We start from the raw sequence: 72,089 nt of genomic DNA, 5'->3' as shown, positions 1-72,089 counted from the left end.
ATCCGTATACATGGCAGAACATTATGTATAGTACTTAGCCCCTGGAGTACTTTAATCGATAAACTACATGACCAGTCATGGAGATAGTCTCATGAGGCCCTGCATAATTAGGAGCTATTTTCGGTTTTGCCAAACCTCATATCACCTCTCTAAGGTGATGCCTTAAAAATACCTTGTCACCTCTTTCCAGCGGCAATGGTTTCCTTTGAATGGTGACATAAATCCTTTGCCAATCTCGCGCTGCTTTCAACTTATCTTAAATATTATAAATCCGATTGGTTGATTCTCGAATCAATCCAAATATTATGGCTTGAGTGACGCCCATTTTCGATTTAACAAATTGGTGATAATTACTTCACCCATAAAAAGCTTCAAGCTCTCGATGCTTCCTTCCCCGCCTTCCAATAATGGAAGTAGGATGACTATTTTGATCTGAGATAATTGAAAATGGCACTCCACGACGAGATACCATTTCACCATCAGGAATTTAGGCAAGAATTCATTGTAATTTATTCCCACTATCATTGGCGAATTTTCTGTCGTTGTGGCGTTCCCTAGGGTTTTCGGTGTGCAGCCTTATCTCTTGCATAACTCAATATTCACCAACACACGTAACCATATCTTTCTCCACACTCGACCATTAATAAAAATCCTTTCAGATATCCGTATCATCAATAGTCAAATCCGATCCCGGATGTATGGATTATTTCGATCTATGCGCCTCGTCAATGATTAATTCACGAAGGTCATGGAGAGTCGAAATCCAAACCCGATTTTTTTTTTTATTTGAAGTAGAGAATTTTGTCCACGCGCTGTTCGAAATTCTCCTCATTGCCGTAAGATTCCTTCTTTTCCAATTGTTCCTCTTTCAACGCCTCACGTTAAGCGACTCGAATCAGGATCGAAGGTTCGACTGGACTATCATCCCCAGTGCTCACACTCGCAATGGCTTAACCCGACCTTTCCTACTCAAAGCATCGGCTACCACTTTAGCCTTGCCGGGGTGATAACGGATGTCACAGTCATAATCGCTTAACCACTTGACCCATCTTCGTTGCCTCATATTCAGTTCTTTCAGATCGAATATGTGCTGCAAACTTTTATGATCGGTGAAGATGGTGCACTTCGTATCGTAGAGATAATGCCTCCACATTTTAAGTGCGAAGATAACCGCTCCCAGTTTTAAGTCGTGAGTAGTGTAATTTTTCTCGTGTACTTTTCTCTGTCGGGAAGCATAGGCTATAACCTTATTATACTGCATCAACACGCATTCTAACCCTCTATGCGATGCGTCACAATACGCGACAAAACCATCGTCTCCATCGGGGAGACTTAAAATCGGCGATTGGCACAATTTTAATGGTTTCTATCTTATTTGGATCTTTGCGTAATCCTTGTTGCTTTACAACATGACCAAGGGATTATGCCTTCTTTATTCCAAATCACATTTCGAAAACTTCGCGTATAGCTCATTTTGCTTTAACACTTCCACAATTTTCCTTAACCGTCGTTCGTGCTCTTCCTTACGTTGCAAATATATCAAAATATCATCAATGAATGCTATGACCAATTTGTCAAAATAAAGTTTACCGACTCGGTTCATGAGTTTCATGAACGCTGCCGGCGCATTTGTTATCCCGAAAGGCATAACTAAAACTTCATAATGGCCGTAGCGAGTCCGAAACGCTGTTGTTGCAACGTCCTCTTCTTGGATTTTTCATTTGGCGATAACTATATCTAAGGTAAATTTTCTAAAAATAAATCACCCTTTGCAGTTGGTTAAACGGATCATTTACTTCGAAGAAGTGAATACTTATTCTTAATCGTCACTTTATTCAATTTTTCCGTAATCAATACATATCCTAACACTTTCGTCCTTCATTTCTCAATAACACTGGTGCACCCCATGGTGACTAACTAGGTCGTATAAAACCTTATCCAAAAATTCTTGCATTTCAGATGGTGCAAGTCGGTAGGGTGCTTTAGCAACAGGGCCAGCTTGAGGCATTAAATCGATTCTGAATTCGACCTGTCGGGTTGGCGGTAATCCAGGAAGTTCTTCTGGGAAAACTTGTGGAAATTTGCGTACCACCGGGATATCTTCTATATGTTTTCTTTTAAATACTTTGACAATCACGTTTGTTAAATACACCACGTCTTCTTGTCGTAAATATTATAACATCTCAAGATGAGATTTGAGTGGCAACATAATACCGTACACTTTTCTCTGTATTTAATTGCTTCATCGTCCGAAAGAGAGCTTCTAATCATCTTCTTTTCATATTTGATTTCAGCTTCATGTTGAGTTAGCCAATCCATGCTAACTATTACGTCAACACTTCTTTACTTTACTGGTCGTAGGTCAATAAGGAAAGGTTAATCGTTCAGAATAATAGGACAATTCCGAACAATTTAGTTAACCATTAGGGATTTACCGTTAGCGATTCTATAGTATAGGGTTCTATAGTTTCACTTAATCGGTATCTTTCCCAATAATAGGAAGTTAACGGGAACTAACTTCTATCGACGACCGTAAAAATTATCACTGAAGTCTATTGATTTAAAACTACCACATACTTAACACCACCTTTGGATCATGACGTGCTTTATTCAAATTACCCACAAAAGCACGGCTCCTTGCTTGATCAGAGGTTGATGGTTGTCATGAGGTTCGTCTTCCAACGACACCTTGGTTCAACTTTGGGCAATTTCTTTTGAAACGTTCGGTACTGCCACATTCATAGCAAGTACAACTGTTTGGCATAATTTGATTTCTTCGGATGGATTGTTATTGAAGTTGTTGGGTTCGGTGTGGTTGTACATGAATGGGTTGGGGTTGTCGGTTCACATGGCTTCAATTGGTTCTACAATTAGGGCATTACGTCCATCTTTACCACGCCTGTGGCCTACTATCACTCGACATTCATCTTCCTGCCGATAACCATATTTTCCACATTTAGGGAAGGACCCTTCATGCGGTTCATGTTTCACACCAGAACTAGTCTCAGTATAATTCCGGGTTGTAGGACATTCCTACTTATTCAAAGGCCTATCTCGCACTATGCCTTTATCACTTCCCTTCTGTAACACACAACGTCTCACCTAACGTCCTTCCAGTCCATTTCTCATAGAGTCAAATATATCAATGCTGGCTTGTGACACAATCCTTCCAAAGGTTGTATATTTTACAGGATTGACTATACTCCTTATCGATGGAGTTAGTCCCCAATATTGCGCTTACTTCGCTTAGCTCCAGGAGTAATTAGCCATGTTACCAGACATGACAATTCCTTTAAATGTTTAGCGCGTTCTAAGTGATCAGCACACAACATTTCTATCTTTCATAGTTCAGTTTCAAATCTCTGAACTCAATTACTCGAATAAAAGTGCTCTAGCACAAGAATTTTAAATTTTGACCATATTATCTGAACAAAAATTTTCTAACTATGATTTTGTACCATCGTGTTCCAACACGATACAACATAGTCTCCCAACATATCTGTAGCATATTTCACTACACAATGTTCTAGACTTTTACCAATATCCTTAACCATTTCGATCTTTCCTATCTACTTGCTAATCTATTCCTCCCTTTACCAACAGTAACCCATTAATAATTCCTTCAACACAACCGATAAACATATTCTTCACACCGGGTCTAATTCATTACGACTACTATTCATGTTTAGTATATAACTAATACTTGTAGTCATAATAGCATTCGGTGGGACATTATCACTCTTAGTAATACCACTAAGAATTGAAATATTCATAATCATGTGATTGCTCGATCTATAATTCTGCGTTCACATTTGCATCAACACTAGCAGTGATCTGTGATACTACATTCGGTATCATCATCTGCTATCCTTGAGCAATCAACTGAATCATATCAATCTCCATCATTGGAGTTACTCTTTTTATGTCATTCTGCCGTACTCGTCCCGTACGCAGTAATCAATACTAATCTCACCGTATAACTCGTTACCAGTTCAATCATATCAGCAGGTACACATACACACCAAATATTATCATATATATTACACATACCGGCATCCAGTATAAATATATGTCCCACAAATATAATAACATACGGACTTAACCTGACGTCGGTTAACTTTTAAATACGCTTCATAACCCTTGTCACTAACTGACATAGAGATCTTCTCAACAAAGATCAATGTTTAATATGCCTGATTTCAATATCCGTCTGCATGTCAGCATAACCGATACATGCTCACCGTGAGCACCAAACGATTACATACCACGGAGTTATAATATCCGTGTTTATTCGTATATCTGGCATACACAGTATACCTCCTACGAACGAACAACCAACTATGCTATAGATAATCATTCTATTTGAGCATACATGGGTGTAAACATCTAACGGATGTAAGGATAACATAGGGAGTTGCAAGGTTCAAGGTAATTGCGCAACATGGGTTGCCTTCAAATATTATTAATTACTATTATGGGAAACTCTACACTCGCTCAGTCAATGTCCTCAGGCGTTCTAGTTTGCTAAAATCGGTAATTCTCGATCTGAAGTTGGTCCGACTCATATGTTTGTGAGTGAGCAATACATATATATATATTTCAATATATTATTTTATTTTATTTATTTACTCCTTTACTTTAATGGAATAAGAATGGGTTCAGGTACGGATCCGTTCGTACGTGAGGGTCGACGGTTCGGGTGAACATCTGGGGTTATTAGAATATACGGTGCCGGTGTTGGTAGGGTAAGGGATTCATCAATTTTTTTTTTTTTTTTTTTTTTTGGAGTGACGGTTACTAGGTATTTCTGGTTAATGTCAAATGGGAGATCTAACTTGGTACTATCATAACTATGGCCCAATAAGTCAGACTCATTATCAACCGATGCTCTAGAAATCTCAGCATCTCCGGTACTTTTATTATTTTATCCCCCCGGTTCCTCATCCGGGTCCTATTTCTCAATACTTGTACCCACAAGATATGTACATATATATATATACACATTAGCACGTATAAATAATACTATATACTTTACACATATGTTGCCATTTTTACCTATTAATGTACCCCGTGACTTCCCCTGAATTCCCTCGTGCGGACAAGTCTGTTATTATGTTCCGGACCATAATAACCCACTTGTCCATCCAAGTTCATCCAGCTCTCATCACTATAAATTATTAGTTGATATTCAGATCCTATAATACTTGAGCTACTGTTATATTTTAGGTATCTTTTAAAGACATCCTAATTCTTTTATAACCAATGGCTCTGATACCAAGTTCTGTAACACCCCGCAACCGCAGCGGAAACGTAAACGGGATGCGACAGACACCTCTGATATCAACCACATTGTTTATAAAGAAAACTGAATGCATTAAAATACTTCAAATTACATTATCTTGTATTTCATTACCGTCTAGGTGATACACACATCTTACAATACGATACATAATTCTATCTGTTATAATGTATCCTAACATCCCGCACACAAATCTTACACACATCAAGCACTTAGCACGTAAGCAATCACTTCATCTAAATTGTACCTGAAAAGCATGTGAGAAAATGGGTCAACTACGAATAGTTGGTGAGTTTCAAAATTTTAGTAAACCATTATAAATCCATATCATAATATAATATTATCTGGGGACACTGTTAACCCAGTACTGTACTCACTCCGGGGACACTGTTAACCCAGAAACACATCCAATAACCTCTGGGGACACAGTTAACCCAGAAACACATTTAATACCCTCTGGGGACACTGTTAACCCAGAAACACATTTAATACCCTCTGGGGACACTATTAACCCAGAAATACATTTAATAACCTCTGGGGACACTGTTAACCCAGAACACTGTTTCGGGCCTTACAATATTAGCAACTCAGACAATTACCATCTTAATACATTACCGTACGATTCCCGTACAATAAACATTATATAAATACATTCATTTCCATGCGATCGGCATGTACTTAAACACTTTGATAAAAACATGTTTTCCGCCCCGGAAAATATTTAAATCAGTTCAGTAAAAAGGGGCTCGTGAAAACTCACCTTAGCACATGCAAGCAGGTAACAACAATCAATATCAGTTAACACGTCCAATCTGTAATATGATCCCTACGATCGTTATTATGCAATTATTATTTATATAATCTTTAACCTTATCAATCGGTACATCTGGGGACACTGTTAACCCAGTACTGTACCTGTTCCGGGGGCAATGTTAACCCAGAAACACTTCTCCGGACTCAGATTGTGATGTCGTTTAGAGTTCCATGGTCACCATTTCTATTAGTCGTTTTCTCGTTTTGCGTGCCTAGCACGAATATCCGTTTTATGTTTCAAAATGAGTTTGGTCACACACGACCCGAAAATCGTTGTTGACTGATAATTTAGTTAAAGTGGTGAAATTAGTACTCGGTTTAGACGCCCCGATTGACCTCGGGACCCGTTTCCGTCTTTGGCGTACCGGAAACTGTTAAATCGGTTAAAAATACCCAAATCATCCGAATTATTTTCGGATGATTCATTTTTACTTGTTTAACTCAATTATATGAAAATAGTCCATTTTTAAGGTTTTTATACACCAGTCAGCTCGCTTATGTGAACTTTACCGGTTTACGCGTTTTAACTTTAAAAGTTTGATAATTAGCACGATTAATTATCCGTCTACTCTCGGATCTTGAAATTTTGCACAAATCACTTTTTAACAGTGGGGAATTTTATAAAAATATTTCCAGAATTAATTCTTATATTTAAAATTTACTTATCTATTTTTAAACACCATTTAAACACTAAATATGTCGTAAATACCAAACGATCTTAGAAAAATCCCAAATTTCTCCTGGATGTCCCCTGCCATCCACATAGTCCCCTGTAATTTTTCCAAAACCAAAATCTTCTTTTAAATGCCATTTTTACTAAAACCGAGCTAGAAATCCCTAGAACTCGTTTAACCGAAAAGCCTACTTAGACTTCCCCAACGGACCTCAAATTTTGTGTGTGACTTATACATGATATGAAAAGCTTATCCACAATTTGTCAGAATTTTTCATGATATTTAACTATATTTCACCATTTTTGCCCAAAACCGAGCATTAAATTCACCAAATATTCATCCTTCATCTAAAAATTACCAAAAATTCACAGAACTCATATTTCCATGTGTTTAACATCTCTGTAAAATTTCGTGACCTAACTCTAAACGACCAACAATCTGTCCAAAAACACATACACCGACAAAAACCGAATATACCTTTCGTTTTCCGCCACTACAAGCTACAAACTCATCTTTCCGCCTTATCTACCACTAAATACAGAGCCTACAAACAACATACCACAATACCAAGCAAGTTACACTCACGATCAAGCCATTTCTTTCATGGTTACGGTTATGATACTAAAACAAAGATTTAACCGTAATAATTCGTTTTTGACTCTTTTAACTCCTTTCTTGGACCAAGATCCCTTGTATAACTTGTATACATCACTTTATCATGCAAGAATCGGTTCCATCTCGGGTTTTCACCCTTTTTCACTTGGAAACCTCATTTTCTTGAAAGAAAACTCAAGAAACAAAGATAAACACGTACATAACACGATCATTACCTCGTTATTCTTGCTAGAATTGTCGGTTTTTGGATTATGAACTAGAGAGAAATGAAGGATGTTGAGTTGGGATTGTGTAAAAAAGAAAAATGAATGTTTTGGTGGTGTTGGAGTCCGATCGGACTAGGTTAAGGGGTGGGGTGGGACCCACAAGTCCATTCTTGGCCACTCATTTGGATTGTGTAATCCGGATAATGTTGTGGATAATCTGGTTCAGTTCGTGTCTCGGTTAAATGTTTAATTCGACTTAAAACGGGGCCAAAACGGTCGTTTTTTGGCTTAAAAATAAAATTTATATAAAACCGATTTAAAAACTTTAAAAACTTAAACCATGACATTTATTGACTTAACACATCATATTGTCGATAATTGTGCATCTTTTTCGGCTTGATCGATCGTCTCTTGCTTGGTTTGATGTTAAAGGTTTCGTTTAACGTACCGACGTACTATTAAATCGAAATCCTTTTTTTCTGTGCTTTAATCCACTTATCCCGAAGCTTTAATACTTCGTAACATCACTAAATATCATATATCTCGTCTATAATTGAACCCTCGATTCATTCGGGTTTCAATAACTATCGATCGTTTGATCGCATATTTAATACGGTGAATTATATATTCACGTACAATCAATACAATGAACCATGTATTCTCGTATAATTACCATGGTAACTCATGTACCCGACATTACATATGACGTAACTAACGTCTACCGGTTAGGGTATACCTGGTTTCGTCGGAATCGTTACACTGTGTCAGTAAACCCAGTTAGTTCTGGTAACTAAGTTAATGAACTCCCATGCATATAGTGTCATGTATGAATACATTGAGTCAGTGGTGTCGTTAGTGACTTAAGTGAGAGTAACTAGTTATTGATATATAGAATAATAAACTTGTCACACATGTTATAATATATGATAGGTTATAATAAATTTGTCACACATGAAATATTACATGACAAGTAACAAAAGACTAGTACACAACATATGGTTACTAGAAAATGTTTATAATAGAATGTAACATGTCACATGTAATAAAAACTAACATAACCTAAAGTTTAATAAATTAATTATGTCTTAATGATTGTGTTAATGATGAGTAAATAACAATTAAGGTTATAACTTTTCTTTTTCTTCCTTTTGGCCGTCCATATCACATCACACCCACACACATTTTATTTTTCTAAAATACTCTCAAAATATCATAATCAAGTTGAGTGATTCTTGGAACAAATAGTGATATAGCATTGATCAAGCAAGTAAGTAAGCATGGTTAATATATATTTTGTTTATGTTTCTTTGATTTGGGATTGTGGGATTGAGTATCCAAACACATGTAATAATAAGAAATAAAAAGATGATCAAGTTGATGGTTTTAAAAGAAATTGTGTGTCTTGTCATAAAAGAAAATATGGAAACCTTTTGTATATAAATATTATTTTATAAATCAGTAAAATAATTAAATACATGAGATTTGGTTATAGAAAATAGTTCCTTGATGATTAAAGATCATAAGGATATAAGAATCATGATTTTTGTGACTTTTGGTTTGAATCTTCTTGTTGACAGATTCTGTGTTTTTGATTGTAGATTGTATAACTTGATGATACGTTGGTGATTCTGATTGATTTGTGATACTATTATTAAGTACTTTGAATCTAGTTTTCAAAAAGTCAAGAATCATAATTGTTGGAATTTGTTTGACTAGATTTTATTAATTTTCAAAATCGGGTTGCAATCCTAATTGAAAAGGAAATTTTCTGAGCTGTGTTATAAATTGTATAACTTGAGATTAAAAATATATATGGGTGTTATTCCACTTCTGGAATGTTATAAATTGAATTAGGAATCGAATCCAATTGGTCTTGCATCAATCGGACATATATGGAATTTTTAGAAAATATTTACATTCTGTTGTGCTGATAAGGTAGCTGAAAATAGGTTTTCTGTAGTGTATGAATTTTTATGATGTTTGTGAGTGTTGAAATATTACAAGAAAATTTTATATAGTTCCTAATATTTGAAAGTGTTGTGGGAATTAATTGGTAAATTATTTGCATGTGTTGACTGGTTAGAAAAATAGGTTTTGATGACTTAAAACCTGCCCAAATTTATCGAGCACGTTGTTTGGTAAAAATAGTTGTAGTTTGTACAAAGATTGTTGTGCTATATTGGAATTTGACTTTATTGGTCAACATGAAATTATTTGACTAAATGCTTGGTCTTACTTATGAGAAATGAAATTGGTAAAAGTGTGACTTAGTCATAGGGTTGCATGAAAAATGATTAACTGCAAATTACATGATCGATTGTTAAGTTGCGACTATGAATATCTCATGATTATTTTAAGTCTAGATAATTGGTCAAAAGCCACCAATGGGTCGTCGGTCAATATTTAGGGTCAACGGTCAATATTTTGGTTAACGGTCAATATTTTGTTCAACGATCAATATTTAGTTAACGGCCAACAACTAGGACCTTTTGGTCAAAGTCAACGGAAAGTCAAACTTTTAATAATCCGTGGGATTTTTTGGATACTAAGAATTCTAGGAATCACTTAGAAAATAATTATAGTGCTTGTATGAATATCTACTTTTTATAAATCGTCAGTTAATATTAATTTTTATGCTTTTAATTTTAGTTCGTGACGTTCAATTGCTTCGATTTCATTTACGTACTTTCGGTTTTATTTCAAGTTTGTCTTCAACATCAAGGTGAGTTTCTCACACCCCCTTTTTTACCCTTTTTAGCTATTTTGGGGGTAGCATATATATCCTATCAATAATTCAATTTCGTTTATTTATTATTTACAAACTACAATTCGCTACATGGACTTGTGTGGTTACTTGTTACTTGCTACAAATTACTTGCTCATGGATTAGTTCAAGATAGTATGATCATACGCCCCCCTTTGCGCTCAATACATTTGTTGTTATGAAGGGCTTCATTATTCGAGTACGTTGGTGCACAATCCCAACTGGAAAGGACCTTACTTGCGCTTATCTGAGTACGCTGGTGCACAATCCTAGTTGGAAAGGATATTACTTGCTCATTTACACTTGCTCATGGAATTGTATGATTTTTATGTACGTATATAAAAACTTGTGTGAACTCACCAACTGTTCATTTGTAACATCCTACTTTGATTATAATAAATAAATGAAATTTTGTTTATTCGATAAAGTGTCGTGTGTCAGTTTAGATAAAGAAACTATACGATGACGGGTTTGGACTTTAAAATATGGAATAATAAATGGAATGGGCCTTAGGTCCATGGGCTTAAGGGAGTATAAATACCCCTTAAACCCTAATCCTTTCCATTTTATCCATCTCTACACCATAGCCTACACCATCAAAAACACACACAAACACTATTCCTTAACCCGAGCCTAGATCCGAGGTTAAAAACCCGAGCTTGTTGGTGCAAGATCGTCGTGAAAAACCAATACAGCATCAAAGACCAGCTCGTGTTGGTATACCGACTCGTTTAAGGTACATTTATAACGGGATCTTGTTTATATAGGTTCGAATTCATTTAATAACCCTAGATCTGAGTTTATTAGGTAAAACCGAATCCAACGAAACAAAACCCACTGAAATTGGTTAATATTCGATGGGTTAATCGATTGATAACGAGCCATAGGTATGTATGAGCAAATCGCACCCACTAAACGCGAATGTATGGATGTTTGGATGGTTAGGGTTTGTAGGCGAGGTGAATCCGAGTTGATTGATACCAAACTCGTGTGTCTTCCTTGAGATTTGAGGCTGAAATGCTAATCTGGTTTGTGTTGACTGTTATTATTCTTGACAATTTTGACTTTGACCCAAGAGTCAAAGTCTGGATAAGATTGGTGTAAGGTAACGAATCAAATAACCAATTCGTTAAGGCGAGATAACGAATCAGTTCGCCAATTCGTTATGCCTAAACAACGAATCAGTTCACCCCTTTCGTTATGCCCAAATAACGAACTAGACAGCGAACCAGAATAACGAATCAGCTAGCGAATCTGATTAGGAAAGGTAACGAACTAACCTTACGAATTAGATGTTGATAAGATGACGAATCAGGTTAACGAATGGGGATTTATCAAAGATGAACAAGGGTAACGAATCGGAATGAAAAGTAACGAATTAGTTAACGAATCAGGCCTAATTCGTTATAGAGAATGAGTTAGCGAATTAGAAAATAATTTAAAATCCAAATGAAAAAAGTGTTAAGACAGTTAATGAAGATAGAGTTAAAATCCTAATGGAAAATGGCTTAACCCCAGCCAGGGGCTCTGCCCCTTGGACCCCGCTAGGGGCTGCCGACCCTAGAACCCCGCTGCCCCGGACCCCCGTTCGTTATGGGTTATATAAATATAGAAATATGATACGAGTAGTAATCGTTAACTGATACGTGTAATTGTTATACAGTTAGTCATGCACAGCTCAAGAAAGGAATAACTATACACGGTGAACGTAATCGCATTCAGGTGAGTTTCTAGCCCCATTTCCTTGTTATGTTTTCGGGCCTGTGTGCATACTCGATGTGATAGTTAATACACTTACCTTAACTGGTAAGTGTATGCCTTGTATGGTTTATATGTTATGTATGTATATCTTAAATGTGAATGAAAGCTTGTCAGTACGTGAACGATCTTCGGATATTGCACGTGCTATCAAGGGAGGTATTTATATGATAGATGTATGTGTATGATAGATATATGTACAATATATGAATATGTATGGATGATTAAAGAAAGTATGTATGTTATGGGTATGTAAAGACAATATACATGAAGATGAAGAAAGAGGGATCGGACCCTAATAATATCTGAGATAGAGAAGAAAGGGATCAGACCCTAATAATATCTGAGATTGAGAAGTAAAAAGGGATCAGACCCTAATAATATCTGAGATTGAGACGTAAAAAAGGATCAGACCCTAATAATATCTGAGATACACAAGAAAGGGATCAGACCCTAATAATATCTGAGATTGACAAAGGAAAAAGGGATCAGACCCTAATAATATCTGAAATAGAAAAGGAAGGGATCGGACCCTAATAATATCCGAGATAGAAAAGGACAATAATTTATATAGTATGAAAGTAATAAAGTACGAACGTATGTATGAACTTATGTAATGAAAGTAAATTAGTAAAGTAATTATGATGTATCTTCGGATGCATAATTGAAGGCAAGTGTATGTATTGTATTATGTGTGATTAACTAGAACTCACTCAGCGTAGCTGACTTTTATTATGCACGCAGGTGAGTAGAATGAAGCAGTTCGCTTGACGAGGACATGTGGCATCGAATTGAAGATACTGGCGTCTCAAGGAAATGTTATGATGTTTTAAGGACTATGTTTTGAATTTAAATGACTATGAATGTTTGATGAGACAAGATTTGAAAGTTATGTAATGTTTTATGTGTCAGGTCCTAGATTTTGATGGTCGATTCGGATCGGATCTTAATCAATCATGTCATAACTCACACAAAATTAATCGTGTTGACAAGCGAGTTAATGACGGGTTACTATGTTTAGAAAGATGACCGTTTGTTAAAGGCGGAATCAATAACAAACATACGGTTGCAATGAATATTCAATGACAGAAGACACACACAGGATTCACTCAAAAGATTTCATTTATATAATGTTAATCATATGAAAGGAGTAATCGATTTAGGGTTTATGAGGAATCCTAGGACAGCCGTCACACACACACTATTCTCTCAGATAATGTGTCGGTCTTATCCATATTTTCCGTCTCTGTCTCGTGTGTCTTTCGTGTCCTCCTCGGCGGTGTGCCCTAATTATTCTATTTATATTTCTGCCAACCTAGGACAGCTGTCATTCCTTCTAGAAACCCTATCCGATAGTACATATTCAATTTACATATTCAAAAATATACTAAGTGTAAAACAAGTCTTCCGGGTAGGCTTTTCATTAAACTTCAGTCTCCGAGTACACAGTGTACTCGACCTTCCTTCAGACTTGGTAAACATAGAAGTGTACTCGGAATCAGTTTCCGGGTAGACTTTACTTAAAGAATATTTTACCAAGTAAAATATACACCGAATAGACTTCAATCTTCTTGGACTTATCAAACTTTGCTCGACAAATTCTTACGAGCAACCTTGTTCTTCTATGATCCTGTTCGGCTCATTGTCAGTTGAACAACTTATTGATAAGGCGTACTCGGGAGTACATACCTTACTTGAGCAGAACCTTACTCGAGATAACTTAAAGATATTCTATTAACTCATCAAGTATACTCGGACCATAATTATTAAAGAATACCTTGCCCGGTCTTCCAATTACTTGGCTTCTTGGACTTGGTGACCATACCTTACTCGGAAGAGTAAAATACTTGGTCTTGAAGAACAACCCTGCTTGACAAAGTGAACCTTGCTCGGATATGCCAAATTAATGAACCTTACTCGGGAAATCACCAAAAAGCATACATTGCCCGGATATCCACTTAAGAAGACTATTTGAGGTAAACCTTGCCCGGAAGGCAAAATCTCGTACTCGGCTAAGTAAAAGCTTACTCGAAGGTCCAAGGTGTGCTCGGATTCAATACTTAGCAGTTCCTGAGGAGGTTGAGAAGATTCCAATCTTCCAAATTCTTCGTTTAGGTCAAATCTCCTCATTTGGGTCAAACTCTTGACCCAACAATCTCCCCCTAGATTGGAACACCTCAGCTGACCCAAAACACTCTATGGTTACTTACACTTAGCAAAATACACACCAAATTTCATAATCAAATTACATAAACAAAATTACATAATCAAAAGTTTGTCCGAAGACATTACAAAGCAAAGCCTATTCTATCTATTTTGTCTTTTCCTTTCATTGTAGGTTGCTTGTCTTCTCAGCTGGATTACAGATGCTGCTCTTTCTCTGAAGATATTGAGCACTTGGTAGTGAGTGTGTCCTTCTGGTATCACCAAGTCTCTAATATCAGCTAGATCTTCATTGTGCAAGCAAGCAAGATCTGCATCTCTCTTTATCACAACCAGCACCTTTCCATCAGAATTCATCAATGCATATTCTCCATTTTCCATGTATTCAACTTGAGCAATGATGCCATTCTTCTGTACAGTGTAGTTTGGCCTTTTCATTCTTCTTCTCAAACTTATACACTTACTCATGTTGGACAGTGGGTCTTCATCTCTGACATACATCTTAAAGTCTCTTTCAGCAATATCCATCTTCTTTACCTTTGCAGATCTTCTTGCTTTGTTCATTGAAGCTACACCTCTGCTTATGTTGTCTTTTAAGAATCTGAACCCATTTCCAGCTTGCTCATACAGGTATTTAGATAAGTCATTCATTTGTCTCCCTGCAGATCTGCTTCTGTCCCTAAAATCATAAAGATGAAGTGACTCCATTCTGCTCAGTTGTTCTTCATTGTATTCTCTGAAGTCACTTCTCACAATAATTTCCCTCAACTGCCTACTTTCCATAATCACCTTCAAAGTATCAGTTACTGAATCATAGTAGAGCTCTCTTGGTAGATCCACACCAGATTTTGGTCTTGTTCTTTGTTGTACTGAGCTGCTTAATTCTCCTCTTCCTCCTTGGCCTCTTCCTCTTGGGAATCTTTGATGGAGTGGAGGTCTGAGCGGAATTGATTTCTTGGGCTTTTGAGGTCCCAAGTTAAATGTCTTCACATACATAGCTTCCACCATCTCAGTAGGAAGGTTGGCTATCTCCACCATGTCATGTCCTGCAGCCTCCAGTTCAATTAACATTTTTATCATTCCTGGAGTTCTTGCTAGTCCAGCAGGTACAAATCTGCCATCAGCATAATATCTGGGATTTTCTCCTTCCCTCAATGCCTTTTCCCACTCATCTTTTTGCAGGTAGAAAAGAGTCTTCAAATCCTCTTTCTCCAAAACATTAAAGTCTGCTTCAGTCATCCCTCTCTTGTTTATCATTATGTTTCTTAGGATGCTGATCATTTCCTCATTCTCCCAAGGCATAAATGGTTCATCATCAGGTTTAACTTCAGGCTGTTCTGGCTGAGGGATCAGAGGTTGTTCAGTTTTCTTTTCTTGTTCCATCTCCTTTTCCCTCACAGTCCCGAGTCTTCTTGTTCTTTTGGCAGGTGGCTCATCAGATGTTTCTTTTAAGATTGAGCTCTCAGTATAGACCCTTTTTAATTCTTTCTCTTTCTTCTTGGAATACTGGTCAAATACTGCCTCTCTACTCAGATTTCTTACAACCTCAGGCTTCATGCCTTTCACAATCAGGTATCCACACATACCATCATATTTCTTCTTTAACTCTTCCAACTCAATCTTATCATCCTGTTTTACAAATTTTTCTGATACTATCTCTTTCTCACTGTTGTAAAGATCTTGAATTTGGTCAACAGTGTATTTTTCTAAGGCAGCTTCAGGATAGCCTCTAACTTTCAAATAAGTTTTATAATGCTCAGCATTTTTCTTTCTCCTCTCAATCTTCTTTAAAACTTCTTCTGCATTGATTTCAATGTTCCCTCTTTGAATATAAGTCTTTTCAGCTTGAGGGGTCTCAGCAGTGGAGCTTGTACCAACTTTCTCTCCTCCTTGATCAGGATTATCATTATTGTCATCATCAGACTCCTCAGATCCATCCTCCTCCTCAGATAGATCATTCATGGCATCTATTTTTGGTTCATCAGAGGCAGGATGCTCTGGTTCAGAAACATTAACATCAGGGACCCCTGGTAATTTTTCTCCTGGTTTCAGTGTTTGTAGGGGGATTGCGCTGATTGGTTCATCATCTTCTGGGGTTTCCACATAACATTTATTCTTTTCATCCCATATACCCCTCCTATCAGCTCTTTCAGCTTCAGCCTGCTCAGCAGATCTCTTCCTTCTTTGATAAAACTGTGCAAATCTTTCTGCTTTTGCAACAAACTCTCCATGCATCTTGGATAGTCTTTCTTGCTTGTCATGGATAGTTTCTGTCTCTTCAGCTTGAGCAGCTTCTTCTTGTTCTGCCGCCTTTTCTGGTTCTTGTGTTTCAGCAGTTTGAACCTTTTGAGACCAACTTTCTTGTGGGTTTGTTTTCTGATCAGCTTTGACTTGCTCAGTCCACTTTCTTGAAGCCAGTACATCCATGGCTTCACCAATCTCCTCAGGTATAATCATGTCAGTACTTAGATTGGTTGATGGTTCAGCAGTCTCAGATTGTTGCTTCTGAAACTTGCTGACCACCCTTCCCAAAGAGTCATCAAACTCTTGATTTTTGTTCATATTTACTAAAATTTCAATCACCTCTTGATCTGCCACATCTTGAAATATCTCTTTTGCTACATTGGCTTCTTTGATCAATAGGTCCTGCTGTGCTAACTCTTCTTCTGTCAAGGAATGGGCAATTTCTTCCCTTTCAATTGATTCTTTAATAAGTCTTTCTTTCTCAGCAAGAGTAGCAGCAGCAGCAGTATCTACAAAGGATACATCCTTCTCAACATATACAATAGGTTCATCATCAGTTGCTAAACCTTTTCCCTTTTCTTTCCTTTTCCTCACATCTTCTTCATCCTCTTGTTTATCACTTCCAAATTCATCAATCTCTCTAAATAAGTTTTCCAATTCAGAGTCATGCTCTACCCTCTTGGAACTAGCTTCTTGATCATCATTTGGCTCAGTGCGTTCTAGTTCCTCAGTAGCAGCATTCACATTTACATTCTCCACACTCATTTCCTCATCCATAATCTCTGTCAATTCTTCTGTTAACACATTCTCATCATCATTGGTTACTTCTTCTCTCACATCCATTACAGATTCATCACTATCATCATACTCATTCATGATCATCTTCAAACCATCAACATTTTCAACACTTACAGCATCAGGCATAATCACATCATTATCATCCATATCCTCCCCCTGTTTTGGGGCAGCTGAGGTCTTCTCAACCTCCTGCACCAGGGTTTGAACTTTCAATTCAGCCTCTACTAGCCTCTGCAGCAACATCACATTCTCTCCAGTCACCTCCTCATTCCTCATTTTCAAAACCTGATTCTCTTTCAACACTTCCTCAATTCTCCTTCTTAACTCAGCATTCTCCAATATTAGATCAATATTTCTTTGAAGTGTGTTATCCTGTTGGCTTGAGGGTGGGGTTGTAAGGAATGGTTCATAAGTGGGTTGTTCAATGATGGATGGGGTTTGTGTGTTTTGTGTGCTAGGTATAAATGGTTCTGATTGGATTTGGCTTATAAGTGGTGAAGTATGTGGTTGTGGTGAGTGTTGTGTGGAGGTTTCAGGTTGGTCTAAGGTAAGGGTTTGAGGTGGTGATTGATGTGGTGAGATTGGTGGTGGTGAGTGTGGTAGTGTAGGAATAGGTTGTTCAAGGTCTTCTCTTTGCTCCCCCTGTTCAGGTGACATAATTCCCATCTCCAAACCATCTCCACCTTCATTTCCATCAACATCATCATCAGAATCTCCTTCATCACTGTCATCATCACCCCCTTCTTCCTCCTCTGAGCTCAGCTCAGGCACAGGCATCACATCCAGATCATGGTTTAACAACCAAGGTAAAATTTCAAATGGAACACTTGCATCAAAGTTATTAGAGACACCTGGATTTTTTATTCTCTTGTACGCATCAGGATCTTGCAGTTTATGTGTGTCTCCAATTGTTGGTAAGTCTTGTAATACACTATTAAATATGATCTGCAGGAATCTTGGGTATTGTAAAAATCTCCTTCTTTCTGGTTTCTTTAGATTCCCCACCAACCCATCAAAAATCATCTTAGAAAAGTTAAAGGGCAGATCAAAAATTGTTCCAACAGTGGCATTTGCTAGATCAAGACTCATCAGAGTCCATGATCCCTTCCTCGGAGCAAATCCATGAATAATGTGGTGAATCAGAAATATGTACAGCATTGGAAATAAACCCTTCTGAAACTGTCCTTCATGGACATTTCCCTGATAACCCATCGTTTCTTTAAAGATTTTCAACAAGTGTTTTGTGTTGAAGTTTATGTGGTTGTGATCATCATCATTCAGTCTTAAACACCTTCTGATCATTCTTTCTGTGATCTGAATCTCTTGTCTGGCCACGGTAGCTTCTATTCTTTTTCCATCAACATCTTCAACCAACTCTGCTGATTTCCAGAAATCCAAGGAGTGATTTCTGTAAATAATCGGGCTTTCAGTGAGTGCAAAATTGATGTTCGACCGCGCCATCCACGAAATCATTCAAGCCATTGGTGTATTTTCTGGTGTCACTTGTAATAATGCACACATATTGTGCTTCGGCTCAAAAACATACTTCGGCTCGTTGTCTGCCATAGCTGAAATTCACAAACAAACATATTCAAAGTGAAATTGGACATAAAGTTTAATACTTTAGACAATTTCAAGTTATAAAAATGAAGAAGAAAGAAAGAAATCTTCAAGAACCTGTTCTTCGACAAATTAATAACCTAAACACATAAACAGAGTGTTAGTACTCGAATACATAATCAAGTCACATTACAATCTAATCGTGATCGGAAAACATAATATTTAATGCATACCGAGTCAGAATTAGAAGGCTGACAAAAATTAGGGTTTGGATTAATGTTGAATTCGATAAGTCGGTTATGTTTCTTAGTGAGGAAGGATTTGCAGTGGAAGGAGAGAGAGAGAGGGAAATAATGTTGAAAAAATTTGCCTAAGTCCCTCTTTTATACTTATTTTGAAAGTGGGTTTTAAATGCTTTTTGTCTTTTTGTGAATTATTAGCTGTCACCCAGTAACATTATCCACTTGATATAATAAAAACATTTAATTTCATTTAAGATCATAATACCTTACTCGAAAGGTTAAAATATCCAAAGTCTACTCGGTCTACTTCCACTAACAAACCATACTCGGTCAAACTTTGCTCGGAAAATTTCCAATTTGAAATATACAAAGTTTGCTCGAATACTTTCATTTTCAAATCATGCTCGATCAAGTAAATTAATTTAAAGTTAAGTCATTGCTGAAGAAAGCTTACCCGAAATACTTAATTTCTTGAGAAATAAATCACAAGACTAATAATCAAGCACAATTATCAAATAAACATTCTTACTAAGAATCAATTAAGATCCTCACAAAGATTTCTCAATTTCAAATTAAAACTTATCTATCACAAACTCTAAAAAGAATCATAATCAATTTTATCATACTAACTAACATATTCAGGTAACACATTCATTCAAGTATGACTCTAAACAATTTCATCATACTAACTCACATATTCAATCAATGCATTCATTCAAGTATGCTTGTATACATAGTGTGCTCGAGCACTATTTCAAATGTAAAGTGTGTTCGGACAACAATCTTATGTAAAGTATACCCGAATAACTTTCATATGGTACAAAGTGTGCTTGAAAAGAAATTCTAGCAGACAGTGTACTGGAAAGTTAAAGTTTGAAATTACCAAGTATATTGAAGGAACACAAGTGTACCCGAAATATAAAGTGTGCTCGGAAAACAAAGTTTGCCCGAAAACACTAGTAATTTCAAAGAGATCATAAACACACGTATCACAGAGCATGCTCGGAATGAAATTAAACACATAAACATTTAAGTGTGCTATAGTCTAAAATTTCATAGAGCTTGCTCGAAAATCCTAAGTTAGCACTAAGCTTGCTAGGATAAACACATTCAATCATCAGGTATGCCCTTGCTCAAGGAAACTCAACATATCAAAACATACCCGAAAAATGACAAACTTAAATAGTAACATCTAAGCGTGCCCGGAAAGATTAACAAGCCTTTCCTAACAACATATTCACACAAAGCTTACTCGGTGTACTTACTCAAGTTCACAAAGTTTGCTTGAAAACACAATCAGCATATAACATGTATAGCTTACTCGAAACTAGCATATAACATGCATAGCTTGCTCGAAACAAGAATTTCTTGTTAAAAGATAGCTATTTCATCACATAATCATTTCAAGACTTCAAGCTTACTCGGGAAAGTAAGTGCAACAGTGTACTCTACCCGAAAAGTGTAAACACTTCAAAGTATGCTCGAAAATCATAAAGTTAGTCAGAAATGACTAAGCTTACTCGGAAAGTTTGAAAATTATCAAACTTACTCGAAACAACATATTCACACATAGACAACTGTTTTGTACTCGGAAAGGTTAAACCTTACCCGAAAATACATATTCAAACAGTTTGTGCTCGAGAAGGTTATAAATCATTAAACATTACTCGAACTTACATATTCACACATAATCAACTGTTTTGTACTCGGAAAGGTTAAACCTTACCCGAAAATACATATTCAAACAGTTTGTGCTCGAGAAGGTTATAAATCATCAAACCTTACTCGAACTTACCTATTCACACATAATCAATTGTTTTGTACTCGGAAAGGTTAAACCTTACCCGAAAATACATATTCAAACAGTATGTGCTCGAGAAGGTTATAAATCATCAAACCTTACTCGAACTTACATATTCAACCTATTTTAGGCAAAATGCAACACTTTTTGACTTAAACCACTTGTCAAAGACATTTCTAAGTTATGTATCATTTCAGAACATAGTGTAAGTGCAAATGGTGCATTTAGAGATCAAATTTCAGTTATAATTCACTTCAAAACAATTTCTTTTATAAACTGAAAAGATCTCAGGAATGAGATCATATTGACTAAGTAGCTTTCTCAATACTTCACTCTCAGCATTATTATGACAACTTAGATAGGTTAACAGCAGGTATAAACTTAGCATGATTTTCATCTCTTTGGTGATATGATTAAGGTTCAATTTGAGCATAATGCAATAATGGTCAACACTGTGCTCTGATGCCTCATATCTCTTCTCAAAGCTTATTTGGCTTTCCCCAGATCACCCCAATTTGACTCCAACCTCCTGTATTTGGTCAAAAATAGTTTCTTATGACAGAACTTATTGTATTTTTGGACTTTTGATATTCAAACATGTATAGAGGTTGAACGTTGGACTTACAGTTAGCAACATGCCTTTCATTCAAGATGAGACAGATTTTGTCAACATCTTTGTAGTTCTTGTTGTAACCCTCTTGTTTGATAAAATATTTAAAACATTTATCAACTTTTGGTTGATTTGTTCATTCTTCCCCTTGTTTTTGATATTTTCTCAAATTTTCTTAAAGCATGTTCTTTGTCATATTTATAAAATGTTTCATTTTGGTTGACCAAATAACAACAGGCTCGTGTATGACTGGGTAATCACTTTTCTGCCATATCATTCGGAGAGATCTATCTTGAGACATGCAAAACAACTATGCATCTCCACATAAAGATTAGCATATTCATTATGTTTATATCACCTTAGATTTTACATCATCATGGGAAAGTAACCATACATGTTAATGACTATACTAAGGTCTTTTTAGCCTATTAATTCCATATGATCAGCTAAGTAGTCAATGTACTATCATTTCCCATAAATACAGTTTAATATTCAATCACCCCAATACCTCTTCATTGTCAGGTTAATGGCTATCCTGTTTGACCAAAGGTGGTCAACAGGACCAAACATACATGTGAATATATGTCCTATCAAAGTCAGAGTTATTGACATAGTTTTAAGTGAAGAAATAAGAAACAAGTCATAATTGCCCCAAATGCATTCAGTTTTCAGGTCAATGGCTATCCTTTGAATCTATAGAGATTTAAGGACCAAACATACATAGGTGCATGTCCTTCCAACTGGGCAAATGACATAATTTTTCAGCAAAAATAACTACTTGAGACCTTTCCCTATAAAAATCCTTCTTTTAAGCTTCTTAAAAGCTTGAACTGAATAATCTTATCATATCTCTACACCATTAATCAACTTGCTCATGTTTGGACCAAAATATAGTATTTATGCAAAATTCATTATAAATTTCATTGACTCACTTAATTTTGACATAAAACACATTTTGACACAAACAGTTGCTTCACATACTCAAATCTTAATCATTCTTTCATCATCAAGAAAAACAGACTGTACTCACATTCAATGTCTATTCTATCTTAACAACTTCAGAAGATCAGATTAAGAACATATTCAAGTAACCATAAACAAGTGATTACTCATGACATTATATAAGCAATTAATCTCACCTAAACAGATCAAACTACTTATCATAACATCAGATCAGTTAACATGATAGTCAAGAATTATCATCAATTTCAAACAAATTGCACAGATAGTTACTTAACCACCTATCAGTTAACTTCAAAACAGTTACATAATCAAAACATATTCAATCAACATTCAGTTGAAACATATTCAATATGTGTAATCTCTAAGAAAATAATCAGTTATCACAGAGAGACACACATAGAAACAGTTAAGTCACATAGCATAGAACATACTCAGTAACATATTTAGCAACATATTCAGCAACATATTCAGCAACATATTCAACATGTGTGACCTCTTCTAAAATATTCAAGTAGCATATAGAGGTACACAACCAAGCACACATCCTTAATCAGATTTCATCAGAGTTGATCATCCCCAGGGCTTTCAAAAGAAAGTTGAACATGGTTCTATCAAGTGGTTTGGTGAATAGGTCAGCCAGATTATCACTTGTATCAACTCTTTGCATTTCAATCAAACCTTTTTCACTGCAATCTCTGATGAAGTGATGTCTGATTTCAATGTGCCTAGTCTTAGAATGTTGCACAGGATTCTTAACAGTAAAATATGCAGCAGTATTATCAATCAGAATAGGGGTGTTTAGAAAATTCAAACCATAGTCCAGCATCTGATTCTGAATCCAGAGAACTTGTGCACAGCAGGCAGATGCAGCAACATATTCAGCTTCTGCAGTAGAGATTGACACTGTGGTCTGTTTCTTGCATTGCCATGACACTAGCCTTTCACCCAAAAACTGGCATCCCCCTGATGTTGACTTTCTACTCATATTGCATCCATCATAATCACTGTCTGTATATGCAATGAGATCAAAGGATTGGTTCTTTGGATACCAAATCCCTAAGTCTGGTCTTCCCTTTAAATATCTGAATATTCTTTTCACAGCATTCATGTGGGAGACTTTTGGATTTGATTGGAACCTAGCACATACACAAACAGCAAACATGATATCTGGTCTTGTTGCAGTCAGATACATCAGAGATCCAATCTTGGCTCTGTATTCATGTTCATCAACTGACTCCCCCTTTTCATCAGCTATCATCTTTTCTTTGGTGTCCATTGGAGTTGAGGCAGCCTTGTAATCATGACAATTGAACTTATTCAAAATGTCCTGCACATACTTAGCTTGGTGAATGAAGATTCCTTCATCCTTTTGTTGAACTTGCAGTCCCAGAAAGAAATTCATTTCACCCATGGAACTCATGTTGTACTTGGACTTCATCACCTCTTCAAACTCCAAACACATATTTTCATTTGTAGATCCAAAGATGATATCATCAACATAAACTTGTAAAAGCAGCAAATCTGACCCTTTTCTTCTGTAGAAGAGTGTCTTGTCAATGGCTCCCCTTGTGAAGCCATTTTCAAGTAAATGAGTTGATAACTCATCATACCATGCTCTAGGAGCCTGATGCAATCCATAAAGGGCTTTGTTTAACTTATACACCTTGTTTGGATATATAGGATCCTCAAAACCTAGTGGTTGAGCCACATACACTTCTTCATCAATCTTTCCATTAAGGAATGCAGATTTGACATCAAGCTGGAATACTTTTATATTCTTTGAGGCAGCATATGCAAGAAAAATTCTTATGGCTTCCAGTCTTGCAACTGGTGCAAACACTTCCTCAAAGTCTATCCCTTCCTTTTGAAGACATCCCAGTGATACAAGTCTAGCTTTGTTCTTAATCACCAAACCCCTTTCATCCCTTTTGTTTCTGAACACCCATTTGGTTCCAATTGCATATCTGACATGTGGCTTGTCTACAAGATCCCATACATGTAAATCTCTAAACTGGGCTAATTCCTCTTGCATTGCCTCTACCCAACTATTGTCTTTTAAAGCTTGAGCAATATTCTTTGGTTCTAACTGGGATAGAAAGCAAGAGTACAGACAGATGTTTGCTATCTCAGAATGACTTCTTGTTACTCTTTCATGCAAGTCACCAATGATATTTTCAGTAGGATGATTCTTTTCAACAGTAGGAGTTTGTATTATCATATTTGTAGACAAATTTGTGTCAAGATTTGTTTCATTGATTTCAGGTTCTTCAATGATCAAATCAGCTTCTGCATCATGAAACTCTGGTGCTTCATCATTGGTTTGTCCTGAAGTAGATGCACCATTGTTTCCCAGATTCAAACTTTGAAACAAGTCTTGAAATCTTGTTGTGGAAGCATTCTCAACTTCATTTGATTGGTTTCTTATGTCACTCCCATTCTGAACATGATCATTTTGTACAAAAGGACTATCTTGACTTGTCATTTCCTGATCTTGTTCAGTATCATTGTTTGAGGAGCTTTTCACAAAAGTGTATTCCTTTTCTTTCCTAGCAACATTTTTCCACAATTCTTCCAAGTCCAGTTCTTTCTTCTTATTCTCTTCAAGTACACTGGTCTTGTAGAATGTATCATCAAAGTCTTCAGAATAAATCTTGAATGACTTAATTAACCTCTCATGATCAAACAACCATGTTGCACCACTGACTGTGTTGAATTGATTCTCATTAAAAATGATGTCAGATGACTCTATCACACTCAAGTGATCTCTCACATATACTCTGTATGCCTTTGAGTGAGTAGAATATCCAACAAAGAAACAATCTAGTGACTTAGTTTGAAACTTGTTCAAATAATCTCTAGTGTTCAATAGAAAACATTTGCAACCAAAGGGCTTGAAAAATTTGATGTAAGGCTTTCTGTTAATGAAAATTTCATATGGAGTCTTGTTATACCTTTTGTTTACAAGTACCCTGTTCTGAACATAACATGCTGTATTGATTGCTTAAGCCCAAAAAGTGACAGGCAGATTTGCATCAGCCAACATGGTTCTGCCAGCTTCTATCAAAGTTCTGTTTCTTCTTTCTGCCACACCATTTTGTTCAGGAGTTCTAGGAGCTGAGAATTGTTGAAGTATTCCTTTCTGTGTGCAGAATTCTTTCATAACTCCATTCTTGAACTCTGTACCATTGTCACTTCTCATCATATTGACTTTCTTATTCAGCTTATTCTCAATCATTGTGACACAACCTTTGATCAACTCAGCAGTCTCATCCTTGGTACTTAGGAAATAAACCCAAGTATATCTTGAATAGTCATCAATGATCACCAGACAGTATCTCTTCTTTCCAATACTTGGCACACTCACAGGACCAAAAAGATCCATGTGAAGTAACTCAAGTGGTTGATCAATTGAGTTGATGAGCTTTGTCTTATGAGTAGACTTGTGTTGTTTTCCCTTCTGACATGAGTCACAATGATCATCTAACTTAAATTCTCTTGTAGGTAAACCAATCACATGTTCACCCTTGACCAGTCTATTCATGTTCTTTAAGTTTACATGACATAGTTTCCTTGCCACAATTTTGACTCATTTTCAGTGGCTTTGGAAACAAAACATGCACCACCTCTTGAAATAGCTTCTTTCATATTCAACTCATACAAGTTGCCATTTCTGGGTGCCATCATCATAATCATCTCAGGTGGAATTACAAACTCAGGTTTTAAGATGAAACAATGAGAATCATCAAAACTAACTTTGTAACCTTTATCACACATCTGTGATATGCTCAGAAGATTGTATTGAAGTCCCTCAACATGAAACACATTATCAAATGACACTTTTCCATTTGTCAAGATTCCTTTTCCCACAATCTTTCCACCATTTTCATCACTGCCAAAAGCAACGGGACCTTCATATTTCTCTTCATAGTTCACAAGTGACCTCTTGTCACAAGTCATGTGCCTAGAACAACCACTATCCATATACCATATATCATTCAATGGGGTGGCCTGTTCCTTAGATGAAGATGCAGAGTCTATGGCCATGAATGCCACATTAGCTCTTCTGATATCATCTGCTATATCTTCCTCATGGTTACTCCAGTCAAAGCTTCCCTCATGCTGAGTTGTTACAGCCACATTGCCTTGATTTCTTGGTTGATTTTGGTTTGCTGGAATGTTGTTAGTTGCAGAGTTTTGAACAGCTTGATTCTGAGTGTTGTTCATTGGATACACTTGATTCTGATGCATACCCTGCTGATTGTTCATCTGAGGCTGATATTGGTTGTTAAAATTGGGATTGAAGTTGTTGTTTGGATGGAAGTTGTTATTTGGATGGAAGTTGTTGTTGTTGGGATTGAAGCTTTGGTTATTGTTGAAGTTCTGCTGGTTGTTGTTTCTTTGCACATTCTGCTGGTATTGTTGTTGGTTTCTTGGCTGTTGGAATTGATTGACTTGAAAGTTTCTTGGCATATTGCACTCTCTTGCAAAGTGTCCAGGCTGTTGACAGTTGTAACAGATAGCCTTGGACTTGTCAAATCCTATTCTCTCATTTGGACCAGAAACTAGTGATCTACCAGTTCTATTGTACAGTCTCTTGCTTCTTAAAGCCAACATTGCAGCTTGCCATTTGAGATCCATGTCTTCAAGGTCATCAGCATCTATTTGTTCTAAATCATCCTGCACTACACTTGTGTGAATCAAGTTTTTGGCCACAAATGCATTGTAAGACTCAGTGAACATAGACATCAATGCTTGTGTTTCATTTTTTTGAACATGTCCTGTTCCAGGGTTAGGAACATTTCCATTAGACACAGAGACTGAGTCAGAATCATCAATTAATTGCACATTGAACCTCTGCTGATTTCCTTGAGTACTTGTACTACCCCCAATGAGTCATAACATTATGTTCAGCAGGTTCTTCTATGATGGGAATTTGTTGTTGGTTCTTTGTTGACAGGTTTCCCATAGGTGCAATTAATGCATTTGAAATACTGAAGCTTGGTCTATCTTCCTTTATCATTTCATTTTCAATCATTTCAAGTTCAGCAGCTTGAAGAAAACATACCACATCATCCAATTTCAATTCATTGAAATTCTGCATCTGAAGGATGAATTTGCAAGCAGTATACCATTCTTTCGGCATTGAGTTGAGCAACTTTGTATTCAAATCAAAGTCAGTCATTACATAATCAGTTGTTCTCAACTCATTCACAATACTCAGAAAACGTTCTAGTATTGATTTCAACCTTTCTCCATCTTTATACTTGAACCTTTCCAACTGTTGCTTCAATCTTTGCTTCTTAATGTTCTTCAATTCAGTGTTCCCTTCATACATCTCAAGGATGGCATCATACATTTGTTTAGTAGTTGTGTGATGAGCCACCTTGGTCAGAATCTCCCAAGACAAACCTAGCTTAATCATAGCCAAGGCTTTGTCATCCACCTTTCTCATCTTTTCTCTTATAGCAGCAGTTGCAGTAGCATTTGCACCTTCTTCAACAGTAGTTTGTGGACCATTCTTGATGGAGTTCCACATGTCAATGTCATTGTAGCATACAGCTGCTTCAAAGAGTACCTTCCATTTGATAAAGTTTTCCTGTCCATACAATCTTGGTATCTTATTAGTAGACACCTCTTATTCCTCATATCTAGACATTTTGAGAAATCAAAAATCAGTTTCTTATAAAAAATTTTCAAAATAATCAGATCTCAAACCAGAATGCTCAGATCTGATATGTCTGATGTGATGAAAACGAGATTTAGATATAAAGACTAAAACTTTAAATGAAACAATGAAGACAAAACTTATCAAAATTGTAGATCTGGAAGAAAAATGAAGAACAGGGCAGCTGACGTCACAAATCAATCGAATAGTGCTCTGCTTACGTCATTCTTCTTCAAATCTTCAATCAGTAACAATCTTTCTAAAAATAGCAGTAACAAGCTCTAATACCACTTGACAGGTCCCAGATTTTGATGGTCGATTCGGATCGGATCTTAATCAATCATGTCATAACTCACACAAAATTAATCGTGTTGACAAGCGAGTTAATGACGGGTTACTATGTTTAGAAAGATGACTGTTTGTTAAAGGCGGAATCAATAACAAACATACGGTTGCAATGAATATTCAATGACAGAAGACACACACAGGATTCACTCAAAAGATTTCCATTTATATAATGTTAATCATACAAAAGGAGTAATCGATTTAGGGTTTATGAGGAATCCTAGGACAGCCGTCACACACACACTATTCTCTCAGATAATGTGTCGGTCTTATCCATATTTTCCGTCTCTGTCTCGTGTGTCTTTCGTGTCCTCCTCGGCGGCGTGCCCTAATTATTCTATTTATAGGCCTGCCAACCTAGGACAGCTGCCATTCCTTCAAGAAACCCTATCTGATAGTACATATTCAATTTACATATTCAAAAATATACTAAGTGTAAAACAAGTCTTCCGGGTAGGCTTTTCATTAAACTTCAGTCACCGAGTACACAGTGTACTCGGCCTTCCTTCAGACTTGGTAAACATAGAAGTGTACTCGAAATCAGTTTCCGGGTAGACTTTACTTAAAGAATATTTTACCAAGTAAAATATTCACCGAGTAGACTTCAATCTTCTTGGACTTATCAAACTTTGCTCGACAAATCCTTACGAGCAACCTTGTTCTTCTATGATCTTGTTCGGCTCATTGTCAGTTGAACAACTTATTGATAAGGCGTACTCGGGAGTACATACCTTACTTGAGCAGAACCTTACTCGAGATAACTTAAAGATATTCTATTAACTCATCAAGTATACTCGGACCATAATTATTAAAGAATACCTTGCCCGGTCTTCCAATTACTTGGCTTCTTGGACTTGGTGACCATACCTTACTCGAAAGAGTAAAATACTTGGTCTTGAAGAACAACCCTGCTTGACAAAGTGAACCTTGCTCGGATATGCCAAATTAATGAACCTTACTCGGGAAATCACCAAAAAGCATACCTTGCCCGGATCTCCACTTAAGAAGACTATTTGAGGTAAACCTTGCCCGGAAGGAAAAATCTCGTACTCGGCTAAGTAAAAGCTTACTCGAAGGTCCAAGGTGTGCTCGGATTCAATACTTAGCAGTTTCTGAGGAGGTTGAGAAGATTCCAATCTTCCAAATTCTTCATTTAGGTCAAATCTCCTCATTTGGGTCAAACTCTTGACCCAACATTATGGTTGAAGTTTTATATTCCGCGTAAAATTTTAATTAACTCTGATATTTAGAACCGTGTTTATGAGTAAATCCAACACCAAATGTAGGGCACCGGTAACGGGGCCTTACATCATTTAGTTGACTTTATTTTATATATATGTTACAGGTACAATTATTAGAGGATGAAACGGAGAAGACACTAGAACTTAGGTTATATTAATAAATGGACAAGTTGTTAATTGTTTTTGTATTTTCCTTGTATTTTCTTGTTACAAACTTGTGTACTTGATGTTTAATAAATTAATGATAATATTGTCACTTAATAGTGTCACATGTGTTTTGGGCAATCTGTACGTCACACTCAGGCGCATTCCGCTTTAGCCAGGGTGTTACATAAGGGCGCCCATAAACAATCTGCAACAACGAAAGGGTGCTTTGAGTGTGGCCAGGAGGGTCATTTCAGGAAGGACTGTCCTAAACTTAAACAAAACGAGGGAAACATAGGCAATAACAATAACGGAGGCGGTACTAAGGGTAGAGCCTTTGTCATTGGATCGGGCCAGGCCCGCAGCGATCCGAACGTGGTTACCGGTAAGTTTCCTGTAAACGACTGTTTTGCTTCTATTTATTTGAAACTGGACCTGATAAGAGTTTTGTGTCAAAAGCCTTTAGTAAACTGCTAGACCTAACCCCGACACTGTTAGATGCTAAGTTTCCAGTTGAATTAGCTAACGGTAAGTCTACAGAAACCACACATGTACTAATCGGATGTAAGTTGAAACTGTCGGGTCATACCTTCGATATCGACCTCATACCCTTTACACTTGGTAGTTTCGATGTTGTCGTTGGCATGGACTGGCTATCCGAGAATAGAGCTGAGATCATATGCCATGACAATGTAGTTCATATCACTACCCCTTCCGGCGAAATCATCTCAATACAGGGCGAGAAGAGCGGCATAACCACTAGCATCATCACCCTCATGAAGGCGCAAAAATATTTACGAAAGGGTCATCCGGCGATTTTAGCCCATATTATCGAAAAATCCGCGGAGGAGAAGCGAATCGAAGACATACCGATTGTGCGAGATTTTCCGGAAGTCTTCCCGGAATATTTTCCAGGACTCCCACCCATTTGACAAGTCGAGTTCCAAATCGACGTAGCCCCCGGTGCGGCACCCATAGCACGAGCCCCGTATCGACTCGCACCGGTGGAGCTTCATGAGTTGTCTACTCAGTTACAGGACTTGTTGGATAAAGGTTTCATCCGACCCAGCTCATCACCATGGGGAGGCCCCTTTTCTATTTGTTCGGAAGAAAGACGGGGCTTTCCGCATGTGCATCGACTACCGGGAGATGAACAAAGTGACGGTCAAGAACCGTTACCCCCCACCTAGAATCGATGATCTTTTCGACCAACTTCAAGGATCGAGTTACTACTCCAAGATCGATCTGAGATCTGGTTACCATCAATTAAGAGTGTGCGAAGAAGACATTTCAAAGACATCATTCAGAACTCGGTACGGTCACTATGAGTTTTTGGTTATGCCCTTTGGCTTAACTAACGCACCAACCGTATTCATGGACCTCATGAATAGAGTATGCAAGGCGTATCTCGACAAGTTTGTTATTGTCTTTATCGACGATATCCTCATCTACTCCAAGAACAAAACCGACCATGAAGAACACCTAAGGTTAATCCTGGAATTACTAAAGAATGAACAATTGTACGCTAAGCCTTCGAAATGCGAATTTTTGCTTCGCGAAGTTCACTTCTTAGGACATGTGATCAATGAGAATGGTATCCATTTCGATCTAGGCAAGGTAGATGCCATCAAAAACCGGGAAGCACCTAAGACTCCGACTGAGGTGCGACAATTCCTAGGACTGGCTGGCTACTACCGACGTTTCATCGAGGGATTTTCAAAGATTGCTCAACCCCTCACCGCAAGGGTACTAAGTATAATTGGGGTGACGCGCAGAAGTCTGCCTTCCAACTTTTGAAAACAAAACTCTGTAGCGCGCCTATCCTAGCCCTCCCCGAGGGAACATAAAATTTTGAAGTACATTGTGATGCATCGATACGGGGTTTCGGCTACGTGTTAATGCCACTTGAGAAGGTTATAGCCTATGCCTCTCGACAAATACGGATACACGAGAAGAACTATACGACCCATGACTTGGAACTTGGAGCTGTGGTGTTTGCCCTTAAGATATGGAGACATTACTTGTACGGTACCAAATTCACCATTTACACCTACCACAAGAGTCTCCAACATATCTACGATCAAAAGGAGTTGAACATGCGACAACGTCGTTGGGTCGAGCTGCTTAAGGATTATCATTGTGCCATAAAATACCACCCTGGCAAGGCCAATGTAGTGGCCGATGCTCTCAGCAGAAAGGAAACCCTTAAACCTAGACGGGTGCGAGCATTACAACTCACGATTCATGCCAACTTACCTGATCAGATTCGTGATGCTCAACTCGAAGCTTTGAAAGACGATAACCTCCCATCAGAACTCATGCGAGGCATGGATAAGCAACTTGAAACCAAATCGGACGAGGTCCGATATTTCAAAAATCGGATTTGGGTCCCTCGATACGGAGACTTGAGAAATCTGGTGATGGACGAGGCACACAAGTCCTGATATTCCATTCACCCTGGTTCAGACAAAATGTACCATGATCTAAAGGTACTTTACTGGTGGTCGAACATGAAAGAAGACATTGCCACCTATGTGAGCAAATGTTTAACCTGTGCAAGAGTCAAGGTGGAATATTAGGAACCATATGTTCTGTTAAAGCAACCGGAACTCCCAACGTGGAAATGGGAACACATTTCATTGGACTTCATCACAGGCTTGCCCAAAACACCGACTGGATGCGACGTTGACCGGTTGACTAAGTCTGTGCATTTCCTAGCGATTAAGGAATCAGACAAAATGGAAAGACTAACTCGCATCTACATGAAAGAAGTAGTGTCCAGACACGGAGTGCCTGTCTCAATCATATCCGATCGAGATCCCCGCTTCACTTCGCACTTTTGGAAGTCACTACAGAGCACACTAGGCACCCGCCTTGATATGAGCATAGCATATCATCGGCAAACGGATAGGCAAAGTGAACGCACCATTCAGACTTTGGAAGACATTTTGCGTGCATGCGTGTTGGATTTCGGAAAGAGTTGGGAACCCCACTTACCCCTGGTAGAGTTTTCGTATAATAACAGCTACCACGCCAGTATTAAAGCAGCGACGTTTGAAGCATTGTACGGACGAAAGTCTCGATCGCCTCTTTGCTGGGCAGAAGAGGGTGATAGCCAAATCACTGGTCCCGAATTAGTACTTGAAACCTCAGAAAAGTTTGTCCAAATCCGAAATCGCATGGCAGCAGCACGGGATCGCCAAAAGAGTTATGCCGACAAGCGCCGAAAACCTCTTGAATTCCAAGTGGATGACAAGGTTTTACTGAAAGTCTCACCTTGGAAAGGTGTAGTTCTCTTTGGAAAGAGAAACAAACTCAATCCACGATATGTTGGCCCATAACGGATAACCAAACGCATCGGCCCGGTAGCGTACCGATTGGATTTACCAGCAGAACTCAGTGGCGTACACAATGTTTTTCATATATCCAACTTGAAGGAAATTTCATTCTGATGAAACACTAGCAGTTCCTGTGGGCGAGTTACAAGTTGATGAATAGTTACGCTTCATCGAAGAACTAGTCGAAGTTTTGGATTGGGAAACCAAAAACTCAAACACAGCAAGATTTCCATCGTTAAAGTTCATTGGAACTCGAGATGTGGACCAGAGTTCACGTGGGAACGCGAGGATCAAATGATGAAAAAGTATCCTCACCTTTTCGAATGGCTGACCAAGCACCAAAAACCGCGAAAACCGACAAACCGTCAGAAAACACCGGAGGTATGAATTAAATTTCGGGATGAAATTTCTTTCTACAATGGGATGATGTGACAAACTGAAAGTTTTTGCCTTTTTCAGGCAGCCATCGCGACGTGAAACAAATTTTCGGGACGAAAATTCTTTCAACATGGGAATGATGTGACACTTGTCAATTTCAGGTTAACTCCGTTAATCCAAACTCCGTTAATTCAAACTCAAGATCAAACGAACCATGTCATTCCAGTTAACGCATATCTCATTACATTTAAATTAGGGTTTAAATGACGCATGACAATCATTACACAAGTAGTCTTTCGGAGTTTCATCGAAACACACACGAGTCGACTCAAACCGTTGGTGAACAAACAATAAATATTATAAACAAGTAATTGAAATAATTATGTGTTACGTTTATGTGTAATTTGGTGCTTACATGTATAACCTCATATCATGAAGAAAATAAACTATTTATGCTAGAATTATACAAAATAGAAGTTGAGGGTGCTAGTTGTAACTTGTAATTTATTTAATTAATATATAATCAACCTTAACCATAAACCCTAACTCTCCCTCTCCCTTGTGCGATAGGCAGCCCCCCCCCCCCTCCTCTCCTTGTTCGACCAAAAACCCACAAGCACACACACATACATACAAGTTATTTTCAAGCTTATTGAAGAATCCAATGTGCTAACTAGGTAACTAACACCATATCTAGACTTTCTATTGATTTAATTACATCATTAAGCATACTAATCATAAACACTAAATGCTAAATATGTTTATTGTTGATGAGTTAGGGTTGCATGCATGATTCTTAGTTCATAGGATAATAGTTTGTTGAATTTTTGGTGAAGACTGATGCTGGATAGAATCATAATTGCATGTTAAAACGACTGTAACATGATGTTAATGATGTGTTTGGTAGTAATTATTAATTCTATGATGTAGTAGGTCGAGTTTAGTTTCTAAAAAGTCTGAGTTTGTAATATTTGGACGTGTGGAAGTTAGTTTTTATTAATTTACAAATCTGTTGTCAAGTTTGATTCGGGAAGCCTGCTTGTAGGCTGTTTTGTAATTAGTGTATCTCACAAACGACAAGACCAATTGAGTTGATTCCACTTCTGGAAGTTAATAATTTGAGTAAGTAATTTAACCCAATTGATCTTGAATTAATTGGATTAACCATGTAACAGTAACAATAAATAACGTTTTGTTGCGCATGATAATAACTGCTGTGTGCTTACTGTGTTGTTTTGATCATTGTGAGATTTTTGGAATGTAGTAAAAATGTAATAAAAATATTTTTAGAAACCTAACTCACGTGTGCATCTGTGATGATTTTTAATGATTTTATTTACATGTTATTATTTATGAAATAGATAAATCTTGACGTTTTAAAATATGTCTCGGTAACTTAGCTGCTGAATTCTTTGAGTTAACATGAAAAGTGATTATTTGATCGATGTTTGCTTTGTGTTTGACATGTTTTCCCTTGTGAGAGATAGTTTACCGATGATGTACCATAGTAACACTTAACACTATACTTGTTCACACATGCAACTTATCACCAACGTGTTTATCGAGTCGCACTTATTTCACAAACGAAACACGAACACATATCATGCATAACTTTTATGTGTCGAGTCTAGAGACTCACTCATAGTTTAAACACTTAGAAATCTCATTTTTGTTTTTAGAGAACTAGTGAGGATTTCTGTTACGCACGCTTTTCTCAGATCTTTTTGTTAACTTCGCAAACAGTGAGTTTCACGGCCCCTTTTACTCTTTAACGTTTTTATTAGGGGAAGATAACATACTCCAACGCTTTAGATTTTGTTACTCTTTATATATCACTTGTAAGGCTAAGTGGAAACAAACCAACTAAGTCCTTCTGAACATCGAACCGGTTAATATTGGATAATAGCGAGTCACCTTTGAGTAGTACTACTGGGTTTGACTAACCCCACCCAACTCTAAACTCGACTGTAGGTCGAGTGGGTGTAATTTTGGCTAACACATTACCATGGTCGTGGTTGACATAGTGGCAAGGCAATCGTATAAATAGTCAGCTTCGGTGTCGAACACTTAGTAATACATGCTTGATAGGTTAGCAACCTATTGATATATAATTGACTTAACACTATCTGGTAACGCTAAAACGCAACGCTTAAATTTACTTAAACCTGTGAACTCACTAACCCTGTGTTGACACTTTTAGTATGTTTATCTAAGGTAGCCGAGGCGGGCGAGCGGTATAGGACATGCATTCTCTGAACTCTATTGTTTTAAACTTCTTTTAAATTTTATCATGATAACTGTGTTTTAAGTCGTCCTGTGTGGTGCAACTATTTGCTTTACAATTTACGCTTCCGCATTTTTACTTAAGACTTGATGTCTTGGTTGTTTTTAAAACTTTAACTGTGGTGTTTGATATAACTAATAATTCCGATCCTGTTAGTTCACACCTTCTGACGGTATAACTCTGTTAGTAGATTTTGAGGGTGTGACAATTATCTAACTAGGAATCTTTGACGGCATATCCAGAATGATTTATCTTTCTCACACCATCATTTTTATTTCGTTCATCCGATCAGGTGAGTATCTCACTCCCCCTTTTAACTCATTTGTAACCGTTTTGGGAACATATGTGTTATATTTATTTTATTACTATATATTACTCAGCTTTCAACTGTTGTCACTTGTGTTTAACAATTTATACTTTACTTGTTTTGTGCTTATATGTTTTATGTGAATCGCATTCGGAGAGGTCAAACATAATCTCATAATAGTATGATCATACGACGGTCGTAATAGCCACCGTCCAATTTATCTGGCATCGTGCTTATCGACAGCTCATTTTTTGGTAACCAATGCCTATTCGCATGGCAACGGTTTAGCCCTTTCTTTATGGTTTTATTGATTTTTTATATGCTATGGTTAAATTGTTTATCTCACTTGACACATTTTGCTCTTTTATTTATTATTATATAATCATGAAAATCTGGTGTGTTGCTCTCTCAACCTTGTGTTGACAAATCTACTTTATATTTAACACATATGCAGGTCATCGTGTGGTGTGAAGTAGTTGCTGTTGGAAGATCCCTTAAGAAATTATATTAGAGAAAATTTAAATGAGACAATTATTTTATGGTTATATTTGTTTGATGCTTTGTTTGTTTTTGGATATTTTAATGAGTATTTGTTTTATTTGAAATTGTTAAATAGATATTGAAACTTATAATGTTGCATGATAGTAACCTTGAGAGCTGTGGTAATCAGATCACGCCCTGACATTTCCGCCGTAGGTTGGGGTATGACAAATTGGTATCAGAGCCATGTTTAAGATAGGTCGTTAGTGGGGCCTTAGTAACATGCTTAGGAGCCCCATACGTGCTTATTTGTTTACCTGGTGTGTATTTGATTGTTTACAGCTTACGTATTTGCCTTGCTAAATTAGGTACTTATATCACTATTTAATTAATTGTTTATTTTATTTGTCATGCACATACACACAACTTCGAAGCTATGCTTCACTCTCAAAATATTTTATTACTCCGAGACTATGTCTCATTCTCAAAATATTTTTATAACTTCGAGGCTATACCTCAATCTTAAAATATTTATATTAAATTTTATTCGATTGCCTTTTATTGTCGAAAATTTCCTTGCGAATTTCCTAGCTTTGTTTTTCCTCGTTTTCACTTAAAACTAGGGAGTGTGACGAGATTCCCCGCCATAGTGGAAATTGTCATGCGACCGACACTTTAAGCGTTTAATGTAACCGGCTAAAAGGTTACACCCTTTATTGTGTTTTATTATTTTTAAAATGTCTAGTCGGGTATAAAACCCATGGGACACCATGGACACGCCAACTATACATTTGCACAATTCGTTATACTTGAAATATTTTGTTGGAACATTATCATCCGTGGTGATACACGGGATGTTTCAACTACATATGCTTGAGTTCGTTTATTCGTTATATAGTTTGGTCGGTTAAATCGTCATGTAATGCTCATGGGCCGACAAACTTAATTGATTCGTTGATTCTTTAATTAAGTTGGGCCATTCAAATTGCCATGTAATGCTCATGGGATACCAACTCACACGTTTGTTTTGGTTTTGGTATGCTAATAAGATGGGCAAACAAAATGCCATGGAAAGCTCATGGGAAATCCAACACATCGAAAAACATTCATTATTTGTTTATTTGATTTTATACGAAACGATTTATGATTTGATTTAATTATTTAATTATTCTATTATTATATTATTATGTACTCAATTAGTTACTTATTAAATCATTTTGGAATCAAGATCTATTGATTCGATCTCTTTATATACTCAAAACATTTTTATTCTCCTGATCGGATACAAATTCTTCATTCATCAAGACTCGGTATCACGAGCCAATTAAAACAATTTACACTCTATTGGTTTTCACCTCATCTGCACCGAACACAACCAAATCGTTTGAAAAAAAACATATCATAATGAAGTAAATAGGAATACCTCAAGGTCCTTTGAAGCAGAATGCATTTTTGTCTTGACTGTCTTAAGTTATTTTTATCCAAATCTTTATAAAGATGGTCCGGATTGTTGACATGGTCATGAATTAACCACGCACAAATACGAAAAAAAACTAAAAACTAAAAACAAATTAAATGAACTGCCATGACAAAATAAAAAAAAACAAAAATACGAATGAGGTATTGTTTTGAATTACTGTTCTGCCAATCGTTGGCAATTGAGTTCGGGTCGGGTTCAGTAATCAAATTCAGGTTAGTGAGGAGTTGTTTACTCAAGTTTCAGGTGGGTTCGGGTGGCATCAAGTGTTTGAATTCGGTCGAGTTGTTTTGGGTCAATTTCTGTAATGGATTACAGTTATAAACGCCACCAGATTAAGACTAGAAAGGAACAAAGAAACTCTATTTTACCAGAAGAAATATTTTGTTGTAATGAAAGAAAAAATAAAACTTTAACATTCATAAAGGTTATTTTATATATAATAACATACTTTTTTTACTCCAAGTGCAAGTCTTTGAGATATCGTAGAGAAACTGCACTCTTTTAATAGTGAAAATTGAATTGGTCAAAGACCATATATTGTTGGCCATACCTATAAAATACAACGTATTAATTAAAGAAAACAAATGTTGTCGATAAAAAAACTTGACCAGACACATGATAAAAACTTACATAGCTGTCAAAGGTGCTCTTGATCAGTCGGAGCAAGCAATATCCATGTTAAAAGTATGGCCCGCATATGTCAGTTACTCTCATTAGTTAAGGTTTCATCTATGCTTATTGTGTTTATGCGGTTATTGTTATCAAAAAGTAAATAGCTTACAAAAAAGAAGGAAAATAATGTTAATTAAGCTATTTAAATTTAGTATTTGCCTAAATTTTGTAGTAACTATACCCCTAAAATTGCAGTATTTGAATCCATATTATCTAGGGTTTGGATGAAAAATAGTGAAGAGTTATTTTTAACGGTGCAGAATTTGTAATCTGTTCAGTGCAGAACTTTAAAAAACTTATTGCGTAGAATTTTGTTTATTAGAAGAGCAAGGTTATAACACAAAATAATGCAGAATTTGGAACAAAAAGCACAAAGCCTATGACTGTACAGGTATGTTTTTATGTTCAATGGTTTTTCATTTTTGATCAATAGGCTTTGAGGGTTTTCATAAAGTTGCTAGACAGTTTTGACTCTCGAAAAACTTTGATCCGTGCACGATATCTACTGCTGCAAAAAATTAACTAAGATACCTTTTTGGCTTGTATGGGTCTGTCTAAAAACATAGATTTCCGAATAGTGAGATATTGGAATTGAGACAACAGTTGTGTGTGTCCAGATAGCATAGAAACATAATCAAACGCGTTCACGAGTTAGACTTCCCGTATCCAAACATATATGTCTTAGCTGCAAGTTCCAAGCAGTGGGCAAATATTACTTGAGAATGTAAAATATTATTAATAGTAAGAAAGTGTAATATATGAAATACCTCTAAAGCGAGTACACATTCAAAATCACTCATATTGTCTTCTCAAATAGATCTGATTGAAGCATTTGGTATTGTTGGTATTCTTGGTATGAATATGCCAGACCGTCACTAAGGATCAGATTACTACACTTAATTTTAGGGATCAACTAGTATAAATTGCAGGCATGTTTATCATCTTTTGACGTGGCATTACAACATATGGTGAAAGAACAAATCCAGGAAACTATGTCGGTTATAGTGGTAAAAGAGTAATTCTATGAAACTATGACGGTTTTTGATAATTTTAAATCTCAACCATTGATTAAAATGATCCAATGGCTATGATTTATTCTTAGTCTTCCTAGGAAACTACTTGTTTTTAGGATAACCCTCCCCTATATATATTTATATATATATATATATGTGTGTGTGTGTGTGTGTGTGTGTGTTTAAGTTCAAGAGAGAAATCATTTTATCGCGAGAAATGGGAGAAGTCAATTAAACCAATCAAAAATTTTCTTTTTTTTAATTATATTTAAGGGTATAATGGTAAACAACTAAAACTATTATATTTGGTAACTATTAAATTCTTGGAAGTTTCATAATTATTCCATTACTATTTATTTATTTGTTAATAAAGTTTAAAAAACATTTATAATTTATTTTATCTTAATCATATATAATAGACCTTTCATTTTTTATTTTGTTAAATCTCCCATCGATGATGTTCAGGACACTATCTATTTCAAATTTATGTTTTAATTAGTTCCATTAAAGGCATCAATTTAATATTGTACATTTTGGGTATGTTTGGCAAAAAGCTTTTAGGGGCTTTTAGAAGCTTTTAGCTACAAGCTTTTATGAAAAAGCTCTTATTTACTAAAAAGTCAGTCTCGTTTGGTTAGAGTAGCTTAAAGCTTTTAGGTTTGGAGAAAAAGCTCCAAATTGAAACGCTCCTGATAGTAGCGTTTAAATAAGCTACAAGCTTTTGGGGTTTATAATTACCGAAATAACCTTTCTTCCATGATAACTTTGTAGCTTCATCAAAAACCACGTTAACCTTGCAGCCTCAATAGTAACAACGTTGCATGCTAACAACCACCACAATCATCCATATACTTCCAGTAATCTCAGGTAATTTCAAATCATGCTTGCTTTATCTCCTCTCTTGTTTTTTAGCACGGTTATCAATAGGGCACATGAAAATCGATGTGTATACGTGATTTTGTTATGTGCTTTCGACGTAAATCTTTCAATTGTGTTGTTTGATTGCTACATGTTTATGATCTATGCTTTATTTGATTATTAAGTTTGAGGTGGGGTGGGAAACGAATGCAAATTAGTGTGATGTGTGATTCATCTTTAGGATTTATGTGTGATTAATGTTATTTGTGTGATTAATTTGGTGGATTTATATGTGATTAATGTGAACCATAGTTAACAGTTATGTTCTTCAGAAGATATGTTGACTTGTGGATTACACAATATTATTGTTTACTTTTGTTTTTCTATTTTAAAAGTTACGATCTAGAAAGAAATATCATCCAACATCAATGATAGAAACACTATTTCAATAGCTATGTTGTTTTATAATTACCGATTTATAACAAGTTTTATGTTTCTTTCATGATTTATTGGTTTTGTTGAACACATATTGTTCTTTAATTGTTGTGACTATTCTTAGAACATTTGGACAGCTTTTTGAGACAGAAAAAAGGTTCTTGTTGGTTCAGATTTTATGATCCATACTGGGAAATTTGTTATAGTTAGGGGTGTTCGTGGTCCGGCTTGGGCGGTTTTAGATCAAACCGTGAGCCAAACCGTCAGTGCGGTTTTTAGTATCAAAAACCAAAACCGAACCGTTGAAACATAAAACCGAACCAAACCAAACCGTTACTAACGGTTTGGTTCCGGTTTGTTTTCACGGTTTTAAACATTTTTATTGAATATCCTACTCTTCAGATCTTGATAAATCTAAAAATGTTGGTTCAGAATGACATATAAAGTTGTTTACGCTCCATCGGTTATAAACCAATTAAACACATACTGAACTTGATATAAAGAGCTACAATCAATGGATCCGGTCAATCTCTAACATAGTTGTTATCTGTTGACCTTGACATAAATTTTAGCCATAAAGTTTTACAAAGTTGAAAGTTCATATACTAATAAAAATTATATATGTATAAAAGTGTGGAGTTGTAGTAAAAAAACAAACATATTAATTAAGTTTTACCTAAAAGTCACCGGCCCAGATTAAACACATACTATACGCAAATTATATATAATTTAAGAACCGGTAAGATGATATTTTTAAAATCGTCTAACCAAAGCCTTTGAGCCCAAAGTTTTGGTTTGGGCTCAAAGTTTTGGGTTAAAAAGTTGATTTTTATTAAAATCGACGAACCGATTACACAATATTTTTTTGGGTCGAATTGCTCGTTTCGCTTTCAAAGTTTTTAATATCGAAACGAACTGGTTAGACGATATTTTTAAAATCGAAATTTGTTATATTGAGTTCTTGACCTTATAATCAATATTAAGTTTCTAACATAGCTAAATCATTTAACCCAAAACTTTGAGCCCAAACCAAAGACTTCATCAATAGCAAATAGCAAACTGATTGTGGTTCATTTCATCTAGAGATCAATTCTGACTCAGTGGGTCAAACAGAAAGTATCACTATGTGATATCTTACAATTTATGCCCAACACATAGTCTGTTGTTTACTTATACATAGAAAATGTGATTAAGAAATGAATTATTGAAGTTAGGGGTGTTCGCGGTTCGGTGCAAAACCATGAAACTACCCAAACAGTTCATTGGTTTGGTTTCATGGTTGTTTTTTTCTTAAAATTCGGTTCGATTCGGTACCTGTTTTTCGGTATAGTACCGATTTGGTACCGAATTTAATTGAGAAAAGATATGTGTTCATTTATATAAATCTAGTAACGAGTTCGTTTTTGTGGGTACCGTATTGGGTTTGGGACCCAACTAAACCTGTTTCCCTGACAAAAGTAACAAATTCAAACTTTGGCCCGTTTGACAATAATGAGTGTTAAGCCTGATATGAAAAGGTGGCACCAAAAATAAACACAGATATGAAAATAAACATACATTCCATTTCAATATAAAAGTGGCAAGTTGTTAACCTGAAAAAAAAAATGATCCAACACAATACTACACATATTCCTTTTTACCTACTTCTTAATTTAGAGTTTTTAAGAAATCCGAAAATCTAGTTAGTCTGGGAAGGTCAAATGGGCCTGGTTGGAATTTTTGTGCTCATATCAACACGGGAAGGTCAAACGGACCCGTTTGTTAATACAAATTAGTTGAGTTAAATTGTGGACATATTGGTCAAACGGGCATGATAGGAATTTTTGTGCTCATATCAACACGGGAAGGTCAAACGGGCCCGTTTGTTAGTACAAATTAGTTGAGTTAAATTGTGGACATATTGGTTAAACGGGCCTGGTAGGAATTTTTGTGCTCATATCAACACTGGAAAGTCAAACGGGCCCGTTTGTTAGTACAAATTAGTTGATTTAAATTGTGGACATATTGGTCAAACGGGCCTGGTAGGAATTTTTGTGCTCATATCAACACGGGAAAGTCAAATGGGCCCGTTTGTTAGTACAAATTAGTTGAGTTAAATTGTGGACATATTGTGTTTAAACATGCTTAATATTTGCCACATCTGTTTGTAGATGATTTTAATTATTTTTTATATTTTTAAATTGTGTATATATGTATGCATGGTTACTAGACGGATTCCAAAAAAGAGAAAGGGAAAAGAGAAATTTGGACAAAACAAATGGTATCAAAGTTATGTCTGTTCTTAAACAAATATATAACGAAGCATGGTCGAACTTCCTCATTCAAATGGGTTTCTCTTCAGCCAGAGTTTGAAAAGATTATAAATCATAATTCGTCAGTGACAAAGCTATGAAGAACAAATATGACCATATGAGAAAAGAATACAACCTTTGGAAGTCACTTAAGAACGAAGAGACTGGTGTAGGCTGGAATGAAAGTACCAAGCAACTTAGTTGTTCTGATGAATGGTGGAAAAGAAAAATTCATGTGACAAAAATATAACTCATTTAAATTTAAATACCGGTCACAATGATAACTAACGATTTACCGTTTAATTATGTAGGAATACTCGAAAGTTCTAGCAATTCAAAATAATCAACCATCTATACAACTACAAGAAGAGTGGGATCAGTTATTTGGAGATGCAGTTGCTAGTGGGGAAAATTGCGTGGCGCCATCTATGGATCCAACGACATTCAGTGAGGTGCATGCTGAGAACCTTGAGGATGACAATGTTGAAGAAGGTGATAATGGAGATGCTTTTCAAGTACACAATGATACACCTTCTAATCTAGAAAACTTGGAAACTCCAAAAAATACTTTCTTCGTTGACTTTTTGAATGAAGTACGTCAACCTGATGCATCAACATCAACTGCCACTGAGGTTGCAAAAAAATTTGAGAAGCCTACTATAGTAAACACTAAGCCTAAACCAGTTAAGATGAAACGTAAAGGGAGAGACTCATTGGGGGTTTCAATGCTTAAAGACCATTTAACTCAAAGTAATATGAATCAACAGCGTGCTCTAGAAATATTAGAATTAGATTCTTCCAAACTCAGTGAAAGTAGTAACTTTAGTATTGAAGCTGTTATAGGTGTGCTTAACAAGATGGTAGATGCAGGATTAGTGAGAGAAGATAAGGAGTTGTGGTTCTTTGTAATGGATTTATTTGAAGATCCCGTGAAAAGAGAAATGTTTATAAATGTGCGACATGATCATAGTAGGTTAGCGTGGCTGCAACGAAAGCAAAGGCTCACCGACCAAAGTTTTCTTTGAGGATATGTTACAAAGACATTATTGTCTCTATTTGTTTGAACTTTATTTCTTTTGGATTGATTTATTGTTTTTTACCTTGATGTTTTAGTGGCATGAATATATAGGAAGCTATTTAATATCTTTTTATTTTAATTTTTTTTTATTTGAGAATATTATTTACATCTTTATATGTTAAGCTATATATGTGTTTATGTTTTAGCTAGTAATGTGTTTATATGTTAAACTGATATTGTATTTATTACCAGGGTTATTATGAATAATGAAACAAGCAAGAAGAAGCACAAACTGCATTGTTATAAATTTTTGTTAGATTCAACTTATATAAGTGATCTAGTTGCTGCATACTATTATAAGCATATATACAAGGAACCATGCATGACATCATCACAAACGGGGCAGGCTTGGATAATGGAAGTTTTAAATGGAAATCCTATACGATGTGTAAATGCATTCCGAATGCATCCAAACGTGTTTATGAAATTATGTAGAGAGCTTGAATCAAACTATGGATTGCAGTCGAGTGATCGAATGTCAACTTGTGAGAAGGTGGGGATATTTTTGTATACATTGGCATTGGGATTATCTAACAGGGATGTTGGGGAGCGTTTTCAACATTCTCGGGAGACTATTAGTAGAGCATTTCATGAAGTTCTAGAGGCAATAGCCGGTAGAGATAAAGGTTTTCAAGGTCTAGCACGCGACATTATAAGACCAAAAGATCCAACTTTTGACTTTATACCACCTCAAATCTTGAACAACAAAAGATACATGTTGTATTTCAAGGTATTGAATTGATTAATGTCATTCATGCTTGTTTATTTTGTTACTTAACTAATTTCAAATTATATGTAGGATTGTATCGGATGTATTGACGGTACACACATAGGGGCTTGCATCCCAGAGAGTCAACAGCTACCTTAGATTGGTAGAAAATGGGTACCAACTTTCAACGTAATGGTAACATGTGATTTTGATATGTGTTTCACATTTGTATCGATCGGATGGGAGGGTTCAGCACATGACACACGTGTTTTCATTAACGCAGCCCAGGATAGTAAATTCAACTTCCCACACCCACCTGAAGGTAATATTTAAAATTGTTTAAACATATATATGGAATTGTTTCAAGTTATTTGTAATAAATCCCAACGTCTTTTGTTATTCAACTCCTTTATTAGGCAGATATTATTTGGTTGATAAAGGATATCCAGGCAGAAAAGGATACCTTGTTCCATATTCCAAGACAAGATACCATCAATCTCAATTTCAAATAGTGCCCCCGAATAATATGCAAGAAGCTTTCAACCGTTCATATTCATCTTCACGAAGTTATATTGAGAGGTCATTTGGAATTTTGAAGAAACGATTTAAGATACTTGGTACAAAGCCCAAGTAAGCGTTCAAACAAAAATTGATGTTATCATGGGTACATTTGCATTGCATAACTATATACGTAATTCTCAAGAAGATATCATGTTTACTACAATGGAGCAACATCCAAACTACATACCATGAGATGAACTTCATGATTTTAGTAACCATGACATTTCGTGATATCATGTTTACTAACATCATGGTTACTAACTTCATGAAGTTCATCTCGTGGTATGTAGTTTGGATGTTGCTCCATTGTAGTAAACATGATATCTTCTTGAGAATTACGTATATAGTTATGCAATGCAAATGCAGCCATGATAACATCAGTTTGTGTTTGAACGTTATACTTGGGCATTGTACCAAGTATCTTAAATCGTTCTTCAAATTCCAAATGACCTCTCAATATAACTTCGTGAAGATGAATGTGAACGGTTGAAAGCTTCTTGCAAATTATTCGGGGGCACTCTTTGAAATTGAGATTGATGGTATCTTGTCTTGGAATATGGAACAAGGTATCCTTTTCTGCTTGGATATCCTTTATCAACAAAATAATATATGCCTGGTAAAGGAGTTGAATAACAAAAGATGTTGGGATTTATTAAAAATAACATGAAACAGTTCCATATATATGTTTAAACAATTTTAAATATTACCTTCAGGTGGGTGTGGGAAGCTGAATTTACTATCATGGGTCGCGTTAATGAAAACACGTGTGTCATGTGCTGAACCCTCCCATCCGATCGATACGAATGCGAAACACATATCAAAATCACCATTACGTTGAAAGTTGGTACCTCTTTTTTACCAATATAAGGTAGTTGTTGACTCTCTGGGATATAGGCCCCTATGTGTGTACCGTCAATACATTTGATACAATCCTAAATATAATTTGAAATTAGTCGAGTAACAAAATAAACAAGCATGAATGGCATTAATCAATTCAATACCTTGAATACATTTTATTAAAAGCATCAGCTACTCTACCAAATACCTAAATATATCTAAAAAGCTCCAGCTAACAGCTACAGCTAACAGCTAACAACTTCCAGCCACCAGCTACCAGCTAGTTTTGCCAAACATACCCATAATATGATATAATATGATGATATGTGGCTACTTGTTAAATGGATTTATACATTAACTAATTGCTGCATATTGATTGAGTGGTTGATAGTTATCCGCTGGACTGAACATGAAACTTATACGGATGCTAATGAATTGGACTTATACGCTGATAGGTGCTGCTAATGTCTATAAATAGGGTGTGAGTTAGTTAGTTAGTTAAGCTTTTGGATCATTTATTTTCATTGGTGTACATGTACATCCATTAAGTCTCGTAAGCGTTAACTTTCATATCTTTTGTAATCATGTGATCGATTAATAAACTTTGTGCTTAAACGAGATATTATCGTGTTTTTTCATCTTGTATCGATTTCCGCTCGATACATTAAAGGGTTGAATCAGTTTCGTTTACATCGTAACGTGATTTCAATCCGTCTCACAAACTTTTAATATATATATATAGGGGATGGTTCGGGAGAGAAGTCATCTTAATGCGAGAAATGCGAGAAGTGATTTATAACCATTGATGAAGATTGATCTATGGACTAGATTGATTATGGCATTATTGTAATTAAATGGTTCATGTTTTTAATGTCTTTCGATAAAGAAGGGCAATGTTGTAATTTAGTCATCACAATTTCTCATTTAATATAATAATCATTTAATTCCCTGGTTTTAATTTCCTAAATTAATATACCACAACTCAATTTTTTTTTCTTATTTGTATGTGTGATATGATTTTTTCTATATTTATTAAATTGTTTTTTTAATGTGTAAACATCCGTCTATAAGATAAAAAAAATGGGAATAACTAAAACTATTGCCAAATATGAAGTGTTATTGTAGATTTTTATTATTTTCCTTGCTTAAGTTGTCAGCTTCAAACTAATAAAGCATTGTTGATGAATGTCTATTGGTAAGTATATTCTCATCCAAAATTTTGTGTTTCTTATTTGAAAAAATTGCTAAATCCATTTTGTTAGTAACGAAAAGTGGAATAATTGCACATAACATCTCACTTTCAAAATTTACAAATGATGCTTCAAATCCAATAGACGTTGATACACGATGTGTGTAGGTAAGAAGTATGGATCGTTGTATATTATATCATAATGATACTTTATTTTTATTCTTTTTAAATATAGGTTAGAAGCATGATTCGTGAAGTTTTATATGCCAAGTGTTGGTGGCATTACGAGTTGTGTAGGAGGTATATATAAAAGTGTAGGTTAATATGATTATTTGTCTAGGTAAACATGATAGAATGTTTTAGAATAAGTTATGTGTAGGTTAATATGATCATCTATGTAGGTTATGTGCATATTATGTGTAGGTCAAGATGATTATGTGCAGGTTAATATGATTATCTGTTATTTGCATGTTAATATGTTATGTGTAGTTTGATAACTTAATATGATTATTTGTGTAGGTAATAGGATGGGTTGTTTTAGCAATGGATAGGTGAATCTAACATGGTAGGATATTTTAGAGATTAAAAAAAATAAGAATCCGATTATAAACTTTTGATTTTTATTGTAATAAAAAATACTGAATTAACCAAATTAGCTCGGATTTCTTATAGATGGAAAAGGAGTAAGAAACTTATGAGTCAAATATATATATATATATATATATATATATATATATATATATATACTTGATACATGGAATTTAAATTATTATTTTATTTTATAATGTAGTATTGTAGTTACCAAAAAAGTCTTGAAAGTCTAGTAGATATAATAAAATTTTATTATGAATTCAAATACTAATTTTAAAACGAAATTTTGTAGATAAAATGTCCACATGCAACAAATATGCCCATGCACAAACAACACATACGTCCACTATCCATCAATCTATATGTGAAATTTTGTAGCCGTGTAAGTTAACAAAATCAGCCCGTATATTAATCAACACGTATACGTCCATTCATGCATGAGTTGTCACCAACTTATACGTGCACAGTAGCAGCAAGAAACAACAACCACGTATACGTTCATTACAAAACCCGTTTGCGAATCCAACTATTAAATCAACCACAAGACGAAAGCTAAAGACGTTCTCGTGTATCAACATATATATTGCTATGTTGACATTGTATGCTTTTGGTTTATTTGGTTTATGTAGAATGGTTGTTTTGATGTTTATGTTAATGGTTGTTTTGATGTTTAATTACCAAAAATATGTTTATTTTTAATGGTTGTTTCGATGTTAAATGACTTTTTAATTTAAATTTTAGCTTATTTTAAAATTTTTTGTTTCATTTTAGCAGTATGTAGACGTTAAAAAACAAACAGTCTTCTTCTTGCAGACTGCAAATGTTTGGTCCACCTCTTCTTCTATAGATATCTCATATCTGCAGATGTGGTCCACAACCTGCAAACATTTTACCTCTGAAAAAACAAACAACACCTATAATGTCTTCTACATTTAGTAATATTGTGATGCGAACACCTATATCTAATATTACTAATGGTATATTCCTCTAAACTCTTGTTTATATTATTCATATTCATTACATCATAGTTTTTATTTATTCTGTAAAATTATTAAGTTTTATATATATATATATATATATATATATATATATATATATATATATATATATCACCATGAGAATTTGGCCTGTACACAACAAATAACACAATGAAGATATATTGACCTAAAATTGTAAGTTTAGTTTTTATTATTTGATGTGTTTATTTTTATTAAATATTGGCCATGTTAAAATCACTATTATATCAATTTTTGTTAAGTTTAGATATCTTTTAGGAAAACCAAAGGATAAGAAAAATGATTCGTGATAACAAAAAGAAGAACCTCGCTCATATATCCTCTCAGTTTGCATATCACAATGCAACTTTATATCACTGTTATGATACAATTAATTGTAAATTTTTGTTTTGTTTTTACTCATTTCATATTACATATTATGCTTACCTTATAATCATATTTTTATTTTAGCGATGGCTTTTGATAGAAGCTATTGTAAAGAGAAAAGAAAATTTCGAAAACAACGTTTGGATAGCAAAAGAAAATACGACTATATTACCGGTAACTATTTATTAATATAATAACATTGTATGGTATTATCCCTTTTGATTTTTTATTATTCACATTTTTTTATCTTTGCTTTCAGGTCACTGAAGTGTTAGTAAACGTAAAAAATCATCAGTTACTAGTTTATTTCCTTATGATAAAGAAAATGTCAATCCTCAAACACCAAAGACATATCGAACACACTTTGAAAAGGTCAATTTCATCATCGTCCGTTACACAGTAAATGAGGATTTTCTAAATAGAACACCATTTAACTTAATAACAGAGATAGAGCTTGAAAAGGTTTGTTATTATTATTTGCATTTTTTTCAAATATATACATTTTTTATATAACATAATTACATTTTAATAATAATGATTAAAACAGATAAAATAAGTCGTTATCCTTGCAACCATTGTATACATTTCACATATTCATAGCGGGAGGTGTTCGAAAGCGTTAAAGCCGAAAACACCTAAGGCCAAGCGTAGTAGAGGCTTCATCATGGCGGTTTGCCCTATAACGCATGAGGCACACCCCCCCCCCCCCCCGGTGTTTTGGGTTGTTTAATTTGGTCCGGCGTTTGTTATAACGCGAGAAATGACACAAAATTCAAAATATATATCCGTTGGGATATATCCGTTGCAACTAAAAAAACTTTTTTAAATATTAACACAAATATACTATAAAAACAAACTCAACCCTCAATTTTTTTACACAATTTTACTACTTCTCTATCACATATTTTTTACACAATTCTACTACTACCAAAATGTTTCCGTTTAACAACCAAAATGTCCTCGGTTTCGGTTAATATGTCCAACAAGGCAACGCAAACAATCTCGGGACGAATAATCCACAACCGAACCCATCTACCATCCCGATGCCAACAGTCCCTGTCCCTCAATCCTCGTATCCGTTCGAAGCGCATATGGCCGCGTACATGCAATATCTAAGTTCCGGAGCCCCTGACCTAAATACGGTGTCCGGTTTCCAAAACCCAACCACAAACATTTTTGCCGGTTCAGGTTCCCAAACCGACAACGAAACGGTGCCGGAGACACAAATCACCCTAGAGCCACACCCCGTTCCGGAGACTCGCGGCGGTTCAAGCCAACGCGGACGTCCGAGAAAACACGTAAAGAAACCCCCCAGCGAAGCTCGGACTAAAAAGACAGTGATATCGTGGAGTATCGACGAGTGTGTACTATGTGCTCGTGCTTGGTGCGCGATATCGGAAGATCCCGAGTTCGGTAAGTTTTTAAAAAACATATTTTTTTGTTAATTTCTTAGCAAGCATTGAACTTGTAATGTTTTTATTTTTTTAACGAACTATAAACAAGCGGGCATATTTTGGAACAAAACTAAAGAGTTGTTCCACACACTTGGCGGGACTCGCGTCGAGAAAAAGATTCGTTACTCTCGAAATGGAACGATATAAACACCAAATGCACGGCTTTCCATATGGTTCACTCTCAGATGACTCGAACGTGGAGTAGCGGTGTCTCTGACGCGAAAATCATGGAAAGGGTGTTAACAAAGTATCAACATAAGGTTTCGGGGGAACTTCAATTACTTTGGCATTTGGAAACAATACCTGAGGTTTCACCCAAAATGTGCCCCAATCATGGAGGCCGACACCGAAAGTCAACCTAAAAAAAGGTCTAAAACATCGTCTTCGGTTGATCCAGAAACGCCTCGTTCCAACGCTCGAAACTTCAACTTAAGCAATAATGAAGCCGGGAATCTCTATGCGGATATTACCGAGATGCATCGACAGGGGGGTAGAAGAAGCAAGGGAAAGGGGTCGCGTCGTCGTCAGCAACGGGTTCGAATGCCGAAATGGAAAGTCATTACAAATAAATGAACATTCGACTCAAAGATATACAAGAACTTGGAGCTAAACGTCTCCAGGTAAATTTGGACGCCGTCGAAGTACTTAAAAGGAATGAATTGGACAACGACATCGAGGTTTTAACAAAGGAGTTATCCGAAAACGACCCGAGAGTCCAATCTTTAAAAGCAATTCAGCAAGCGAAAATATTTAAAAATAAAACATGTAGTCTTATTATTATTATTGATGTTTTTATTTATTTAATGTATTTTTTTATTTTAATTTAGTTTTTATTTGTGAGTTTAATGTATTTTTTTATTTTTAATTTATATTTAATTACTTAATGAATTATTATTTAAAAAAACACAAAAAAAATTAAAAGTGGTTGGGCGCCACGTGACGCATAACGCCTGGGGGTGGAGAGTTATGACTACACCTTGTTTTTGTAAAAAACTATAACCCTGATTGGGCGTCACATGCAGGGGTGGGGCTTTATAACTACACATGGTCTAAGTCTAACAATGAAAATCTTTATGACTGCTATAATGAAGGATGTAAAGGGATGAACTTATTACCGGTTTCCAGGTTTAATATATATTTTTGTTTTGTAATTTATAATAATTTGTTATAGTTTCGTTTTAATTAAGTTTATAACTTATTTTATACAGTTTTAGAATTCAAATTTGTGTTCAAGACACAAGTAGTACTGTTTCATAAACATTACGGGACAATGAGGCTTTTAAGATATTAAATGTTACAGAAAAAACCTTAGTGGAGGAAACCAAGGGTGTAAGTAGATACTTATCAACAATTTCTTTATTAATAATCGAATATCTATTATATGATGAACATCAATTATTTTTATTTTCCTTTTGTAGGTTTTTGCTATGCCAAGTGTCTTTAACACTTTGATTCAAAGAAAATATGCATTTAAAATTGACATAAAGAAATACAATATTTTGAAAAAGGCAATCAGTTTTAATATTGCCAAGTATACTAAAGATTTATTCATAGTGAAATGTTTGGAAAATAAGTTTAACACCGACGAGGTATTATTTTTATTTTAAATTTATCACGTTTATTTTATGTTAATTATAGTTTTAATTTATTTTTTTATTACTTGAAAGGTTGAGATTTCTGAACAAGTGATTGTCAATCTGAAGACACTGTCAATAACAAGGTAAATATTTGAAACCTTTTAATGTTATTTTTAAAATCTATGACAATGATATCTTTTTTAATAATTTGTTTTTTTCAAGGAAATTAAATCTTTCACTGGTGAAAATAGCATAACTCCAAATTCAAATGGTGACACAAACCGTCAAAGTTCTCCACCATCCAACTTAGGGGTTGTTTGGCAAGTGCTGAGCCATTAAGTGCTAAACCATTAAGATGTCTGAATGATTAAGAGACTCTAAACCAGTAAGTGTTGAACTAGTAACCATTGTTTGGTTGGACATCTGAATAACTATGCAGACTTACTATTTTGCCCTTCTGAACTATTTCGTGCTGAATAAAACGTATTTGTTTGGTTAGAAATCTAACTGATGAATAATTATAAAAGAAAATACAAAACATCATAAAAATCCAAATTACGCATTACTACTTCAAAATCCATGGAAATACTAAATTCAAAGTTGACGAATGATTCAAAATACAAGTTAAATACACATTACTACCAACATTCGAAATCAAAGTTGAAAAATATGCAACAGTAATGTTTTAATTTACAAATAATGTACAACCTAAAATCTTTTATCCATTTCCTAAATTAAAATCTACCAAGAAGGCACTAGGTCTTGTCTGCTACTTTATATCAATTCTAGGTGAAGAAATCCAAAACAAATAAAAGGGTGAACAGGGTGACCAAGAACAGAATCATCATAAATTGGCCCTTGGCACCGGCCGCCTTCATAACGGTAGAAACTTTTTTTCTGCACACATGTAAAAATTGCAATCCAACAGTTAAAATGTGACACTTCTAATTGAACAAATGCTTCTAAATATAAGGGCCAGCCCAGTTTAATAATTTTTTTTTTTTGCATAGTATCAACATTTCTTTTTTATTTAGGTGTCTTTTGAAATTTAGTAATTCAACACAAACCACTTAAAGTAGATTATCATATATATATATATATGATAAGAAGTATCTAAAGTTAAAATATGATTTAAGATCTTATGGCCTGATTTAATACGACTGGTTTTTGATATAAACTGTAAACCAAACCGTTGGTTACCGTTTTAAAATTCTAAAACAAACCGACCGGGAGTAAAATAAAAAAACTGACTACCGGTTTGAACAGTTTTCCGGTTTGAAACTGAACCCTTAACACCCCTAGTTTGAATGGTTTGAAGGTTTGATAATTTAAACTTGTTTGAACTTAGATAACCAACACAATTAAGGTTATACGAAACCGAACATACATTTGATCAATTTGTTATGCTAATCACTTAATACATGATTATAACATCTTACTAATCTATTAAATCAAAACCAATTCTCCACATGTCATTCTACTAGCATGTCCACCTATGCATCCAAGTCACCAAGTTTCCAATCTCATATTGCCTATTATGCTACCACGTGTCTTGTTCACCAAACACCCAAAAAACTTATCTAACCTTAAGATTTTTCCACCATAATCATTTTAATATCTCTCTCTCTCTCTCTCTCTCTCTCTCTCTCTCGGCTTACTAACTCCACCATCCACCATCTTCTATATTTCGGTAATGTAGATCGAGATTAATCGTTTTCCGGTAAGGTTATATATTATACGCTAATGGCCAACAATGTTATATGCTTTTCCGGCAAGGTTATATCTTTTTCCGGCAACATCATATTTTCTTCCGGTTATTGTATATCTAACCTTTTTATCTTTATTTTCATTGTTAATTGATTTTTTTTAAAATCAGTTTAGGTTCTAAATCAAAAACGGCGATGAAGCTAGTATTTATACGTATTTACGTTTTTCCGGTAAGTTTTTCCGTTCATGTGTTATACCTATAACAATGGTTGTTTTATATTTATTTGAAGTTTTATATATTTCCTGGTTTTTTCTTTTACATGTTGTTCTTCTAGGTTCTAAATAAAAATCAGTTTCATCCATGGACATTATCATTATTCTTTTTCTGGTAAGGCCAATTTAAATTTTCTGGTTATAAATTATAATTCAAATCTTCCATATTATCAATGTTATAACAAAACTTAATTATTTCAGGTTATTGTCCCGATTGATGTACGTAATATTTCATTTTACCTTCTAAATAAAAATCGGAGATACTATCGTCATTATCACTATTTTGTTTTTCCGGTAAGACCATTCAAAGTTTCCGGTTATAAAATTATAATTAAAATCTTCCATAATATGACTATTAATATTTGACTTTATCATTTTAGGTTATTGTTCTGACTCATATAAGCTAATTGCATGGATTGAACATTAGCTAATAAGATGTATTTTTTTAATATTGGGTATATATATTTTTTAATATTCGTGTATATATTCTTTATTTATAAGATTATAATATACATTAAATTACCTATGTTAATATAATCATTATTCTATTGTTTTTATCAACTTCCAATTAAGTGACAAATATTCCGTCTAATTAATATCTCATTATAATTTCCAATCTTATATTAGTTTACATTTTTAGATTTATACACATTGAAGAATCTCATTAATATAATTTATAGAGTTTGACAGTCCTTATCTTTTTTAGAAACCGAATGAACAACCCTTTTTTATGTTTTTAATTTTTTACATTTTTATAAACTCATTCCTTAATTTGTGGTTTGACCGAAATAATAACCTAATTATTTGTAACATCTCGAAATTTCTAAAATAATATTAATTATATTATTTAATAATGGAGGGAAAGTTTACTTGGGTTATCGGGTAATAATTAAATAAGTAGGAGTTAGTATGGGTCGGGCTAGTTTTGGGTAATGGATATGGGTTATGGACTTGGACTATGAAGGAAAGAGGGAAGGACCATGGGCCTAAGCCCATAACCCATAATTATATAAACCTTAAATCAATTATCTTTCATTTCTCATACTCCATACACCACCCAAAACACACACATAGTTCTCTCTCATCCCACACTTTCTCTCCCTAGCCGAAACCAAGAAGAAGAAGAAGAAGGATCGATTTCCGACCCGAGATAATGATAGTATGTTATTGTAGAGATCCAAACCGTTAGATTTAGTCACGAAATGACGAGCCGACACCGTTAAACCGTTGAACTCACGAGATCCGGGTGGAATCGGGTATAAACCGAACCTAAGATGAGCTTAAGGGTCACCTTAGCTCAGATCTGGATCGAACAGGACGAAAAACGGTGAAAACGGTGCTAGAATACGTTTTTCCGGCCACCGCACGGTTTTCCGGCACGGCGGCGCCGGAGAATAAGTCACATCAGAGAATATCCTGATGTGACATCTGACGAATGATAACCCTAACCCTAATTCGTTAGCGGTGGATTAACGAATTAAGGGTGATTCACTATGATGGTTCGTTAAGGAATATCAACGAACTAACTTCAACTCGCTAGGCCGTTCGTTAAGGCCAGTTCGTTATGTTGAGTTAACGAATTAAGTGATTCGTTACCCATCTAGTTCGTCATCAAGCGGTTCGTCACTTGCCATATTCAGATAACGAATCAGGCTGTGACCAGATGACGAATTGGCTCACCAATTCGTTAAACAGGATAACGAATTAAGTTTGAATAAGGACAGATTGGTCCCTGGACTTAGATAAGAATGAGATAATTGCATATTAGCCCTAGGACTTTGATAATTTTGAAAGATACCTTTAAGAGGGTTAACGAGTAACGATTAACTAACCGGGTAATGATTTAATGAAGTAAAACCGGCTTAGACGTGTAAGACTAATTAAGTAGCAATGAGAATAGCTAGAGTGGTATTTGATATTCAATTATTAAACAGTTAGACGCGCACAGTTCGAAAAGGAATAACCAGTAGCAGAAGAAGTAACCAAGTTCAGGTGAGTTTCTAGCCCCATTTCCTTGTTATGTTTTCGGGGCTGTGTGCATATTCTACGTGAAGTGTGAATACACATACCTTAAGTGGTAAGTGTATGCTATAGATGTTATACGAGGTAGCTATTATATAATGTTTGTCGGTGTATGAACGATCTTTGGATATTGCACGTATCGCCAAGGATAGTGATTGCCAAGTGGTTATTAGTGTGTATGAATGCTATGATGTGACTTGCTTATTATGTAAATGATATGAAGCGTGTTGTAGACAAGTAGAGGTAGATGTGTTAGAAGTGGCAAGAGTCTAGTAAGAGTGTTAGTGGCATGACGATAGTACGTGGTAGGGTAAGCCTATACGTGACTACGTCATTAAAGTGGCAAAGTGGCATAACGTTATACGTAACGTTATTAACGTGGTAAAGTGGCAAGGTGGTAGGTGTAAATAAGCGGCTAAGTGGTAAGGTGAGCAGGTTAGATAGTGGACTACGTGTCTTCGGATACGTAATGATGCATGTAGTAGTTGTATGATAAGTTGCTTGATTAACTAGAACTCACTCCGCGTATCTGACTTTTAGTATGCACGCAAGTGAGCTGACTACAGAGTTAGCACGAGGACGGCACATGGCTTGGATTGAACGGCTGGCATGCGAAGATAGAAGTAAAGATGTTTAAATATAATGTTTTGGGTTTTGGTATCAAAGAAAAGATTTAATGTTTTGTAACAAATGATTGATGTTTTATATTCCGTGAAAAGTTTTAATAAACTCTTATTGGTAGAACTGTGTTTATGAGTAAATCCGACGCTAAAGTAGGGCTACCGGGTTCGGGGTCTTACATTATCCCATTATTACAATTTATAGTTGTAAGGCCCTGTTACCGGTGCGTCACATTTTGACGTTGGATTTACTCATAAACGCAGTTCTAAGATCAGAGTTGATTAAAAACATTTGCGGAATATAAAAACTTCAACCAGAATATATTACATAGCTTTCAAATCTCATCATAATAAACATTCAAAGTAGTTTAAACATAAAACATTGTCTTTAAATAACATAACACTTCCTTGAGATGCCAGTATCTTCAATTCCATGTCATGTGTTCCCCTCAAGCGAGCTGCCTCATCCTACTCACCTGCGTGCAAACTAAAAGTCAGCTACGCTGAGTGAGTTCTAGTTAATCATACAACATACAATCGGTTCACATACTTGCACACACGCCCGAAGGGGTGTACATTATTCATACTTACTTCTCATACATAACTATCCATCCTATTTAAAGAGCCTTCCGCCCTATAACCTCACAGATATTATAAGGGTCTGGTCCCTACATCACAGATATTATAAAGGGTCTGGTCCCCAACATCACAGATATTATCAGGGTCTGGTCCCTACCATCACAGATATTATTAGGGTCTAGTCCCTTTGTTTCATGCAACTGTACCATACCTGTTCTTAAATACTTTCCTTGACAATACGTACAATCTTCGAAGAGCGTTCACGTACCATCAACCTATCTTACATACCTTATGCATACATCATATATGTTCATACATACATCATATCTTACATCATACATATCAATCATATCTTTAACTACCACCTAACGGTACATGCAATATCCGAAGACCGTTCATGCATCGTCAAGCGACCATCATACATAAAACATACAAGGCATACACTTATCACTTAAGGTAAGTGTATTAACTGTCACATCGAGTATGCACACAGCCCCGAAAACATAACAAGGAAGTGGGCTAGAAACTCACCTGAAGTCGGTTACGCTCGCCGTTTACAGTAATCCCTTTCTTGATTTGTGCACGACTAACTGTATTACAATTACACGTATCAATTAACCATTACTACTCGTATCGTATTCCTACCTTTATATAACCCACAACGAACGGGGGTCCGGGGGCAGCGCCCCTGGCAGCGGGGTTCTAGGAGCCGCAGCCCCTAGCAGGGTCCAAGGGGCAGAGTCCCTGGCTGGGGTTAAGCTGCCAGGTCAGCTTGAAAAAATTTTATTTACATTAACTTTTGGCGAACTTAGTCCTCGCGAACTTAGTCCTCGCGAACTTAGTCCTCGCGAACTTAGTCCTCGCGAACACAGGGTCCAGCGAACCTTTTATATAGCAGCGAACTTATATACTCAGCGAAGTTCTTACAGCAGCGAACTTATAACACAAGCGAGTTCGTGGTCTGCTGTCCGCAAGCTCATTTCGTCGCACATTTTACAACTTTGATACACAGTTTATGATTCTGCCTTAGTCCTAAACGTTTCCTTGGCCGTTTGCGGTCCAATCTTGACCCGTTTGTAACATAAAGCACGAACCTTTATGGTAAACGTTTGAGAATAGGTCTAGGGTTTCATTTTAAACGGGCCGTTTATGCTCGCGGGTTCATTAGGTTCATTTTATCATCAAGCTTACAACTTTACGTTTCCTTTATACTCGATCTATTCTCGTTCTAAGTTTCAAGGTTAAACGTTTATAAAAATGTAAACTTTAAGGTGAAAGACATACCTTTACGTGTTCGTTTGATCTTGGTTAGCTTGTTTAGGAACTCTAGATCTTGTATAAGACTCGAATAACAAGGATTTAATCACAATCGACGTTTACTCATTCTCGGATTTCGCTCGTCTCTCTCTCGGCTGTATATGAGGTGTAGGATGTGTGTGTTTTTGAGTGTGTAGAGATTATGAAAGATGGAAATGATAGTTAGGGTTTTAGGATGGTTTAAGGGGATATTTATATCCCTTAAAGCCCATGGACCTAAGGCTCATTCCCTTAATCCATCTTAATTAGTCTAAGTCCATATTTCTTTCTTTATTTAATACTAATTAAATATTTAACACACGACAATTTAACGCAACTTTCTTTATTAAATATTAGAATATTTAGGATGTTACAATAGTTTTTGACTTTCTTTATTTGTTAAAAAAACCGAATGAATAAGTTATAACTTAAATAAATATCTGACCGATTTAAGTATTTGACAATTCATATTAAATCGTTTTTTACCATTCATATTAAATCGTTTTTGACCATTCATATTAGTTTACATTTTTAGATTTATACACATTTAAGAATCCAATTATGGGACTTTATAAAGTTTGACATTTCTTATTTTTTTTAAAAAACCAAATGAATAACCCTTTTTTATGTTTTTATTTTTTTTTCATTTTTATAAACTCATTCCTTAATTTGTGGGTTGACCGAAATAATAATCTAATTATCTCATTATTACAATTTATATCTTTTGACTTTCCTTATTTGTTAAAAAAATCGAATGAATAAGTTATAACTTAAATAATTTCCGAGTCTTACTTGCAACAAGGTTTAAGTATCCTATTAATAAAATTTATTGAGTTTGACTATCCTTATTTGTTTAAATAACTATTAAGGATAGTTAAACTCAATAAATTGTATTAATGGTTTTAATACAATTTAATTAACATATTTAAACTCCTTTTAAATTCGGAGTTTGACCAATTTTTCAAAAAAATTTTAAAGGTTTTAATACTCTCCATAATTTTAAACTCATTTCAAAATTTTTCCATATTTTTTTGAAGTTTTCAAATTAACCGATTTGATTTTCATTTTTGTAATTATTTCTAAATTAATTAGTCATATTAGTAAAATTAGAACAAATTTGATTTTAATTTTTGTCATTTGGCATTAACTAGAATAAGTTATTATTTTAATATTCAAAAAACTGATTGTCAAACTATAAATACTTGCCATAATTGTAATGTAATCTTACTTTAAATTACGTGAATATTAATTATTAATTAATACTAAAATAATAATCGCGTTATTTTAGAACCCAATATTCAAATTGACATAATTTCTAATAATAAATACTTAATATATCATAAATTAAATAACCGTTTTATCATCATTTATAAATATTATTCGGCACATATGATTTAGTGAATATTATTAAACATGACAACTTTTCATAATTTATTAATATTATTATTTCCATGAATCAAGCTATTTCAAATTATTTCTATCTTTACATGGAATACCAAATTTAAACTTAAAACTACAAAATTTAATTAACATATTTAAACTCCTTTTAAATTTGGAAATTGACCAATCTTTCAACATAGTAATAAAGGTTTTAATACTCTCCATAATTTTAAACTCTTTTCAAAATCTTTCCATAACTTTTTGAAGTTTTTAAATTAACCGATTTGATTTTCATTTTTGTAATTATTTCTAAATTAATTAGTCATATTTTTTCAGCTATAATTATTTTCAAAGTCAACATAAAATTTTTTAATCTTTCCAAAGTTATTTGAGAATTCATTTATTGTAAAATGTTTTTAAGTTTTGCAAATTTAACAAAATATTAATGTCAGTGACTTAAAAGTTTGTTGCAAATTGGTCAAAAATAAAATAAAAAATCATAATTTTTTGAAGTTGCCTAATTCCATTTTTTTTATATTTTGTAACTATCTTACTAATTTATTAAATCAATACAATTTTGCCACATGTCCTTCTACTAGTGTGTCCACCTAGGCCTCCATGTCATCTCATTTCCATTCAAAAACTCTCTAATATGTTGCCATGTGTCATCTCACACACTATTTAAACCTTAGAATTTTCCACCATCATTTTAATCTCTCTCTCTCTCTCTCTCTCGACTTAAGTACTAACTCCACCATCTTCTATATTCCGGTAATGTAGATCGAGATTAATCGTTTTCCGGTAATGGCCAACAATGTTATTTGATTTTCCGGCAAGGTAATATCTTTTTCCGGTAAGGTTTTCCGATATGGTTTTATATTTATTTTCCGGCAAGGTAATATCTTTTAGGTTGTATATCAAAATCCAAGATTGAATTGATATTTTGAAGTTATTAGGTTTTCCGGTAAGATTTTTGTTTTCCGTTTTTGTTTGTATTTAATCTTTCTCTCTCTCTCTCTCTCTCTAACTCCACCATCTTCTATATTCCGGTAATGTAGATCGAGATTAATCGTTTTCCGGTAAGGTTATATATTATACTTTAATGCCCAACAATGTTATATGATTTTCCGGCAAGGTTATATCTTTTTCCGGCAACATCATATTTACTTCTGGTTATTTTAGATCTAACCTTTTTATCTTTATTTTCATTGTTAACTGATTTTTTTAAACCAGTTTAGGTTCTAAATCAAAAACGGCGATTAACCTAATATTTCTACGTTTTTACGTTTTTCCGGTAAGTTTTTCGGTTCATGTGTTATACCTATAACAATGGTTGTTTTATATTTATTTAAAGTTTTATATTTTTCCTGTATTTTTCTTTTACATGTTGTTCTTCTAGGTTCAAAATAAAAAGTTTCATCCATGGACATTATCATTATTCTTTTTCCGGTAAGGCCAATAATAAATTGTAAATCAGTGGTTTAACATTCCATAACATGTAGCATTACCGCAATTACTTTTTTTTATTTCTAAAACGATTACAATTTCGAATTTTAAATTCCAAAATAAGTTAAATTTGAAATTTGTAAATGGTAAGTTAATATTCCAAAACGTCTAAACTTACCATCATTACAATTTATTATTTTCTAAAATGATTTGATTTAAAAAGTTTAAATTTCCAAATTTAAATTAAAGTTTTTTTATTTAATTGCTGGTCAAACGTTTAAGTTGGTAAGTTTAACGATTTGATTTAAAAATTTTAAATTTCCAAACGATTTGATTTAAAAAGTTTAAATTTCCAAATTTAAATTAAAGTTGATTTTTTTATTTAATTGTTAGTCAAACGTTTAAGTTGGTATGTTAAACGATTTGATTTAAAAAGTTTAAATTTCCAAACGATTTGATTTAAAAAGTTTAAATTTCCAAATTTAAATTAAAGTTGATTTTTTATTTAATTTCTGGTCGCACGTTTAAGTTGGTAAGTTAAACGATTTGATTAAAAATTTAAATTTCCAAGTTTAAATTAAAGTTGATTTTTTTATTTAATTGCTGGTCACACGTTTAAGTTGGTCAAACATTTTTAAATTGTCTGGTCAAACATTAAAGTTCAATTTAACTTTAAGTTGAACTTTTTAAATGGCTGATTAAACACACATTCATAATATCTAAAATTACCATCACTAAAATTTATTATTTCTAAAACGATGTAATTTAAAATTTATAAATTTCCAAATTTAAATCAAAGTTGAATTTTATGAATTACTGGGTAAATATTTCATAACATGTAACATTACCACAATTAAAATTTATTATTTGTAAAACGGATATTAATATTTAATTTTCTCATTTCAGGTTATGTTCCCAACTTGATATAGCTAATTTCATGGGTTGAAGATTTGTTGATACGATATCTTATTTTTTGTTTAATATTGATGTATATATTTGTTATTATTCATGTATTTATTTATTTTTTCACAATTCATGTAATTTATTTGATTTTTATATAATCAATCATATATAGTTGTTGGTTTTGTCCATTTAATATATTTTAATAACAACCGATGTATTAAAAAAGTATATTTTTGTATCTTATATTTATCTATTTCTTAATGATAATCTCTATAATTTATAATAATTATTATAATTTTAGTAATTTTGTTATTATTAATTTATTCTCTTTTCTAATTAGTTGTTACATCTTATTTTGACAGAAATAATAACATTTACTCCTTACCATTTTTATATTTTAATATATTTGACTTAAAACATTATTATTTTATTAAATTGTAAGATACATTATATTTTTTAACATTTACACGTTTCCATTTTTTTTGTTTGACCAATGTATATGAGGCATAAATGTCACAATTAATGCTAATGGGTGTCATCATTTGGTTATGGAAACTATAACAATTAATACACTATAAAAATTCGAAATATTATTTGAATTTGAATTTTTAAAAAAATATATTACAGTTGGTTATGGAAAATTTTTGTTTTCATTGTCAATATTTATTGTTTATTAGTTTCCAATCTCCACAATTTTCCTATCTTATATGTTTGATCAATTTATAATTAGACATAAATATCACAATTAATGATAATGGGTTTTTAACAAAACTAAATGCATATTTATTTGACTGTAATAAAATAATATTAATTGTGGATCGACTAAAAAAATAATAATTTCAAGATTACATTATGCCATGATTTTTGTAATATTTTTTGTATTTAGGATCTTTGACTATAACAAATTTCGTTTAACAATTTTGGTAAACAGATTTATAACTTAAATAACAATTTATTATATTCTAATTTAATCAAATCATATAATAAAGTTTAAAGTCATTATTTATAATTATTACTTTTTATGTATATTCAAATTAATAATTCGAATTTCAAGTAAATAAGTTGAGTATAATTTATTTATTTATTTTTGGAATTGACTATAATGTGGGTCGGTGTTTTCTAAAATTTTTAAAGTTAATAACTTTCTTTAATATTGTTGACCGACCATTTAATATATTCTAATTTAATCCATTTTCCTAATATATACTCAACATAAAATGTCAATATCTTAAATACGTGTTTATTACATTTTCTGTTTGTACGGGATATTCATATACGTTCGTTAGTAATGTCTTTAATAATATTCTCATTTAAATATAACAATTAATTTCCACGTTTTTAATATATTTTTTTATTAAAATACATGTATATATGGTATATATATTTTTATATCATATTTTTTCACCTTTAAATATTTTCAAAGTCAACGTAAATTTTTTTAATCTTTCCAAAGTTATTTGAAAATTCATTTATTGTAAATCGTTTTTATGTTTTGCAAGTTTAACAAAATATTAATGTCTTGTAAATTGTTTTTATGTTTTGCAAGTTTAACAAAATATTAATGTCATTGATTTAAAAGTTTGTTGCAAGATTGGTCGAAACTCAAAAAAAAATTCATAATTTTTTGAAGTTAACTAATTCCAATTTTTTTATATTTTGTAACTATTTTGAAAATATTTCAAAACGGGTTGTTTTAAATGAGTATCAAATTTGTTATGTATAAAATTACGGCCAAAAAAGATTTTTATTGATATATCTTTTTGGTTTAATGGTTTAAGTTAGAAAGATGTTTTATGTTGTCGTTTTACTTTGTTTGTTGTTGTATGTTATTTTGTTTTAATAAAAACAACTTTATTAATGTTCAAATGTTACTCATTATTAAATATATTTAATATTGATGCTAATGTTTTATTATATTTTCAGGTGGTGAAGCAAAATAAGTTTGTTTTGGTAGAATGTTTAAAGAAGTTGATGGTGGTTTAATATGAAAGTACATGTTTATGTCTTTTGTTGATGTTTTTTGGTTGTTCGATGTACATTAACTTATTGTAACTTTTAACTTTTAAGATCTAGACAATGTAAATGGTTAACGTTTTGGTCCGAAAGTTTGAAGAAGTATTGTGTTGCTTGAATTTGTTGTTTAAATTTATTATGTTTGTTATGTTCAAATTAACTTCCTGTAATTTGAAAGTTTTAATATTAAGACAATGTAAATCTATTACTTTTTGGTTGGTATGGTGATGTGTTTAGTGACAATGTAAATCTATTAAATTTTAATAGTTAAATAAACATTATGTTTGTTTAAATTGATGTTTAAGTTGATTATGTTTAGTGATAATTTATTCCACCCGCGTGTCACGCGGGTATATACCCTAGTTTTGAAAATATTTCAAAACAGGTTGTTTTGAAATAGTATCAAATTTGTTAGTTATAAAATGACGGCCAAAAAAAGGTTTTTATTGATATATCTTTTTGGTTTAATGGTTTAAGTTAGAAAGATGTTTTATGTTGTCATTTTATTTTGTGTAAGGCCCCGAACCCGGTAGCCTTACTTTAGCGTCAGATTTACTCATAAACACAGTTATTACAAATCAGAGTTCATTAAAACTTCGCGGAATATAAAAGCTTTCATTAAACATTTCATAACAAAACACGTCTTGTCTTAAAACATCATGTTGTCTTTCAAAATAAACGAAACATTAAACTTAAAAGTCTTGAGTCTTCCGATGCCAGCCTCTTATTCTGTGCCACGTGTCTCCTCAAGCGAGCTGCCTCTTCCTACTCACCTGCGTGCATACTAAAAGTCAGCTACGCTGAGTGAGTTCTAGTTAATCAGGCAACATACAATTTATTCCCATATATTTCTTCCCGTATCCGAAGACACATATTACTACCTTAACCTCGTATAAATATCCATAGGAGGATCGTCACGTAATATCTATTAAAAGAACCTTTACAATTACCATACTATATATAATTTCCATAGGAGGAACACTCTGTATACTTTCCATAGAAGGAACACTTTACTATCCATAGAAGGAACACTATACTTTCCATAGAAGGAACACTATACTTTCCATAGAAGGAACACTATCTATAAGTTATTATTTAATATCCATGTAAGGAGCTAATCACTTCCCTTGACGATATTTGCAATATCCGAAGATCGTTCACGTACCGACAAGCTTTCCTTCATAATGTTCATACATCATCCTTACATTACATACCATATTAATATCTTTATTTATATCCTGACAGTACGTGCAATATCCGAAGATCGTTCACGTACCGTCAAGCAATCAATCGTATCTATCACATATATCATACACGGCATACACTTACCATTTAAGGTAAGGGTATTAACTATCACATTGAGTATGCACACAGCCCCGAAAACATAACAAGGAATGGGGCTAGAAACTCACCTGAACACGGTTACGTTCACCGTTAATCGTATTCCCTTTCTTCAGTTGTGCACGGCTGACTGTATAACAAGTATACGTATCAATTAACTATCACTTCTCATAATGTATTTCTATCTTTATATGACCCACAACGAACGGGGGTCCGGGGGCAGCGGGGTCTAGGGGCGGCAGCCCCTAGCAGGGTCCAAGGGGCAGAGCCCCTGGCTGGGGTCGAGCTGCCAGGTCAGCTTGGAAAAATTTTATTTCCATTAACTGTCTTAACACATTTTTCATTAGGTTTTTAATTTATTTTCTAATCGAACTTGGCTTTAAGCGAAGTTAAACCTTAGGCGAACTTAGCTTTAGGCGAAGTTAAACCTCAGGCGAACTTGGCTTTAGGCGAAGTTAAACCTTAGGCGAACTTGGCTTTAGGCGAAGTTAAACCTCAGGCGAACTTGGCTTTAGGCGAAGTTAAACCTTAGGCGAACTTAGCTTTACAGCGAAGTTGTCATCAGGCGAACTTGGCGTCAGGCGAAGTTGTCATCAGGCGAACTTGGCTTCAGGCGAAGTTGTCATCAGGCGAACTTGGCTTGCAGGCGAAGTTCATCAGGCGAACTTAGCTTGCAGGCGAAGTTCATCGCTTTGAAGGCGAAGTTGCCCAGATGCAGGCGAAGTTGCCCAGACAGCCGCTGTTCGGTTTCTTTCCAGCATTTTGAGCGATTTTAACACCCTTTCTATGGCTCAATATCACCCACTACGCTTCCCGACCATTTTCGGTCGCTTATACACTAAAAAGCTTGGATCTTTAAACTTCAAAGATCAAGAATCATACCTTTTTGAGCTTGTTTGGATCTCGTTTAACTTGTTAACACAACTAATCGCTCTCTCTCTCTCGGATCTGCCCGTTCCTCTCCTCGGATCTGCCCGGTTCCGGCCAAGTTGTGGTGTATGTGTGTGTTTTTGGAGTGTGTTTGGATAATGATAGAAATGAAGATATTTTGGGGTGCTAGGGTATTTATATCCCTGAAATCCCATGGACCTAAGGCCCATTCTCATTTAACCCATCTCTATTAATCCAAGTCCATAACCCACATCCATTACCCAACACTAGCCCGACCCATACCAACTCCTATTCTATTATTTATTTCCTGATAACCCGAGTAAACTTTCCATCTATTATTAAGTAATATAATTAATATTATTTTGGAAATTTCGGGATGTTACATTTTGTTTGTTGTTATATGTTATTTTGTTGTAATAAAAAACAACAATTTAATAAAAACAACTTTATTAATGTTCAAATGTTACTCATTATTAAATATGTTATTATGGCATATTAAATTTAGATGCTATTGTTTTATTATATTTTTAGGTGGTGAAGGAAAATGAGTTTCTTTTGATAGAATGTTTGAAGAAGTTGACGTTGGTTTAATATGAAAGAACACGTTTATGTCTTTTGTTGATGGTTTTTGGTTGTTCGATGTACATTAACTTATTGTAACTTTTAACTTTTAATATCTAGACAATGTAAATGGTTAACGTTTTGGTCCGAAAGTTTGAAGAAGTTTTGTGTTGCTTGAATTTGTTGTTTAAATTTATTATGTTTGTTGACATGTTTTTCCACCCGTGTGTAACACGGACTATGCCCTAGTTATACATAAGTTTATAACATACTCTAATAGCATTCCAAATCAAAGAAAAATGGGTCATAAACTGAAATTAACACATGTGATGCAGAGATATCCCCTTGATGTAAACACAAACACAGCATACATGACCAATCCCACTTATTTAATATTTTTGATGAAAAACATAACTGAAACCCTAATTTCCATAAATTATGACCAATACTATCAATCTAATTAATCCTTGTTATAATATATAAACATATGCTTAGAAATTCAAAAATAGAATGGGAAATTGTTCTTGGAGAAAAAAATTACCTGGGTACAGATGGGATCGTTAGGTAGCAAATATGTTAGGAGGGTCGGCCGATTGGGTAGAATACCGTATTATCGCGATTTGGGAATGATGGAGCAGATGATTAGCTTGATTATGGTAGCAGATTGTTTGAAGAGGATATATTATGTGTAGGGTTATTCTGGTCTCTTTTTCATTCAGATTCAATACAATCACTAACCGAATAAGATGTTCAATTCATTCAGAGGCTGTTTTCAAAAGAGCCAAACAGCCTTATGTCTGTGCGATTCAGATATGGCATCTGAATGGTTCCATTCAGTGACAAACAAACATCCCTTTATTAAGGAAACTTGGGGATATCTATGACATTGATGATGAGGTTATTGCAAATTGTGACATTCGTCAATTTTGGGTCACTTTTGTTATGTAAACCCGACCCTTTTGTAACCCGAACATTTCAAATATATAAAATATTAGATCTTGTCATTTAAAATATATAAAATATTGGTTTTTTTTATATTATGCATTGTTTGACCATTTAAACATACCCATTTTTATGCAAACCATAAAAGAATCTTTATACCCAACCCTTCACTCCTTCCCTATATATACACACCCATCTTCTTCATTTTACTCTTGCTACATCTCCAAAAACTCTCTCAAAACTCCATAAATTCAAGGTTGTTATTTCTTATGTATTCTTGAAGTTTTGACTTCTCAAGTCAAACTAACTATAGTCTTTCATTCTAACTTGTTCATCTAACATTACTAACTCTTGAATATGGTGGTACAACATATATATAATACACACCCCTTTTTTCCTTTATTTGTTACTTCACCGACTCTGGTTAGTTAAGTTTCGAATGTCATAAGGCAAGGCTTCATGGAGGACTTCGTGTTCTTGATATATATTTACACACACATAACTTATTATACATATCACTTATGACTAACTTCTAACCCTTTAGTTTGTTCATCTTATTTACAAGTTCCATGGTGTGAGTTTGTATAAGACTAACCTCGGTTTAACCGAAACTAGTCCAAACCGGAAACCGAACTTTTGTTTACTAGTTTTGTTAAAATAGTTGTTTAAACATGTTTATTGCTAGATTTGAGTTTCAAAAATCATTTTTACAAGTTCTTTGATATTAAGCATATGGAATCCATCTATGAACTCGTTGGGAGATGGAAACCGAACTAAACCGAAACTTTTGCTTAAAAGACTTGTAGTTAACTTTTTTGTTGTAAAATTTAAGTTTCCTTCATTTATAAACCAATATACAAGTTCTATGATATTTGGGCATGTAGAAACCATCTATGAACTATTTGTGAGATGGAGACCGAACCAAACCGAACTATACCGACTTTTACTCGCTTAAGACACACAAGTGTGTTTTTAGCTATCAAGACTTGTATATTTCTTTAAAAAAATAGTTTACAAACTGATTTTAAATATTTTCTTAAGTACTTGGAATAGTTGGATCCAACTTGATCTCATAACATAGTTTGGATCGAAAAAACCGAACACTCGCTTAACGTGCGTTGTTAGTTCTAAACAATAGATCTACGTACTTGGTTAAGTGTTAGTATGTTTTAATGAGTTATCTCATAAAAATTAATATTTTGGAAAGTTGACTTTGGGTTCGACCATTTGTCAAGACCCGAACCGACAACCCGAACACTCGTTAAAAACCCGTTTTAGTATCTTTAGCCTAATGGAACTTGCATTTTAGCAATTTCCCCACCTTATTACTTAACATTGGTTAAGTAAATAATAAGGTTAGATAGTTTAACCCGGTTTTGAGCAAACTTACATTTTTTAAAAGGGTTATTATTATAAATTCTTAAATAGTTACATTTTAAACCTTGAACTTTAATTGATTAGTTTTTGCAACAATTATTTTATTTAAAGATCTTCAAGACAACCTTTCTAAATCCAAGACTTTCTTTTATTTAGGCTTTATACGTTAAACTCGTCGTTCCGGCAAATCTCCAAATAATCAATCTTTCAAGTTTATTACTTGAACGTGAGTAACTTCATACCCCGTTTTCTATCTTTTATTTTTGGGGTGACATTTCAACTTATCTAAACTAAATGTTTTATACTTGGGTCTTAAACCCACAAACGTTGTTGTATACCTTACTTGAATAATTGCTCGATTTGGTGTTCTATGTTTATTTGACTATGTGTTTATCGCTTTTGGATGGTGGAACTATAAATCCTAGACCATTTGGCAACCCCTCATGGCAAGGTGTCGTTAACGTAATGCAATTAACGATAACTATAAAATCCTAAACTATTTGGCAACCCCTTATAGTTTGGTGTCGCTAACTTGTCAGCGATAACTATTTATCCAAGTTTATAGCTATTATTTATGGTTTTGTATACTAGTTTTGTGGCTTTTCGTACTATATATCTATTGTTCAAACTTATGAATTGCTCACCAACCTTTGTGTTGATAAACTTTATTTTTTGAAATGTTACAGGTTTGCATCTAGGTTGATTATGGAGTTCGGTGAAGAAAACGTCACAAATACCGTTTGGATATTAGCAAAAATGAACAATATTTGATTTGCTATATTTTGTTATATTTTGTTGTATTTGAGTTATGAATATTTGGTTATGTGACATTTTCGATGTTGTGAAATGAAATGAGTTTGTTAAATATTGTCGCTTTAAATAGTGTCATGCACTTATGAGCAATCGTTGCACCCCGGCATGTTCCGCCGCCTTTGGTCGGGGTGTGACAGATACTGTAACATCCGGCCCCTCGCACCACCAATATTATCCGCTCTGCCCACGAAGAGCTCACGGATTTGTTTTTGGTTGCCCAAAACGCGTTGGTGATTGAAGAGGCAGGACATTACTTATGAATCAATGATCTCTCTTGTCCACGGCCGATGTGGGATAGCCTAAGAGTGGGACAATGTTGTGTTTGCCAAGGGTGTTACAGACAACCCCCCTTTGGACTCATCGTCCTCGATGAGGCATGTCCCAACATCCCGAACGACACAAGAGTGGCTTTGATACCAACTGTAACATCCGGCCCCTCGCACCACCAATATTGTCCGCTCTGCCCACGAAGAGCTCACGGATTTGTTTTTGGTTGCCCAAAACGCGTTGGTGATTGAAGATGCAGGACATTACTTATGAACCAGTGATCTCTCTTGTCCACGGCCGATGTGGGATAGCCTAAGAGTGGGACAATGTTGTGTTTGCCAAGGGTGTTACACAAATTAAAGTAATATTCGTGTGACGTTTTTGGAGATAACAACAATCTATTTATTCCAAAAAAGGAGAAATAGACGTGTCGTCATGACTTTATAAACAATATATGTGTTTCTTTTATTTTTGAGGTTTCTGCTCATATTTTACTGGTAACTACATTTACGTTCGTGGTTTTTTTCTTATTATTATGTTTAATGATTATTGTTTGGTTGGTTTGACATTAGAGAAATTTTAATGGTTTATAAATAGTAATCTATGTTTGCAATAATAAAACAAAATTTGAGTTTGTTTTATTTTGAGGTTTCCAGTTTTGTTTTACCGATAAACACATTTACGATGATAGTTATTATTATTATTATTATTATGTTTGATTGGTTGGTTTGACGTTTGACAAGTTATAATTAATGGTTTACGGTTTGCAATAATAAACTTTATTATTTTTGTTTTCAAATTATCAAAAAAAATTGTTTGCTTTATATATATATATATAT

General features: G+C 34.6%; 1 protein-coding gene and 1 pseudogene across 1 annotated transcript; both read left to right on the top strand.

Annotated features, from left to right (window-relative positions):
• Positions 1-43,407: 43,407 nt before the first annotated feature.
• LOC143591216 (uncharacterized) lies at positions 43,408-44,466 on the top strand (annotated as a pseudogene).
• Positions 44,467-44,874: 408 nt separating this feature from the next.
• Positions 44,875-45,387, top strand: LOC143591215 (uncharacterized). The gene is made up of 2 exons (XM_077071488.1): positions 44,875-45,249; positions 45,319-45,387. Exons 1-2 carry the CDS (start codon positions 44,875-44,877, stop codon positions 45,385-45,387), a joined length of 444 nt encoding a protein of 147 aa, XP_076927603.1.
• Positions 45,388-72,089: the final 26,702 nt, after the last annotated feature.

This window comes from Bidens hawaiensis, unplaced genomic scaffold, assembly GCF_021521415.1.
Source record: "Bidens hawaiensis isolate Kalapana, Puna unplaced genomic scaffold, B.hawaiensis_p1.1 tig00039461_1, whole genome shotgun sequence".
Taxonomy (NCBI): domain Eukaryota; kingdom Viridiplantae; phylum Streptophyta; class Magnoliopsida; order Asterales; family Asteraceae; genus Bidens; species Bidens hawaiensis.
The sequence above is the reverse complement of the archived record's forward strand: the minus strand, read 5'-3'. Positions and strand labels throughout refer to the sequence as shown.

Excerpts from the sequence above, each read along its gene's own strand:
- LOC143591215 (XM_077071488.1), top strand. The coding sequence starts at position 44,875 with ATGGAAGTTTTAAATGGAAATCCTATACGATGTGTAAATGCATTCCGA. Across the intron at positions 45,250-45,318 it reads GATACATGTTGTATTTCAAG|GATTGTATCGGATGTATTGA; the intron begins GTATTGAATTGA and ends AATTATATGTAG.